General features: G+C 35.0%; 1 protein-coding gene across 2 annotated transcripts; it reads right to left on the bottom strand.

Annotated features, from left to right (window-relative positions):
* Nucleotides 1-21,964: 21,964 nt before the first annotated feature.
* LOC133791098 (oxysterol-binding protein-related protein 3C) lies at nucleotides 21,965-27,479 on the bottom strand. 2 transcript variants are annotated; one of them, XM_062228990.1, is made up of 10 exons: nucleotides 27,127-27,479; nucleotides 25,942-26,035; nucleotides 25,479-25,595; nucleotides 25,309-25,381; nucleotides 25,095-25,213; nucleotides 24,662-24,783; nucleotides 23,730-23,906; nucleotides 23,157-23,301; nucleotides 22,644-22,822; nucleotides 21,965-22,525 (listed from the first exon to the last, which is right to left on the bottom strand). In XM_062228990.1, exons 1-10 carry the CDS (start codon nucleotides 27,222-27,224, stop codon nucleotides 22,279-22,281), a joined length of 1,371 nt encoding a protein of 456 aa, XP_062084974.1. In that variant the 5' UTR covers nucleotides 27,225-27,479; the 3' UTR covers nucleotides 21,965-22,278. The 2 variants fall into 2 exon arrangements, with proteins under 2 accessions (XP_062084974.1, XP_062084975.1); XM_062228991.1 differs by having other exon boundaries at nucleotides 25,942-26,094; nucleotides 27,127-27,279.
* Between the last annotated feature and the right edge of the window lie 33,469 nt (nucleotides 27,480-60,948).

Here is a 60,948-nt window from a genome sequence, read left to right as displayed (position 1 = left end):
AGACTAATCTGGTCTCTTCTGGTCTCACTGGCATGACCTGAGTGATGTCAACCACACTGGCTAAGAATCCAATGCAACCTTCTTGCAATAGATCTCTAGCCCTCAAAACAGAAATCAAAGGTATGCGAGGTCCATGCACAATACCAACAAACATAAAAGGATCCTCACCTTCAAGCTTAAAGGTGACCATCTTCCTTCTGCAATCAATGGTTGCCCCATACTTTACCAACCAATCCATACCCAATATCATATCGAAGTCAATCATAACTAACTCTATCAAATCCACTGATAACTCTCTGCCCTCCACTATCACTGGCAAAGATCTGACCCATCTCCTGGATACCACTAACTCCCCAGTGGGTAATAAAGTTCAAAACCCCACAACATAAGAATCACAGGGTCTACATAGTCTATCAATAATTCTACTAGCAACAAAAGAATGTGTAGCACCATAATCAATCAATACATTATAAGGGGTTCCACCACTAAGAATCTGACCTATAATTACTAAGGGAGAAGCCTCGGCTTCTGCTTGTGTCAATGCGAACACTCGAATTGGGGCCGAGTTGTCCACTTTCTTGGGTTCTTCTTTTCTTGCCTTAGGGCAGTCCTTCTTAAGATGGCCCACTGCTCCACACAAAAAGCAGGCCCTTGCCCTACATTCTCCCAAATGACGCCTCTTGCACCTAGGGCATTCAGGATAAGGCATCCAGGCTTTACTACCACCTTGACGACCGATTGTAATACCACGAGGTCGCCTATCAGAACCTGGAACTGGGAAGGTGTCAGGAGCCTTCCTCTTTTGATCATTGGGGCCTCCACCCCTACCAGAACCCACAAATGGAGGACCTGTCCTCCTGAACTCTTTTCTGGCTGCATTATCTCGCCAAATCTTATTCTCTACACTCTCAACTGTGAGTACCTTCTCAACCACCTGTGCATAGGTAGTAATCCCAGCCATAGTGGTAATGCAAACATCACGGGCTAATCTAGGCTGTAGCCCCTTGAGAAATCTCTCCCTCCTGGTCCCATCAGTGGGCACCAACTCCATGGCAAACTTTTCCAATCGGTCAAACTTCAGGGCATACTCAATCACTGACAATCTCCCTTGAAGCAATCTAATAAATTCCTCGGCTTTTGCTGCCCTGATGGCATTATTGTAATACTTCTCATTGAACAGAGTCTGAAACTCTTCCCAACTCAGGGCATTGATGTTTCTGGTATGGGTTATTGTTGGAGTTTTATGCCCTAATTAAAACTCAAATTCTTTGTAATCTCATTTTATTATCAATAAAAGAATAGAAATCATTTTTTGACTTGGTCAATCACTTTGCTCACATGTTTTATTTTCATGATTATTTGTTTAATATAAACTTCTATTAAATCCCGAGCATATAGCTAATATTATTTATAGTGACATCATCACAGTGGAATATAAATATGATTATATGTTCAAAATAAGTTAGTCCTAAGATTAGTCAGTGCACAGGATTTACACTGACTTGCCAATCTACAATATGATCTACTTACACATTACAGTGTTATGTTCTTTCTAGAACATTAGCAAAGTAGATAAGGTCAGATGTATTTGTTACATCGGACTCGGCTGATATTGACAGTTGATAAGATAAGTAAACATATCGTTATTATCTATTCTAGTCATATCATATAGTTGACCATAGGTCAATTCAATCTCAATTCTGAGTGGTTAGTATTCTAACTGATTGTATTATTTGAGTTCTTTGACTTGTTCGTTACCAGCTTACCCTACGAACTAGCTCATACTTACATCTTGCGAACTTGGTAGTATAATTGAGTGGGAGTGTTAATCATAGATATGAACATCTATAGCTTCTGATGAAGAATTGGAACGATGGTTTCCTTTTAGTTTGGTTCAAGGTGTTAAATGATAGAGATCTCATTTTAGTAGTTAAATTAGTTTACTGAAATATCATTTATAAGGAACTAAGTGTTTTAAGGATAAAAAATAATGAGGGGTAACACGATATTTTAGTCCTATCTCATTGTAGACCGTCTATAGAGGATTGAGTGACAATTATGGTTGTAACAATGGATAATTAATAGTGTATCTATATTTTTTATAGAGCGTTCTATGAATTCAAGAGTGCAATTCTGAGTCTATAGTGGAGTCACGAGGAATTAATAAGTTAGTAAATTTATTTGTTAGATTGATGATAACTTATTGGAGCTTGATTTCATAGGCCCATGGTCCCCATTGTACCTTGGATAAAATCATCTAGATAGTCTCAATTAATTGATTTAATCATCAATTAGAATTATCAAAGTTGACCAAGTCAATTTTGGATAGTTTCACAGAGTTGTGTAATTTTGAGAAGAAAAGAGAAATTATGGCAGATTTATTAATTAAGATAAATTGGTATCTAAATTAATAAATAAATTTAAATCAAGGTTCAAATTATAAATAATTAATTTGATAAAGGATTTAAATAATTATTTAATTAATTAAATCAATAAAAAAATACAGGCCTTGATTTTAAGTCCAATGGGCTTATAATCAAATGAGAAATTTCACGGGCCTATAGCCCATGATAATTTCGACTTAGGGCTTCAAAATGACTATTATTTTATTGATTTTTTAATTAAATTAAATGGCCTAATTGAGTCTATAAAAGGAGTGCTTAGAAAGAAGTCAAAACATAAGTTTTAATCACTAGTTTTCTGATAGTTTTAGATTCTCTCTAAACACAAGTCATTTTCTAAGCCTCTTAGTTATTTTCTCTTATTCTCTCTATATCTATCTCATGTGTTGAGAATTGCCCACACTAATCTAGGTGGTTCTAAGGATACATTGGAAGATTGTGAAGAAAATAGAAAATCGATTCAGTTTCTTGATAATACTCGGCGACAGAGAGGATACAAGAGTTAGAGAAACTGAAGGAAGGACTCTATAATTCTGTTGCATATACTGTAAGTATTCTATTCTTTGTTTCTCTTTGAATTCAATTTTAGAAACATGTTTTAGGCTATCTCGTATTAATAAAGATCATATATAAGCGAATCCAACAACTGGTATCAGAGACTTTGGTAATCTTTATTTTCATGCATGAACATGTTTAAAATTGGATTATTTGATATGTTTGAATAATTGGATGGTTTTCATGTTTTTATGAAGCATATTAATTTTATGTGAATTTTAGCAATTTTTAGGTTATTTTGTTGTGTTTTCTATGATATTAATTTTATATATGCTTTATTTTGTGTAAAAACGTGTTAAAAATTAATTAGAAAATTATTTTGGTTTGAAAAATTGCACAAAAAAAAAAATCGAAATTTTTTGCCTGGCTGCCATGCGCGCGTGCGCACCCGCGTCACCCGCCCCACACGCATGCTCCACCACGCGTGCATGCCACGCATGAATAGTAACCGGTGAACAGTACCGTGGGTACTATTCATCCATTTTTTTTAATTAAAGAAAATTAAAATTGTTGAAATTTATTATTTATAATTAAAACAAAAAATCTTTTTTGTTTTATCATTTAAAATTGTTTTATTTTAAACAAGATATTTTTGTTAGTTGAAATTTAAATAATTATATATTTTCTACAAAGATTCAAATTCAAATTTAAAAATAGACTAACAACTTAATTTTAAATCTTTTAATATATTAAAATATTAGAATTATGATATCAGATATTTAAGATATTTTCATTTAAATTCTTAATTTTTTTTATTAAATCTTTATTTGAAAATATAAATATCTTTTTATTCTATAGTTTTTAATATTTAAATTATTTGAAATTTGAATATTGTTAGTTTGATATTTTTATGGATATTTGAATTTTTTTAACTATTTTGAGATATTTTTGGGTTGTTATAACTATTTATATATATATATATATTTTAAATGGTTAAAATATTAGCTAATAGTTGTAACAACACAAGACATTTTTGGAAAATAGTTAAGATATTGATTTCAAAATTTAAAATTGGTTAAATTTTGAATAATATCAAAAAAAAATTCAGACAATTAATAAAATATTTTTTTAATAAATGAGATTTAAATTAACTTTAGTTAATTGTTGATAAATCCTATTTAAATTAAATTAATATTTTTTTTCAAATTAACCTAAAACCAAGTTGATTGTTGATAAATGAAATTTAAATTAAGTATTGTTAATTGTTGATAAATTTCATTTAAATTGACTTATTTTTTGTAAGAATTAATTAATTTGAATTTTTTTTTGATAAATTCTAGATAATTAATTGTGGTATTTTTGCAAATGAAATCAATTGTGGTATTTTTGCATAAATTCATAGAATTGCTCATATAGTAACATGATTAGGCCCGTCCAATTATAACATGTCTGTTTGCACTATATGTGGTATTTTTACAATTGGGCTTAGATGCATATAGTGGCCCATATGTTTGTTAGATATATGGTATTTTGCCAAATAAAATATTCATAAAATGATAGGTTTTATTTGGGCCCATTTGAAAATGTAAAGTTTAAATTCCTCTCTTGTGGGTGATTCCACTTGTGAAGGCTCATTTGCTTTGCATGACTATAGTGGCCCTAATCAATTAATAACAATTAATAAAACGAAGGTTTAAATTCCTATCTTTTGGACCTTGTATGGAAGATATGAGGCATTTGTAGTGGGAACGGCATACTGGACCCAGCCCTCCTCCATACAAGCCCAATTGTTAAGGCCCATTTACCTTAGTTGGACTTAATTGTATAGGTTCATTATATTAGTTAAACCTAAATACTGATTAGCAACAAATTAATTCTAAATTAATTGAATTTGTTTCAATGTGACACTTTCGAATTAATATGAAATTATAGGACTTTGGTTTTAAAAAATTTAATATGTTTAATTTTTTTTGGGAAAACCATAGTCATTAATTTTTTAAAAATAAATAATAAAAATACTATTTTTAAATTTATAATGAGCTTATTTTAAGAATTTTATTCGATCTCCACCATTGGTTTAACATAGTCAATAGCTTAATGGGGCCTCGAGGCGCTTTAATTCGTCCCCCTACGGAAGGTGTTCATTAGTTATTTTGACAAGGCTAGATTTCAAAAGATAGATAATTATAAGTCAAATTCTACTAGACTCACCCCTACGGTGACTACTAGGACTAAATCTATGATTATTGAAATCGTGGGTCTAGCTCATAAAATAAGAGATTTTGTTTTCTTATTTTGATCGAATAGTAGGTTGTTAATAGTAGTGTCCATTTTTAAATGAGTTTACAACTCTATTTAACTAGTGATATTTTTTACTCTTGCCAACCGGGACAATGATATCATAGATTGGTTAAAAACCTAAAGAAATAGAGATATGATTGTTTTTGGTATTTTTTCTCATATCTTACATATTTTTGGTATATGTTGTGCTATTTCTTCAAATTTATGTGAATAGAAGTTTTATTGAGCAAATGTGATTGATTTCTATTTTATTGATAATTTGTAGTTTTAAGCTTAGTAGTGTCTATGTCTACTCCCATCCTTTCTCAACTTTTGATGGAGAAACTCACTGGAGAAAACTTCCTTAATTGGAAGCAGAATATCAACATAGAGTTGATTGGTGACAACTCTGAATTCTTCATGATTGAGGAATCCCCATAACGAGCACCGTGTCCGCACGTTATTAATGGCACCGTCAATGCTCGTGATGGTACCGTAAATGCTTGGATAGCACCGTCTCTGCATGTTCGTGATGGCACCGTAAATTCTCGGATGGCATCGTGTCTGCACGTTCGTGCTCAACTCAACTATGGTCTGACGCAGCTCATGAACGAGCTTCAGATTATTGAACCTGTCATGGGTGGACCTAGTAAAGGAGGTGAAAATAAGACTACTAATGTTGCTGCTCATCTAGCTAAGGCTGAAGCTAACCAAGCTTCGTCTTCGAAAGATGGAAACAAGAGGAAAGGTGGACAAATAAACAACCCCAAGCCTGCAAAGGCTGCAAAGACGAGTCCACAATCAAGTGCACAGACGCCTAAGGGGAAAAACAAGAAAGGTAAAGGTAAATGTTTTCACTGCAAAGAGAAGAGGCATTGGAAACAAGATTGCCCCAAGTTTCTAGCAGATAAAAACAAAGGTAATGATTATAGTTCATTTATCTTGGAAACATGTGTTTTAGAGAATGATAACTCTGTTTGGATTATTGATTCTGGATCTACTAACCATGTTTGTAACTCTTTACAGCTTCTTGAATCGTGGGAGGAAGTGAACGAAGGCGGCTTAAAGCTTAGAGTTGGGAACGGAGTGTTCGTTGTGGTCCAAGCTAGAGGAAGAGCTGGTCTGAAGTTCGGAAATAAATTTTTAATTTTAAAAGATGTATTTTTTATTCTGGATTTTAGTAGAAATTTAATTTCAGTTTCCATGTTGCAATTAGAACGATTTGTTATGACTTTCACAAGTTTTAATATATCTATTTCTTTCAATGGATCACAATTGTGTATTGCATGTTTGGAAAACGGGCTTTACATTCTGCGACCTAACGAACCCCTCGCTCTTAATAATGATTTATTCAAAGTAGCTAAACCTAGGACCAATAAACATCAAAAGACCGATAACAATAATATGACATATTTATGGCACTTGAGACTAGGTCACATTGGCTATGATAGGATTCAAAGACTTACAAAGGACGGACCTTTAAGGAAACTCACCTTAGGTGAATTACCTGTCTGTGAATCTTGTCTAGAAGGCAAACTGACCAAGCATCCATTCTCTACAAAGGATGATAGGGCCAAAGAACCACTTGGTCTTGTGCATTCAGATGTTTATGGACCTTTGAATGTACAAGCTAGGGGTGGTTTGGAGTATTTTGTCACTTTCATTGACGATTACTCTAGATACTTATGTCTTTACCTAATGCACAGAAACATTTTCAAAGTTTCAGGAATTCCTAGCAATGGCTTAGAACCAATTAGGTAAAACGTTAAAGATCTTGCGATCTGATAGGGGTGGAGAATATTTGGATATGCAGTTCCAAGATCATTTAACTGAACTTGGGATTTTATCACAACTTACTGCCACAGGTACTCCGCAACAAAATGGTGTAGCGGAACGTCGAAACAGAACTTTATTGGAAATGGTTAGATGCATGCTTAGTTACTCAACTCTACCAACTTCGTTCTGGGGACATGCAATTGAAACCGCGAATGACATTCTCAATGTCGTGCCGTCAAAATTGATCCCCAAAACACCTTTAGAACGCTGGAATGGTCGTGAACCTAGTTTACGCCATTATAGAATCTGGGGGTGTCCCACTCATGTCCTGAGGAAAAAGGAGGGAAAGCTAGAACCACAAACTAAAGTTTGCATGTTTGTTGGCTATCCTAAAGGTACTCGGGGTGGACTTTTTTATAGTCATTCAGAAAATAAAGTGTTTACTTCTACAAATGCTACTTTTCTGGAAAATGACTATGTCCAGAACTTTAAACCTCGCAGCAAAGTAGTTTTAGAGGAGATGGTTAAAGAATTGACTCCAACCAATGTTCCATCGTCATCAACGCAAGTCGATGATGAAATTCCCACTCTTCATGTACAACCGACGCAAGTTGATTTAAATGAAGAAAGTACCACTGTTCCTGAACAAACAGTCACGGAGCCTCATCGTAGTGGGAGGGTTTCTAGAAACCCAGTTCGCTATGGCTTGGATGGTGAAACCAATATGGTTGTTTGTGACACTAGTAATGATGATCCATTGTCTTTCAAACAAGCAATGGCTAGCCCTAAAAAGGAACTATGGCTCGAAGCCATGAAACAGGAAATGGAGTCCATGTACTCAAATTTCGTCTGGGATCTTGTGGAAGCACCTAGTGACTTTAGGGCCATTGGGTGCAAGTGGATCTACAAGAAGAAACGAGGTGTTGATGGAAATATCGAGACTTATAAAGCTCGATTAGTGGCAAAGGGTTATACCCAAAGAGAAGGCGTGGACTATGAGGAAACTTTTAGTCCGGTAGCCATGCTTAAATCCATTCGCATCCTCCTATCCATAGCAGCCGTTCTCAACTATGAGATCTGGAAAATAGACGTCAAGACAGCTTTTCTTAATGGAAAGCTTGACGAAGTCATTTATATGGATCATCCAGAAGGATTTAAAGTAGCTGGACAAGAAGGAAAAGTTTGCAAGTTGAATAGGTCCATCTATGGACTTAAGCAAGCTTCTCGTTCCTGGAATCTTAGGTTTGATGAAATAATCAAGACCTATGGATTTGAACAAAATATTGATGAGCCCTGTGTTTACCAACTGAAGGCAAATCAAATAGTGGTATTCCTGGTTATTTATGTAGATGACATTTTACTCATTGGAAACAATGTTAAGAAATTATCAGATGTGAAGAATTGGCTGAGCACTCAATTACAAATGAAGGATTTGGGTGAAGCGAGTTATGTTCTAGGTATCCAGATCATCAGGGATAGAAAGAACAGACTCTTAGCTCTATCTCAAGAAGCTTACATAGATAAATTGCTTGAACGTTTCTCAATGACAAATTCCAAGAAAGGGCATCTACCGTCCCGCCATGGAATTCATCTTTCAAAGAAGCAGTCCCCCCCAGACTCCTGAAGAGGAAGATGCAATGAGAAAAGTTCTTAACGCATCTGCAGTTGGAAGTTTGATGTATGCCATGTTGTGTACTAGACCAGATATCTACTATGCAGTGGGAGTAGTGAGCAGGTATCAGTCAAACCCAAAGACCGGAACATTGGATAGCAGTTAAGCATATCCTGAAGTATTTGAGACGGACTAGGGATTATATGTTAGTCTACAAGGGTGGTGTTCTGAACCCTGTAGGCTACACCGATTCAGATTTTCAGACTGATGTCGATGACAGGAAGTCTACTTCTGGAATGGTGTTTACTCTTGGGGGTGGAGCTGTGATTTGGAGAAGCATAAAGTAGTCTGCAATCTCAGATTCCACCATGGAGGCTGAGTACATAGTCGCGTCAGAAGCAGCTAAGGAAATAGTCTGGCTAAAGAAGTTCTATTCGGATCTTGGTGTTATTCCAGAAATGGATAAACCGCTTGTGTTGTTTTGTGACAATACAAGAGCAATAGCCAACTCGAAAGAACTTCGAAGTCACAAGAGGAGTAAGCATATAGAATGGAAGTATCACATTATTCGAGAATATGTGGCCAGGAGAGATGTGAAGGTTATGAAGATTGCAACTGAAGACAATCTTGCGGATCCGTTTACAAAGACACTACCAGAAGCTACATTTGATAAGCATATCAAGGAGATGGGATTAGTAGAATTAAGGCATTAGTTTCAATTAGTGCAAGTGGGAGTTTGTTGGGGTTTTATGCCCTAATTAAAACTCAAATTCTTTGTAATCTCATTTTATTATCAATAAAAGAATAGAAATCATTTTTTGACTTGGTCAATCACTTTGCTCACATGTTTTATTTTGATGATTATTTGTTTAATATAAACTTCTATTAAATCCCGAGCATATAGCTAATCTTATTTATAGTGACGTCATCACAGTGGAATATAAATTTGATTAAATGTTCAAAATAAGTTAATCCTAAGATTAGTCAGTGCACATGATTTATACTGATTTGCCAATCTATGATATGATCTACTTACACATTACAGTGTTATGTTCTTTCCAGAACATTAGCAAAGTAGATCAGATCAGATGTATTTGTTACATCGGACTGGGTTGATATTGACAGTTGATAAGATAAGTAAACATACCATTATTATCTATTCTAGTCATATCATATAGTTGACCATAGGTCAATTCAATCTCAATTCTGAGTGGTTAGTATTCTAACTGATTGTATTATTTGAGTTCTTTGACTTGTTCGTTACCAGCTTACCCTACGGACTAGCACATACTTACATCTTGGGAACTCGGTAGTATAATTGAGTGGGAGTGTTAATCATAGATATAAACATCTATAGCTTCTGATGAAGAATTGAAACGATGGTTTCCTTTTAGTTTGGTTCAAGGTGTTAAATGATAGAGATCTCATTTCAGTAATTAAATTAGTTTACTGAAATATCATTTACAAGGAACTAAGTGTTTTAAGGATAAAATACAATGAGGGGTAAAACGGTATTTTAGTCCTATCTCATTGTAGACCGTCTAAAGAGGATTGAGTGACAATTATGGTTGTAACAATGGATAATTAATAGCATATCTATATTTGTTATAGAGCGTTCTATGAATTCAAGAATGCAATTCTGAGTCTATAGTGGAGTCACGAGGAATTAATAAGTTAGTAAATTTATTTGTTAGATTTATGATAACTTATTGGAGCTTGATTTCATAGGCCCATGGTCCCCATTGTACCTTGGATAAAATCATCTAGATAGTCTCAATTAATTGATTTAATCATCAATTAGAATTATCAAAGTTGACTAGGTCAATTTTGGATAGTTTCACAGAGTTGTGTAATTTTGAGAAGAAAAGAGAAATTATGGAAGATTTATTAATTAAGATAAATTGGTATCTAAATTAATAAATAAATTATAAATAATTAATTTGATAAAAGATTTAAATAATTATTTAATTAATTAAATCAATAGAAAATAATACAAGCCTTGATTTTAAGTCCAATGAGCTTATAATCAAATGGGAAATTTCACGGGCCTATAGCCCATGATAATTTCGACCTAGGGCTTCAAAATGGCTATTATTTTATTGATTTTTTAATTAAATTAAATGGCCTAATTGAGTCTATAAAATGAGTTCTTAGAGAGAAGTCAAAACATAAGTCATAAGTCACAAGTCACAAGTCAGATTTTCTGATAGTTTTAGATTCTCTCTAAACACAAGTCATTTTCTAAGCCTCTTTGTTATTTTCTCTTCTTCTCTCTATATCTATCTCATGTGTTGAGAATTGTCCACACTAATCTAGGTGGTTCTAAGGATACATTGGAAGATTGTGAAGAAAATAGAAGATTAGTTCAGTTTCTTGATAATACTCTGCGACAAAGAGGATACAAGAGTTAGAGAAACTGAAGGAAGGACTCTTTAATTCTGCTGCGTATACTGTAAGTATTCTATTATTTGTTTCTCTTTGAATTCAATTTTAGAAACATGTTTTAGGCTATCTCGTATTAATTTGTTTAATATTAGATATACATGAAAATAAATATAGATCCTGTATAAGCTAATCCAACAGTTATAACCTCCCACCAAACTCGGGCATCCTCCCGAAACATATACGTGGCACAAGCCACGCTCTCATTACCAGTCACCCTCATGAAGTCAAGGATGGTGGTAATCATGCTCATCCACTGCTCAGCTTTAGCAGGATCTGCACTACCTTCAAAAACTGGAAGTTGCTGCTTTCTGAACCTTTCATAGAGAGGCTCCCATTTGTTACCAACCTCAGGCAGCTGCTGGCACCGATACAGGAGGTGCCTCAGATACACTGGGTATTGCAGGAGCTTGTTGTTGTCTTAGGAGGCGGAATTCTTCTCCCTGCCTCAACACTGTAGCCTACAACTCATTAAACAACTGCTGTTAGTTCGCAGGAGCTAGCTATGGAATCTGACCCTGGTCATTCTCTTGACCCTGATTATTATTATTCTGACCTTGATCACTCTGGCCAGCTGATGTATCTGTCTGTCATAGATTCATTCTTATCAACTTAAACCTTGTTGAAACAATCAAAGCGGCCAATTAAGCAGTAATAACAAAACCTCTTGCTGCCTCATGGTCCAAGATCAACATATAATCACCAAATTCCACAGTTATACAAACATACAAATGGATACATGATTATAACATTTAACACTTAACATGTATCAGATAATAATTCACAATCAACAATACTAATGAGTATGTTCCAGCAATTTCAGTACTATTTAGCACACGGTTGCTGAAGATGCAATATTCAGGGCACAGGTTTAACATGGTGTCTCATGTAAACAGGTAAAGCATTTATACTATATTTAAGCAGTTATACATATAACTACATAAATAGTTACCAAACCATGAGTCGAGCTTGTCTTCAGTGGTGAGTGTACATGTCCAGCCAGTCTACAGGAACCCTAAACCTTGGCACACTCTGATACCAAGTTGTAACACCCTGGTTACCCCAAGACCGTTACGGTGAACGTTGAACCGTGAATTTAACTCGCTAATCGAGTTCTTTGGTTAATAACGTGCTTCTAGGTGTTATTAATAGGTTAAGGTAGAAACCAATCAAAAGGAAATGATATATTTTATTTAAAACATAAAACTGATCATGTGCCCATAAAAAATGCTTACAAGTTATTTACAATGCAAAATGGTCACTACATTATAAAATTTACAACCCACCGATCTAAGCGACAAAAATAGGGTAAACCCCCTAGTTTCCCTGAGAACTCCTTGGCCGTTGTGGTCAAGCGGCTGCATATGTACACATCACCACCTAAGCTCTCCAATCAGGGTTAGGTGAACTTTTCTTTCCCTTTACCTGCACCACATAGCACCCATGAGCCAAAGCCTAGCAAGAAAACTCAATACTACATTAATATAATATCAAACAATGATCGTAATAACCATCCAGGACTTTTAGTCCATAATAAAGGAGTGACAGTTGTAAAAGTCACTAAGGTGGGTTCCATTCCCATTAGCCATATGACGATAGGGTCACCTGGGCTTTAAAAATAAGTGATCCTTTCACTAGCTTAAACAAGGTAGATATTTGATGAAAAAGTCACCAACATAAACCTACCGAGTGACCATAGAGTCACAATCGTGGGATTCCGCTCCCTAGCCATGTGACAAAAGATTCACCTAGGCCTTAGGCCCTAGCTCTGAGTAACTAGTCATAGACTAGTCAAGCGCTTTTAGTTTTCATCGAACTTAGGGTCGGTCCGGCATTAATGCTCATATTGAGTCATCCAATGCAGATGTCGATTAGATCTAATCTTTTATCGGCTCTGCGTTCATGACGCTTATGCCGTTTCTGGCTCTTAGGTCAGTAACACGCGACCAACGCCAATCTTGAATAGTCAGGGCCATGCACAAGTAAGCAATGCTACCAAGCATATATCATATGTCAAATATCCAAATACAGGGCATTCAGCATGCTTACTTAACAATTGCTAGCATAATTAGGATCATGCATAAACACAAAGGCTCAAGCTCTGATCAATCTCATATTCTATATTTATGGCATGCCCTAATCACATGTTTCTCGTGCATCACATGCATCACATTTAAACATCCAACATGCATCAAGAATAACCATGCATGTCACATATGGGATACAGTTTTCTTACCTCTGATTCGAGCAAGAATAAGTAAAAGAACGACCCTTGAGAACGATCTGTCTTTTAGTTCCTTAGCAATCACCTAGTCATAACCAAATATGGGATCTCATCAATAAAATGATTAACGAAGGTTCCTGAACCAAAACCTAGCCTCTGGGACATCCAATCCCACTAAACCGGGTAGTAGGAACGATCCCGAGGCCTTAGATTGAGTTCCCATGATCAAAACACCCATTTGGCCTCAAAAGCCCTCATGAGCCGCGACCCCAAAACCTTGAGCCACGGCCTCCAGCCAAGCTAGGAGCAAGCGCCGCGGCCCCCAGCACGTACAACCTCCACCACCCTCAGCACCCAACTTGGGTCGCAACCCCCACCCGGGAACCAGCCATAACTCTGTTTTCTCACATTTTAAACCTTCCAAAAACCTACTTAAACATCTCCAAATAAAAAAATCAAAGTTCCCAAACATCCCAATGATCCACAATCATCAAATCCTGAGGCTCAAACAATTCAAAAGCTCATCAACACACAAAATCCAAATCAAAGCTTAGAAACTCTAAAACTCAAAACTTAAAACTTAGATTACCTTTGATTAGGTTGTTTCTCACTAAATCCTTCGGTCAAAAAGCTTCTAATATTTCCTAGGATTTCTATGCCTCGATCGTTGCTTGATTCCGACTCCTAGAACTCAAGTTTTCTTCGAAATTGCAACGAACGGTAAAAAGAACTAATGGGAAGAGTGAGAAAGGTGTTTTAACGTAAGGTTCTTTCTGACAGACTACTTCAGGCTTAAGTAACCTCAAATAAATTCTAATTCTCGGGGTCCCAAAAACATCCCCGGGGGAAAAATAGTCAAAACTCCCAGAATTTCCTCATGAACTCAATAACTCCCAATATATCCTCATACAAACAGTCTCATTATCCAATATCCCAATAATTGACCCCGTTATGACAAAACCGCTAATTTTCTATCTAAGACCGTCTCATGTCGAATAGCTCGAATATATCCACATAATGATGGGATCTCATCCATAAATCACAACATGCACCAAAATATACAAATATGCCCTCAACGGGCCAAATTACCAAAATGCCCTTATAATCAAATGTGGACCCACATGCATGCATTTAAAATCATATTATAATATAATTCACATAAACATGCATATAATCATTTAATGGCATAATAAAATAATTATGGCCCTCCTGGCCTACTAATCTAGCCATTAAACCGCATTAGGGATTTTGGGGCATTACAGTTACCATCAATTGTGAATCTCTTTAGGGAGTTTAAGTCCCATCCCTCGAGATGATGTAGCTACTAAATCTCTCGTTAGTGGCTTAGTGCAAGGATCCGCCAGGTTTTCACTTGTTCTCACATAGGATATTGAGATGACTCATCTTTGAATCAATTCTCTTACATATCCATGTCTTAGACTAATATGTCTAGACTTCCCATTATACACTCTGTTGTATGCTCTAGCCAATGTTGCTTGGCTATCACAATGTATCGATATAGTGGATGCATTCTCTTTTATTAGGGGTATCTCTATCAATAGATCCCTTAACCCTTCGCCCTCTTTGCCAGTAGCAGCTAGAGCTATAAACTTTGCTTCCATAGTGGAATGAGATATACAGGTTTGTTTCTTGGAACCCCAAGAAATTGCACCCCCGCCAAGTGTAAATACCCAACCAGTTGTGGACAGGTTGTCCCCAAGATTGGATATCCAGCTTGCATCTGTATATCCTTCTAAGATTGAAGGAAATTTGGAATATTGAAGGCTTAGTCCTTTGGTTTTCTTGAGATAACCTATGACTCTCCCAATAGCCTTTGGGTGATCCACACTTGGATTACTTGTGAACCTACTAAGTTTACTTACCGCAAATGCTATATCAAGTCTAGTACATTGGGCAGCGTACATAAGAATCCCTATAGCACTAGCGTACTCCAATTGAGCCACCGCTCTTCCTTCATTCTTCTCTAGTCTTACACTATGATCGAATGGAGTATTGACATCTTTAACCTTGAGATGGTTAAATTTGTTCAATACTTTCTCAACATAGTGGACTTGCCCCAACGCAAAACTCCCACTATGTTTCTTCACTTTGATACCAAGTATGGTGTCAACTTCTCCAAGATCTTTCATCTTGAAGGTTGATGATAGAAACCTCTTCGTTTCTTCTATCCCTTTCATGCTATCACTTAGAATAAGCATGTCATCCACATATAAACAAACAATGATCACATATCATTTACAAGTTTTGGAATACAAACACTTGTCTCCGTTGTTGTGCCTAAACCCATTAGACATGATGGCTTGATCAAATTTCGCATGCCATTGCTTAGGAGCTTGTTTCAATCCATATAAGGATTTTACAAGTCTACATACTTTATGTTCATATCTTGGTAGGACAAACCCTTCGGGTTGTTCCATATAGACTTCTTCATTGAGGTCACCATTAAGGAATGTCATTTTGACATCCATTTGATGAACATACAAGTTGTGTATAGAAGCCAAAGCAAACAAAATTCTTATAGAAGTTGTTCTTGCAATAGGCGCATAGGTATCGAAATAATAGATACCCTCTTTTTGCCTAAACTCTTTAGCTATTAATCTAGCTTTAAAGGTTTGGATAATGTCGTCAGTGTGGTATTTTCTCCTAAATACCCACTTACACCCAATTGAATTAGACGCCGGTGGGAGGTCTATCGATTCCCAAGTATTGTTGGAAAGAATGGAATCCATCTCATCATTGATGGCTTTTTTCCAAAATGCACTATCTCTCGATTGCATGACTTCTTTATGAGTCTTAGGATCATCCTCAATAAGAAGTACAATAGGAATTTTCCTGATGATTTCCTTCTACCATGTAGAAAGAATTTCGTTGAGAATCTGCCTCATCCAATACTAGACTTTCCTAATGACTTCCTCTCTATTTCTTTTTACCATGTAGAAAGAAATTCGTTGAGAATCTGCCTCATCCAATACTAGACTTTTCTCCTTTTTAAGCCTTTGACTTCTTCTAAGTTCAATGGATTGCTTTACATTCCTTTGAGAACTATCCTCTTGAGAATCATTTTTGGATGTAGAAGCTTGAGAATTGTTCTCATATAACAAATTCTCCTTTAGAGATGTTGAAGCTTGAGAATTCTTGTCACATAAAATGTTCTCAAAGAATTAAACTTCTCTAGATTCAATCACAACATTAGGCTCTAAGTCTAATAGCCTATAAGCTTTACTATTGTTGGAAGAACCAGCAAAATCACACTTTGTGGCTCTTGAACCTAATCTTGTTCTATTAGGTTCATTTTTCTTGCAATATGCAAGACACTCCCACACTTTAAAGTACCCTATGTTGGGTTTTCTTCCTTTCCATAACTCATATGGAGATATCTCATTTTTCTTCATCGGTATTCGATTAAGAATGTGACAAGCGGTTAACAACGCTTCACCCCATAAGTTGAAGTTCAACTTAGAAAACACCAACATAGAATTTATCATCTCTAGATAAGTCTTATTTTTCCTTTCGGCAACACCATTGTGTTGTGGTGTATAAGGTGCGGTGCACTCATGAATTATACAATTTTCTTCACAAAATGTATTGAATTCATTAGAGAAATACTCTCTTCCTCTATCACTTCTTAGCACCTTTATCTTTTTATGGAGTTGATTTTCAACTTCTAATTTATATACTTTAAAAGCATCAAAAGTTTCATTTTTATGATTGAAAAGAAACACATAGGTATATCTACTAAAATCATCTATAAAAGTAAGAAAATATCTTTTACCACCTCTACTTAAAACACCATTTAATTCACAAATATCACTATGGATTAAATCTAGTAAATTAGATGATCTTTCTACACTGGGAAATTTTTAATCATTTTTGCCTTAACACATGTTTCACATTTACCATATTTTTTAATATTGCATGCAATCATACCATATTTTACTACTCTTTTTATGGTTGAAAAACCTATATGAGGTAGTCTAAGATGTCACAAAAATAAAGAATCATACTCAACAATATAGGCGGAATTAGCATTTTTATTGATAACATTGAAAGTTACATCATTGATGCACAACTTAACCATACCCTCATAAGAGTACCCATTTCCCAAAAATACATTGGATTTGGTAAGAATAAGTTTACCGGACTCAAAAACGGCTTTAATTCTGGGCTTGCCAAGCAAATCACCACTTACCAAGTTTCTACTCATTTCGGGAACATAAAGTACATTCACTAATGTTACTTTCTTGCCGGAGGTAAAAAAGACTTCAATGGTACCTTTGCCAAGTACCTTGGATTTTCCCTCATTGTCCATTTGAATCTCATGGTTGCCCTTTGACTCTTCAAAGGTCTTGAACAATGATTTGTCATAGGTGACATGGACAGTGGCACATGTATCATACCACCACCCTTTCACCTTGCCTTGGACCGCATTCACCTCACTAAGGGTAGCAACTATATTCTCCTCTTGAGTTGCATTTACCTTAAGTCATTGTTGGTCTTTTCGATGCCTACACTCTCTAGCATAGTGATTATTTTTCCCACACACAAAGCAAGGACATTTCTCGCCCTTAAACTTGTTTGGGTTGGTTCTTGGACCCAAGGATGTCTCATTACCCTTCTTGCCTTTCCCTTTATTTTTGGGATGTTTTGGTTGTGACACTGCATTTTCTTTAGAAGTCTCTTCATTAGACCCCTCCACAAGTTTATCTCTACATATCGATTCCTCCTCAATTCGAATATGCTTTTGGATTTCCTCCAAAGAATAATCCTCATTTTTATGAAGGATTCGTTTCCTATAGATCCTTCAGTTGGTGGTAATTTAGCCACTATAGCACCAACTTGAAAGGCCTCGGGAAGCTCAATCTTCAAAACTTTCAATTTGTTAACAATTATTTGCAATTCATGTATTTGAGGAAGAATAATCACCAAAAAACTTGAAATCAATATATTGAGATATCAAAAACTTTTTGGTACCTTCCTCTTCCGCCTTGAATTTTGTCTCAAGTGTATCCCATATTTTCTTTGTCGATTTGGCCTCGGTGTACAGGTCATAGAGCCTATCGGAAAGGGCGTTGAGGATATGACCCCTACAAAGGAGATTGTCCTCCTCCCTCTTCCTTTTTTCTCCACCTTTTCGGGAGTGTCTTTGTCAGATGGCGTTGGGAGAGGTTCTAGAGTGGACTCTAGAATGCAGGTGATCTTGAGAGTGGTCAAGAGGAATCTCACCTTGTCTTGCCATCTAGTGAAATTGGACCCATCAAACCTATCCAACCTCACTAGGTCTTAATTCATGATCTTGATAGTCTCACCTTCCATTGAAACAAACAAAGGGATAAGCTTTTGAATGTTAGGAAAATATATGTTATTTCAATGGATATGGTAAGAAATATTACAACTCTAGACAAAATATTACAAATAAATAATATGTATTAAATAATGTTACAACTCTATGACTGAAAATACAAATAAACAATAGAAGAATTAGAAGAAGAGAATGGAGGAATACAACTCTAAACAAAAAGATACAAATAAAGCAAAAGTGTTTGTAACAAAGAGAAAAGAAAAGATTACAACTCTAAACAAGAAATACAAGTAAATAGAGAAGAAGAATATGAAGATGAAAAGCAATAGAATAAAAGATAAGAACAAGAATCAAATGACAAATAACTCTCACTCACACTACCAAAGTGAAGAGTGTTGGGGATCACCAATTTGAACAAGGTTTGAAACCTTTGTCCAAAAGCTTATTTCCTCCTAACTCAAGCACTAAGGGATCTCTCACAGATTTTGGAAATTGCTTTCTGGAATAATCAAGCATCTAGGTGTTTTCTAGCCAAGTGCTCTAATGGATAGCAAAGTTGTGTCTTACAAGTGAGCAATAAGCTCCTATTTATAAAGTTTAGAGACACCCTTTGAATTTCAAACTCCACCAACCCCCATGGCTGTTACCAATAATTAATTGGATGTTTATGGAATTAAAAAATGAGATTTGGGAGTTATCTGTGTTTTTGGAGTCGTTAAAAAAAGATTGAAAAAACTGAAAAATCTGGCCAATCTGTCTCTGTGGCCGTGGCTAGGAGTATCAATGGCCACTACCACTGGTCTCTATTCCCCAGGCTGTGGCCACCAACAATCATGGCCGCGACCACTAGCCAATTTCAGCACATGAAAATGTGCTTTTTTTCCACACGGTTCCTATCCACTCCCAAATGATTTTATAACCCCTGAAACACATTATTGGGGTTAAAATCATATATCTAACAACCATATCACATATGGCTTTAAGAAATTCATCTCAATATTGTGTAACAACAAATATACACAATAATGGGCAATATTTAGAAGTTACAAATTTGTAACTGAATTTGTAACACCAAATATGTTACATATTTAGATATTCACATATATCTAAATATTGTAACTCTATATTATATGTTACAATATGTGACACTCTTTGTCACATTTATTTAATCTAAAACATTATATTATAAAATAATATAACAATATCTGCAACAAGGGTGAGTTCTGCGTATTTGATGAGCATCATCGCCATTCGTGTAGGCCTCCAGAGATGAAGACGTCATATCATTGTTGTAGGCAGTCGGGGACAAAGAGGCTAAATCGAGGTCAACGCTGGGATTTAGGTGCATCCAGAATCTGGGCAAAGGAGGGATGTGGCTGGCGAGAGACTTCTTCCTTGGGAACCTGGGCAAACAACAAGATCTGAGAACTGATTTGGATTTTTGCTATATGGATTTTTTGCTGGCTTGAAACGCAACAGAGTAGGTTTTGGAGCTTCTTCTCCATCTCTGGTGGCTTAGGTTATGGAATAGTGGGTCTGGTGGATTTAAAATCTACATTTGGTTCTTTCAAGATCGAAAATGATGATAGGTTCATGAATCAATAGTTTTTGTCATTGTTAGAGTGATGTAATTTTGGCTTTTTCTTTGGATACAGTTCAGATCTAAGAATTTATACTAATTTTTTTGTTTAATCTGTTGATGTTGTGTGTTATGATTTGGGATTCGAATTAATTTGTTGATGTTTTGTTCAAACATATTTGTTGGTTTGGTGAGGTTGTTGTGTTATTTTAATTAATAAAAAGTTATTCTTAATTATTTAATTAATTCATTAATTAAAAAAAATGAGGGTATTTTGGTCATATTGAAAAAATGTTTGATCAAAATTGGGCTCAAAGTACTATTTTGATTCATTTTGCAAAACATATGGTCTGAATTATCATTTAATAAAATATAGGGGCCGATCGAGTATTCAAACAAAAGTCAAACTAGTATTTTTCCAAAAAAAATTATAACATTAAATTTTGTGATTTCTAATGAATATGGTTTATAAAAAAAATTATTTTAATAACATAAAAAATTAAATCCAATACTAATAATAATATATATCATTTTGTCTTAATAAAAGGTAGATTATGGAAGAATTATCCATTGCTTTATTTGTTATTATTATTCTTTTAATTAGAAAAAGTGTAATAAACTTATACGGTATATGCGGTGGCAAATGTATATTGAATTAGTTAGTATATTAATATTTTATCAAAAGCTACAATTATTCACGTGTATGGTACTTCACATTCCTATTATATCCACTTGTCATTATATTTTTAAAGCTATTTTTCAAAACAATATCTATGGCAGCCAAGTAAATATGCCACCTTGGATTTTAAAAATGGCACTTTGTCCTGGCGTTTTTCGCGTGTGTACATAAGTCTTATTAACAATTTCACAAATTTTTGAGTGCTTGGGAAGTCAATATGTTGATGAGACGATTCACGAGCTGAAGTGAAAGGCAAAGCAGCTTTATACAGATGAAAAAAGCAGGCTTTGCCAGATAATGTTTGGGACAACACAATCTTCCATGGCAGGTTTGTGATCCAGAAAGAAAAACAAGTTCCATGTGACCTGTGACATATGTGGCATTTCCATGTGACCTGTAATACATGTGGCATTTGATTTGATATCATTGACCATTTGATGGTCACCCGTCTGCCTGACTAGTTTTTTAATCAATGTTATTCCTACGCATATATAGCTTGACATTGTACAGGCTTAGATAGATGTCAATGTCAATCAAATTATTTTGGCGTTTTGCTCCACTGCTCTGATTAATGTACAAAGTTGCAAAACGGTCATCAAGTAGTAATCCAGGTACTCTATTTTGGAATGATTTTTCTTTATGATTAAATCACAAAATGAATCCAAAAATCAATAAACACGCCCTTAACTTATTTAGCAAAATGTATGGTAGCCATGTCACCCATTAGCAACAGATATCTATCTCTAACAATATGACATAGTCGAAAATATTCTTGTACGAAAAAGAATAACAAGATCAATCTGTGAAATGAAATTTACGGAAAGAAATTAACACAACTATAATTTATAATTGTCTTGCAAAGTAATCGAGTATAGTTGGTTGCTACCTTTGAATCAAAACAAACAGAGGAACAAATAAAAATTATGACAAAATTAGTTGTTAATTATCCCAACAATGGCATCGATCAAACTTTCTACCAAGAAATACAAAAATCAGGTTTTACACCCCCACCCACCCTCCAAGAAATAAAAGTAAAAATGCTAAATTAAGAGGCAAGTCATTTTACTTCAATTGCCACTGGTAATATGATTCAAAAAAAAAACACGAAGGTTAAACAAGAGAAAGTTACAGTATTATATGGCAGAAGCTGGTCTCTCACTAATAATATCTTCTTTTTTTCTGTTCTTTTATATTCTAATTTAATGGTTTAATATTTCATTCAATGGAAAACAGTTACACGCTTTCAACTAAATAAACAACAGCAGCTGACCATTACCTTGATGCGTCAAGTTTGAGACACAGAACGTAGAAATTTCGTCAATGGGAATACTAAGACCAACTATGATAGAGATTATGGAAACGATGTACACAACATAATAGCAAACAACGTACTGCATTCACATATCGCTGAAAGAAGTTCCATTAACCAACTCCAGATTCAGATTAGTAATGCAGATAACTAGAGTACCTCATTCCAAAGACAAATTGCCAAACTGCCACGGGTTGAACTCGGTTGATCTAACATCAGCCACATCAATGGAGTCTGAGTTATCGATAGCAGACCGATGTTCAGCATATTTACCATTATATTGATACACTTCCAATTCACCCCAAGGTGTGGGAGTAACTTCGTTAGTCAAATTAAACCATCTTGGTGCAAACTGGTGACCTTTGGCCTCTCGTTCCTTCTTTTCAGCTCTTTGCCTCTCTTCCAAACTATAATGGGCAAAAAAGACAGCAACAAAGAAACAACAGCATTAACATGAAACCAAAGAAAAACATACGATAATTTATTTTACTCTTGATTTTTATTTTTTTTTTCAGAGAGAAAGACCTGCTCTTTTCTGAACCAGCTTTGGAGAGATCACCATGTTCAAGTGCAAATCTATCAGGACGCAAACGCGAGTCTGATGCTAACAACTGCTTAGGAGCAGTATCAAAGCTGTTTATTTTATGTGCAAAATATGTGTACTGAAATTTGTCGTTCTTAGGCACAGCAGCAACATGCCAAACCTGCAGAACAAGATAGGCATTAGCTATAGAAATAATATATTTACCAGCTCACACTTCATTAAATAAATGAATTAACAAACATAAGTCATTGAGAAACATGTGGATTACTTAGAATTTGCATCTAATAACTAATTCCATGAAATTAAAAGCTAGATCACTTGGTATCTTTCCGTAAGCAAGTATTAAGGACCACCAGCTGTATATAAGCCCTTCATTTGTATGATATACATATTTACCAAAGTCCCGTCATATGATTTTTCAGCCTATTACTCTCATCAACCACACTTGCATATGAAAGATGGAAAATAATTTAGAATAAAGTACAGTAAGTAACCTCTTTCAACTCTGCTCCTGGAATAGGTTCGCCTTCCAAATCGCATGGTTGGCAGCTCAGTGACTCATTCCATTTCCCTGTGATCAGTATTTTAGGCTCCTCGGCAGCATTATAAATATATCCATCAACTTCATAGCGACCAGCTCTGCAACCAAACAGAATCTTTTTCAAAACACCACTAACACAAGGCAAGCTCTTTTTTTTTCTTAGTTATTAAAGAAGGGAAAATAAAAAAATTGCAATTCAATATTTGTGAAAGTCGTAGAAACTGAATTTTTTAACTATCAAAACACAGCACAACTAAGGAAAAGGTCTTATTGAATTAAGGGGAATGTCGGGAATGAATTTAATAAGTACATGCACATAATAATAATTTCACTGAATCATCCGTCTTCACTCATGTATTCCTATCGCACATGAACTGACAACATTATTTGAAAGAAGGTGGTGGGAAATTGTAAGCATTCCTCAAATAGTTACTGTAAGCATTGCTATGGCACTTTAAGGTTTATGGGCACAATAACATGTTTCATGCCTTTAAGATTACGAAAAAAAAATGGATAGGTTAAATACCCGAACCAACCACATGGTTGAAAGTATAGCACAGCCTTGTCCCCTGTAGTTTGATTAGTCATGATCATTTCCCCTGGTGAATCAATCCATGTCCGTCCGAATATTAGATTGTTAACCTTTGTGGGAGGAGGAACTAAATCTAAAACAACGCCATCTCTTTTAAGAGTAACACGAGTTCTGAAAATATTAAGAAGTACGTAAGTATAATTCTTACAAACCTGGCCCACCTACAAAATAAATATAACCAAGTTAAAATGAAGAAGGGGAAAGCATTTGACAACAAAAGAGCTTTAGCAAAGCAGTGTTATCCTGATACGTGAGTATCAATCCACAGATACAACTTCTGCAATTTCTGTTAATACTGAATCACAATAAAGTAGGACAAACCCATTTCAAAATCACATGTCCCGTGCTTGTTAGAAGAATGGATTTCCACACAGATAGGTTATGAAGAAAAACTAGAAAATAACATAAACACATAATAAATATTAGAGAAATTAGAATATGTGCAAAGGCAAAAAATGAAAAATAAAGATGACAGAACAAGTTTAAATAAGAGAAAAAGGAGAGGTAAATAATGAACAAGTTTATGTTTGAAAAAGAGAAATTGAAGAGTTAGATGATGAACAAGTTTAAGTTTATATTTAAATAAGAGAAAAAGGGGAGTTAAATAACAAACAATGTTAAATTTATACATGAGAAAATGGGGAATTAAATAATGAACAAGTTTAAATAGAAGATGAGCATATGAGCAAATTTAAGATAGAAGATGATTAAGTGAAAAGAACAAAAAAAGACTGAACAAGTTTAGTCTAGAGAAAGATAAAATCAGAGCAGAAAACCCGTTATTACCTTCCAACAGGGTACAAAAAAAAGACTGAACAAGTTTAGTCTAGAGAGAGATAAAATCAGAGCAGAAAACCCGTTATTACCTTCCAACAGGGTACACATCAACAGAGTTTCCTAAGAACTTAGTTTTTAACTTTGATGTCACATCGTATGTGAAGTGTTCATTTTCAGCATGCCCTGCACTCATTGGGGGATGATGACTTACCTAAAGTAAAAAGAATATGGTAATAAGACATTCTAAATAATTGACAGTATAAAGACAGGAGAAGAAAACAGTGCTAGAGGTCTAATATTTAGTTATAAGAAGAGTAAACTTAAACTTTATTGAAACTCCATTAATACTTCTTATTCTAAACAGTAAACACAATGCACGGATTCTAAAATGTATAGAAGAACATACAGGACTCAAAATGGCCTCGAGGACACCATATACATTAAAAGAAGAGATGATATTCCTATTGAATAAGGCAAAAGGACAAGAAGTTTGCTGCAGAATCATAGTCCTATAAAGCTCACCTGCTCTGCAATAAATGAAATTCCACCGTGATTAACCATTTCATAAGTCTCTCCGAGTATAGGATTAAAAGGCTTCCATGTTCGTTGGTATGCATAGTAGACGGATATAGCCCAAGACGCTGCATGAAGTAACATAGAGTTGTATATTCCATCAATTATAAGAGAGAAGTCTTCCATGTGCATCTTTAAAATTGAATTTGAAGCATATACTCACTTGCATAGACCAAACGCATGTAAGGATCTTCACATTCATCGGCTTGATCCAATAAGTAGGAATACTCCATTAACTGTTTTCAAACATAGCATTAATCTACAGTATGAAAACATTGTACATATAATCCATGAGGATGTAGCATATATACTAAGTAACAGTGAATCACAGACCTCTGCCATTTTCTGTAGCATGGTCATTGGCTCAAAAATAAGGACGGGAAGCGTCACCAGTGATGTGATATCAGAACCAATATACTTCTGCATCATCTTCCAGTAACTATCTCGTTCCTTAAAACAGGAAATAAACTCAAAATATCAGGTCTATCGGTGGTGAAGTAACGAACATAATTCACACAGAAATACAGGACACAACAGATAGATAATGTAAAAACACACGACCATTAAATGTAAAGAATTTCAAGACAACTACTCCGTAGGTTACTTTACTTAGGACTTGATAATCACTATGAAATGGAGACAAAATATGTTTCCTAAAGCAATAGTTATTACTCATATTATAAGTAGAAAAATAAGTAAATTAAAATAAAAGCCCATCTTTAATTAAACTGATCAGTGAAAAAAAAAACAATAAAAGGAAAGGAACAATATAACTTCAACTCCTTCTTCCACATACCTCCTGCTTCCACCTTCCTCTTTGAGCTTCCTCCTCTGCATCTTCCTTTCCTCCCTCTGGGTTAATAACTTCAACTCCTTCATAACCAAGCAACCTAAATAGCAAATAAAAAGAGATGCTGAAGAACCAATTTCTAACAGACCTTCCTCATCCCTTGATCAAAGATAAAGCAGATCAGCCCATATCTTTTACAAGTCATTACAAGGGTAATGTCAATTAATTACGTAAAATCAGAGAAAAAGATATGCAAAATATCAAAAGGTCAGTTATAACAATTTATTAGTTAGCCAAATAGTGAACAACTTAAAAAGTTTTTCTTTGCTCAATTGTGCAAGCTTCCCGTACCAAAGGTTCTGGCCAGTGACCGGCTACAATGGCAGAACCAAACAATAGGGAGTTAACTATCTGAATGTATTCGGGGACAAGAAAAACCAGCCACTACAAAAAATGGAAAATTAATGCCAAGATTTTGCTAAAATTTGGCAAGCAAAATATCAAAGCACTATCCCACGCACTTGATTATAGCCAAAATATGCACTATACTTATTATGATGGAGCTGCAATCCCGTATATGATAATTTGCTTCACTCTTGTAAGCAACCAAACTACCATTTCCATTATCTGATACACAAGTTACTAAGACATATGATTTGGAGAAACAAGAAGGGAAAAAAACGACATTGCTATGGCTTCAACTTGGTAAACCCCTTCGATCGCTAAATTATTAGGCCACGATTCTAATTATATGCATGGAGATTCAGGAACTGGCAACGAGCTTGAGCATCCCCAATAAAATGAAGCCTCACAAACTTGAATCAATTTCTTGCGTTCAGAGTTCAAACACACAGTAAATTCTACAAAGCACAGCCAAGAGATCGAAAACTACTTCATGGGAATAGGTAATATTTGGCCGCGCTACGCATGGAATATTAACACAAATCGATGTGAATTAAAAAAATACTATCTCATATTTACAATGAACTCACTACCCTATTGACAAAATAGATACAAACTTAATCAGCTCGATCGATGTAAATTACAAAACAAAACACTCCAAAGAACCATAATTATTTAAAATCAAACATATAAATAAAATGGATACATACGATCATGAATTCTAATTTCATTAGAGAAGCCTATAAGAAAAGATGAATAAATTCTCAATTCTAAGTTAAGAGAGATTACCCGTTGACGGATCGGTGCATGGCGTTACCAAACATGGAGAGGCCAGAACTCATGGCAGCAAAGAAGCCTTTGTTATCATTCTTCTTAGGGCTACCCATCTCTCTCTATCTGTAAACCCTAACTGGACGATCGAGCTCGATGAATTTTCTACTTTCGACCTTTGAGGCAAACAAAATTCAAAATCCGTAGAGCGCGAATTAGGAGACAAGAAGAAAGATAAAGGTTACTAGTTATAATCTGAAAAATTTCAGAGAAGTGCTAGCGAAGATGAAAGGTGGCACTCCCTGGCTATGGCGGTTTTGAACAATTGCGTTAGAAAGAAGAGAAAAACCAGAACGCGAAGCTTTTCGCTTCTTCTTTTTTTACTTCTATTGCGTTTCAGATTGACTTTTCAAACCCCACGCGCGTTCTATTGAGCGAGTGGATTTTACAATTTTTTGTTCTCTATGTTCCACCACGTTTATCCTATGCTCTACGCAACATCGTAGTAGATAGTATAGGTGAATGCAATTACACCAAGATTTCGTTCTCAAATTTCCAATATTCTGTGCTTTTTTTAGGCTATTCTTGCGCGAATTCAAGTTTTTATTAGGAGTTTTAGTAATTTTATTAACTAACCACTATATGCCTTCAATTCTTAGAGTACTCCCAATTAGAAGATAATAATTTAGAATTCTTTTAAAAAGTTTTTCTTTGTGTTTTTAGGAATCTCATTTTAAAGCTACACCTAATGATTAAGTTTTTCCACTGATATTTTCCACAATCTGTCCTATCAGGGATTGAATGTAATAATCTAATTTAGCTATAGTTATTGGTTTTATTTTTATGTACAATGTATGTGCAAGTATAAAAAAAAATATTATTATTTAATTTTTTTTAAAATAATGTTATTATTTATTTGGTTCATTTGTTTAGCTTCCATCTCTCTTCTCTTTCTCTCAGGTCACATTTATTCTTTGGAGTTATAGCAGTCACCACAAAACCATTATCACCACCAAATTTTTTTGAAAAAACGTCTACAACTTTGGCATCCCCTCTATATTTTTCTTCTCTCTTCTTCTTCTCTTTTAAAGTATTCATGAAGACTAAAATAAAATGCCTCATGATATTTTTTGATAATATAAAACTTAAACCTACTAAAAATTCAATTAAAATACTAATTTATGCATTTTGAATAGAACTGTGCATTATTTTTTTGGTTTTTTCACAATTTTTTAGATCTAAAATGTAAAAATTTGCAGAAAACTCGATATGTCTTGATAGACCTCGATGTACCTCGACACCCAGCTCGATAGGCCCTTAAAAATCATGATTTTCGTGAAAAAAAACCACTTGCCTCAATTGGCCTCGACATGCCTCGATGCAAATCAATGTAATTAATAGAAAGTTCATAACTTTTCACTCGGGTGTCCATTTGATGTGATTTTTTTTAATTTGAGTATTTTTTTTTAGATCTACACGTCTGGGATGTGTACACACACATTTGGAAAGTTGAAAGTTTGAAAACTGTTATACCCAGATTTCGAGCCATGTTAAATGTGACCTCGAAAGCTGGATTCACAGCGAATGAACTCGTAAAGTCTAAAGTATGTTTCAAGACTAGACATCGAGCCTGCAAAGTTGAGACGACTTCGAATATATTGGCCTCGAAATCCACACGAACTCGAAGGGGAGCTCCCGAGATGGTTCTACCCTCAGGGATGACCTCGGATCAGGGGTTCCGAGCCTGACGCGAGTACGATCTCGAAAACCATGTGACCTCGGGAGATGTCATTAGCTCGAAAGTTGATGTAAGACCTGGGAGAATATGGCCTTGGAGATATATGATAATAATCTTGAACATCTACAAGTGTTGTCCATAAGAGACGTGGTCTACATTTATTACGGTAAATCCCCTAAAATCATGGGATATTATTTGATTAGTTATACGCCCCCTGGTCTTCAGGGGACGTTTCCTTTTATATCGGATTACAGGCATTTAAAGCCATTTAATTTATTTGCACAAAAAGAGTAACTACCCGAAGTATGTGGGATAGTATTCTGCAATCTTCTCTATAAATAGAGAGATCATGCACCATTGTAAAGGACGGAATTTCTGAATCTTGAGAGAAAACTCTGAAGAATTCTTGAAGAATTTTCAGAGATCATCTTGAGCTTAATAAAAAAGACTCGTGGACTATGCAGATTTAACTGCTGAACCACGTAAAAATCGTGTTTTGTATTATCATATTTATATTGGCCATTACTGTTCATTGTTTACGTGCTCTTCTTTCACTGTTGACGAAAAACGGCGTCAACAAAAACATACCCAACTTTAAAAATAAGGGTATTGTTTTGAACTTTGGTGTGTTTTCAAGCTTTCAACTTCCCAAATGGGTGTACACATCTTAGATGTGTAGATCTCAAGAAAATACCCAAATTAAAAACAATCACCTCAAACGGACACCCGAGTGAAAAATCATGCACTTTCTATAAATTGCATCGAGTTGCGTCGAGGTCTGTCGAGGCCTATCGAGGTGGCATCGAGGTATATGATTTTTTTTCATGAAAATCATGATTCTTAAGATATACCTTGATAGATCTCGATGTACCTCGATGCCTAGCTCGATGGGCCCTTAAAAATTATGATTTACATGAAAAAAAAAAACCACTTGCCTCGATAGGCCTCGACAGACTTCGATAGGCCTCGATGTAAATCAATGCAATTAATAGAAAATGCATAACTTTTCACTCGGGTGTCTGTTTGAGGTGATTTTTTTTAATTTTGGTATTTTCTTGAGATCTACACGTTTGGGATATATACATACATATTTGGGAAGTTGAAAGTTTGAAAACATACCCAAGTTTGAAAATATAAGTGTATTGTTTTGAACTTTGGTATTTTTTCACGCTTTCAACTTCTCAAATGTGTGTGTACACATCCTAAATGTGTAGATCTCAAGAAAATACCCAAATTAAAAAAAATCACCTCAAACAGACACCCGAGTGAAAAATTATGCACTTTCGATTAATTTCATTGATTTGCATTGAGGCATGTCAAGGCCTATCGAGGCAAGTGATTTTTTTCTTGAAAATCATGATTTTTAATGGCTTATCGAACTGGGCATCAAGACACATCGAGGTCTATCAAGGTATATCTTAAAAATCATGATTTTCATGAAGAAAAAAAACATATGCCTTGACACACCTCGATAGGCCTCGACAGGACTCGATGCAACTCGATACAATTCATAGTAAGTGCATAATTTTTCACTCGGGTGTGTTTTAGGTGATTTTTTTAAGGTATTTTCTTGAGATCTACATATCTAAGATATGTACACACACATTCGGGAAGTTGAAGACTTGAAAACACACCAAATTTCAAAACAATACCTTTATATTTTCAAACTTTGGTATGTTTTCAAAATTTCAACCTCCTAAATGTGTGTGTACACATCCAAGATGTTTAGATCTCAAGAAAATACAGAAATTAAAAAAAAAATCACCTCAAATGGACACCCGAGTGAAAAATTATGTAATTTTTATTAATTGCATTGATTTGCATCGAAGCATGTCGAGGCATATCGAGGCCTATCGTGGCAAGTGGTTTTTTTCATGAAAATTATAATTTTTAAGGGCCCATCGAGGTATATTGAGTTTTCTGCAAATTTTTACGTTTCAGATCTAAAACATTGTGAAAAAAATTGCCAAAAAAAAACTAAAAAATTATGCAGAGATCTATTCAAAATGTATAAATTAGTGTTTTAATTGAACTTTTAGTAGGTTTAATTTTTATACCATCAAAATATATTATGGGGCATTTTATTTTAGTCTCCATGGATACTTTAAGAGAGAAGAAGAAAGAGAGAAGAAAAAAATAAAAGAGGATGCTAAAGTTGTAGACATTTTTTCAAAGAAATTTGGTGGTGATGATGGTTTGATAGTGACTGCCATAACTCCAAAGAATAAAGATAACAAGAGAGAGAGAGGGAGTAGAGAGAGAAGAAAGATAGAGGCTAAGAAAATGTTAAGGATATTTTTAGAAATCAAACAAATAGTATTATTTTGGAATGATTTTAAAAAATAATATTTTTTTTTATATATGCACTTAGATTATGCATAAATACCCAAATTTTCTTTTTTAAAATATATATTTTTTCGTTATATATAGCATATTGTTGTCCTTATAATCTAAAGCATTAAAGACAAAGTAATGTAGAATGATATTTTAATTACAAAAGTATTCATTTTAATAGTGAGTTTTCTATGAGCTGGTATTTTAAGGTTTTAATCAATTTTATATTGATAAACAGCAATAATAATATAGGACCAGTTTAACTCTCTCATGAAGCTTTTTTGAAATTACCTAATTTTAAATGGAAACTTTCCATTTCACTTATGGCAAATAAATTTGTAGTCAACGTTTCAAGAATATCTTCTTTGAAAGTAATGATAAAGTTGGTAGGAATTATTTTAAAGACCCATAATAAGTTTTTGAATAAATCTAAGATACTTAGTTTCTAATAAAAAGGATACCCCTTTGGTTAGAGACTTTCATAACAATTAAAAACCGGTCTCTAATAATGTAATCTTAATAAGTTTATTAGATGTGTTGATTTTTGTGACACATGTATTTTATCGGTTTTTCCGGCAGAGTCACTGGCTATTTTGGTAGGACTAAAATGGGCTTGAGATATTGGTCTTCCAGTCCAAGTGTTCTTCTCTGGTTCAATGTCTTTGGTCTTAGCTTTGGGTAGTATTATTGTGTATCAAAATAAATTAGGAGTTCTTTTTTCTGATATAAAAGTTTTATTATTTAGTTTTCCGATGACATTCTTTCTCATGTTAGTCATAATTTTAATGTTGTGACTCATAGAATGGCTAAACATACTCTTATGATATAGATAATAAATTTTATTAGATGGAAGAGATCCATCATTCTATCTGCAATTGCGCTCCTTTACAATCTTAATTGTGACTCATAGAATGGTTAAGCATGCCCTTATGATATAGATAATAAATTTTATTAGATGGAAGAGATCCATCATTCTATCTGCAATTGCGTTCATTTTCAATCTTAATCTAATACATTTTCTTCTGACAAAAAAAATTTAAAATGCATAGTGACCATTCACGTTTTCTTTATATTGAATATTTATTTTCACTCTTCTTTTATTTTACACATTATTTTCACACATCTTTTAGATTTTCATTAAATATAAAATTTCCCTTTAATCTAAATTTATTTTATCTCCCATCTTTATATTTTATCATTAGTTATTAGTTAGTTTTTTTATATAATATTTTTTTAACCAAATAAAAATAACCCATATGAAGAAATAAAAAAAATTATTTTATTTTATCTTTTTGACAAAAGATTAATCTTTCTATTAATACGAATATTAAAATATATAAGGGTCTGATTGGTTCATGATTAGAAAATTGTATTTTTGAAAAGTGGGATTCTGAAATGAAAATCTGAATTTAGTGACTAAAAACATGTTTCTGAAAATGTGATTGGTTCAATGTCAATAAACTGTTTTTGAATTTTAAAAAACTGAATCTGTGATTGGTATTAAATTTGAAAATATAACAGAAACTGAATACGTGATTGGTTCAGCTGAAAGTAAAATTTAATTATATTGATAAATTAAAATTTAATAATAGTGCATTAATTAAATTCATAACAATATTACATTGTCATTAACTTTGATTTTTTTTTATAAATTAAAGTTATATTTTTTTAGGGCATGATTGGTTAGTGATTTAAAAATTGTATTTTGAAAAAGTATGATTCTGAAAAAATAATCTAGATTTAGTGTCTGAAAATATGTTTATGAAAATGTGATTGAATGTATTGTCCGTTAATTATTTTTTAGTTTTATAAAATTGAATAATTTTTTGATAGAAAATCTAAAAATTGAATATGTAAATATATATTTTTTTATTTTTGGTATAATAGTAATTGAAGTGAAATTTTTTTTTATTATTTATTTGTTGTAATTTTTATTTGATCAATGAATTTTTTTAGCAAATATATTGTAAATTAGAATCAAATTATATTCAGTTATATGATTTTATAATTAATTATTTTACTAAATTTATATAGATGACTAAAAAAATAATACAAAGACAGGGAGAATAATACGAAAAATAGAAGACACCATCAAACTGAAATGAACAGAATAGACGGTGGAGAGAAAAATAATATTGTGCTGTAGATTTTGGATTTAATAATTGAAAATTTGAGAAAATGATATATTTGTGTTTTCAACTTTTGCCTTAATTTTGGAGTTTAGATTTGAAAACACTTTTTCAAAATAATGAACCAATCAACTATTTTGGTGGGACCTACTTATTTTGAGTTTTCAGATTTATAAAATTGTATCACAATTACTTAAAAATCAAGCCTAAGTCACTAGATAATGTAGAATATCTTCTAACCAAACAAAAAACCTTAGCTGCCAGTTGAGAGAGAAAGAAGAGAGATGAGGTTTATAAAAAAAAGGTCATTTGGCTCTCATTAGAGCTCCAGCCATGCATCCCGGTGCATTGGTCGGCCTCCGACATGGAGCCAAAGTGGGGTGGCTTCAACTTTGAACTCCTTCCACGTTTTAGGTGGAAGTTTTGGCAATTTTGGTTTGAAAGTGATAGATCTGAAGTTGTGGAGTTGACTAGTTTTCTCCCTTTTGGTTGTGTGTCGGGTTGTGCCAGCGTGGGTTTACTCGAAAGAGTTGTGGGTTGGTTCCATTCCGGTAACAGTCGTGAGATTCTTGTTTGGAAGTTGGAGTGTAGTGAGGCATCATCTACTTGAAATCATGGTGGGTAGTAGGGTCCGTTGCTTTTTTTTGATGTCATTCTATCTTTATTATTGCGACTACTTTAGTTAGTTTTGTTGTGTTATTTTTCTTGTTGCTAGTTTTGTTTTTTTTTATCTTTGTTTGTAGTTTTCCTTTTGGTTAGTTCCCTTATGTGGGATTTGGTAGTAAGTAAAGTCTCTATATAATAATAGTTTTGAGATCAAAGTAATTGTATTCTTATTGAGAGGTTATAAGTAAATACAGGTATTTGTATTGAAAAAAAAAATCCTAACACTCAAAAGTATCAATAATGATAATAGCACTAAGAACTCTCTAATAACTATTATTCAAAATAAAAAAAATGTGTAAGTTTGTTTAGCATATTGATTTACTCTTTAGAGTTGTTACCACATCTTTATGTATAATTAATCTCATACAGAGTGAGTAAGGGTCAAAAAAAATATTTGATTGTATATATTCTTAATACGGGACTTAAAAAATTATAACTTATTACAATTTATAGCTTATTCCTATTTATAATTGACCTAAATTGTGACTAATTTTTTTTAATAATAAAATAGATATTATTCTAGGTATTCCTATATAAAGGTTCTATTGTATCTTGTATAGTTTGGAACTTATTGATGACTATGACTTTAGCTTGTATATTGTTTTTATGTCGGTCTTAGTGACCTTTGTTGCCATTATTGTTCATCCCTCGGGGATAGATTTGCCATATTGACTTATCGAAGTTGTTGTACTGGACTTAGTCCTAAATACTTAGTTCTTCTTGAATGAATTCCTAGGACTTACTCTTTTTTTTTTTTAAATAAAAAATAAAAAAGTGCACTTATCATCTATTATATAAATATATATATATATATATAAAAAACATATATGGCTAACGCATAGAATTACACATACATAGAAGTGATTTTCATTTATAAAAGTCTATATTCATGCTCCCTATTACACAAAATAACATACAATAGAAAACGTAAATACATGCATAGAAGTGATTTTTATACAAAGATTCGTAAATAGCACAATAGAGATTAGAGCACTTACGAATACGCAACGGAATAAAACTAAACCCTTTGGATTCCCTAATATTTTGTCCTTGTGAATGCTACGTATTGCAATGAATCCAAACATTTCTCTAAAACAACTTAGTGTTTGTATGGTCAAGTCTCAACACATAAGAAGAGAATTCCTATAAAGAAAACTAAGAGAGATGGGGGGCTAGGTATAGAATATTAGGAGTGAATTTTTACCTTGTAAAATTTCTTGATCTAATGCATTCTATAACACTAGTATATATATGCAATTAGCTAAGACATAAAATAAGTTTTAGTTTCACATTTTATTTTAATTATTTAATAATTATAATTAATTAAATACTTGTCAAAATTAACCAATTATAATTTTGACATTTTATTAATATTAATACTAATTTATCAATATTAACAAAATTGCCCCAATTGGCTATAATACTATCTTTTTGAGACTTTGCAATAAAATCACCAATGTTTCTTCTATTTCTTTTCTCGCCAAATATCAATAAATAATTTAACATTATTTATTTTCATTGACCTAGTCAATATAATACTTTTTATAATTAATAATTAAATTAATTATTCAAGACAACTAGGTTCATTTTGATGAGAGATGACATGTGGACCATGGATTCATGAACACAAGCTATAATAAGTTGCCATGAGTTTATTCATAACAAATAATCTCACTACATTATTAATTCATCGTGACTCCACTATAGACTCAGAATCACACTATTGAATTCATAAAATGATTTACACCAAATGTAAATACGTTATCCATTGTTATAACCATAACCGTCATTCAATCATCTATAGATGATCTACTAATGATATATGTGTAAATTACTATTTTACCTCTCATGGGTATTTTATCCTTAACTCCCACAAAGTTCATGTAAATGATATTTCCGTAAATTTAATTACAGAAATGAGTACTCTATCATTTAACAATTGAATCAAGCTATAAGTAAATCATCATTTCACTTCTTAAACAAAAGTTATAGATTTCATGTCTATGATAAATACTCTTGTTGACCCTCGTTTTGGTCAACTGACACGGAGTCAAACACTTGAAGTGGATAGATGTGTTCGAATAGTATAATGACAAAAACAGTAAAGAACACAGTAAATTATAGTGGTTCGGCCCCAAGAACTGGTAATGACCTACGTCCACTTAAGCTATTATTGATATGAACTCCCAAAGGAGTGATCAAAGAACTAGGGTTCTCTGAGTTTCACCAGCCTGAGAGAGATAAACAATATAATCGTAATACAATAGCTCTAATTCTCTCGTAAGTGTATAGCTTTAATCAACCAAAAGCCAAAAGTCCCTTCCTTGAGCTATCTTTCTCTATTTATAGGCTCAAGGAGGATTACATGAATTTGTTACAGATATTCTCTCCTAATTAATCGGATAATCAGGATTCATAGGAGATAATCTCGGAATTGATTATGATTTACCCAAGATCATCTTGAAATACGCGGAGTATACGACCGCTGGTCGTATAGAAACTTCAAATGTTACGCTAGGGCTGATCATTGGGCGGGTTGGTCGGGTTACAAGGCATTTTTACCTGTCCAATGTCATAATCGGGTTAGCAAAAGTGACTCGTAACTTGTCCAATTAAGAATTTTTTTTTTAACTCGTCCAATAATTTGGGCGGGTTGGTCGGGTTAACCCGCCCAAACCGAAATGGTATTTTTTTTGGGCGGGTTGGTCGGGTCAACCCGCCCAAACAAAAGTGGTTTTTTTTTTTTTTTTTACATTTTTGTAATTTTTTTCTTTTAAATACTAGTACTAATAGTGTGAAGTTTATCTTTTTAAGCTTAAAACAATATTTTAAATTTATAGTAAAAAAATTAAAACAAAACTTAATTAATTGATATATTTATTTGAATATATTAAAAATAATAAATTCTTAATTGGGCGGGTTGGGTTATATTGAGCGGGTTGATAATTATTTTCAACCCACCCAATGTAACAATTGGGCGGTTTAAATTTTGGTCGGTTTATTCGGGTTGCGCTTTTTGGCGGTTTTTTCGGGTTGGTTTGGGCGGATTATTCGGGTTGGGCAGGTTGTAAAAATTTATGCACAGCCCTATGTTACGCCAGGAGAATCTTACTGGTCGATGGTCGAACAGAACTTCTGCCAGGTGTCAGCTACGTGTTAAAAACGTCTGCCACGTCACCCGTGCCTGATTTTTGGATAACATTTGCCCCCTAAGTTTATTTATTACGACCAACAATAAATAAACTTGAAGGAAAACGCCTCTTCGATTACCCCACCAAATCTGTCAGAGTAGTTCGTGCATTCTTGGAAAAAATGACCTACCCCCGTCTAATCACGACTTTTCGATTTCCAAGTAACCTATTGACGGCTATCACCCTTCCCCATGCTTCGAAAAGAGGAAACTGATGATTACCTCTTCCTTCATGCCACAAACAAAATATATATAGCCTTCTCAGAGCCTTCTTTTTCTTTTTACGCAAGTTATTTCTCTTTCAAAAAACCCTAAATCAGAACCTTCATTCTCTCTGAAGATCATCTTTCAGCGTTTCAAGAACCAGCCGTCCGTTCGTCTACGCTCGAAATTCCTTCAAACCTCCACAATCTTTGCTTTGGTAAGTTTCAGAACCTTTCTACTCTTTATTTTTGTTCTGCATGCCACTGTGAGTTATCTTTTAGATTCTGGCGTTGTCTGTGTTCTTGGGTTGAGATGCATGGAAGTAGGGGATTTATCAGGTGATGTTAGATAGGATGATGTTTCTTTGCCATCCAGGAGTTACGAGTTAGTTTGATAGTCGAGATCATAAATTTAGGACGTAAAACCGAAGTAAAAATTCGATTTTTATGCTAGTTGAAAAACAGAGTTTTTCCCGCCCTTATAGGAGTTGAAAAAGCTTTTTCAAAAAACTTTTTGCTTTCACTTTTTGATCTATTTTTCAAACTGTTCGTGTGAAAAAATTAGTTTTTTGTTAGAATGTTGTTGTATAAAAGTTTGACTTTTATATACGACTAGCGTTATTCTAACCAACTTTCTAGACTCTCCATCCTCACCTCCCAATTTTTCTGTTCGCAGATTTTAATGCCAGATTTGTGGGGAGGTGAGCGGCTTATCTAAGACGATCTTCTTGCGCAACTGCTTGAAGGTGAAGAACAGCCGGCCCAGTGCGTTCACGAGATTCCATTCTCAAGACTCTCTTCTTCTAGACCTCAACCATCACCACCTAAAATGGCCCTTTCTAAATCTCTTGGCAAAAAGAAACCAAACCCTGAATGTAGAGTCCAAAGAACTTTACTTAGCTAGTTAGATAGTAGTATAATAGTAATAGTAGTATTATTGTTATGACTGTGGATTTTTGGTTCAGACCGGGATTTATTTAGACACTCATAGTAACACTTGTAGATTTTATAAGTTTAACCTATAGTCTAGGAATATTAATTTTAACCTAAGGTTTGATTAATATGACTGATATTGAGGGTAATATTTATTATATTATAAGGTTTAGATAAGACCCAATAAGATAATAGCACATGTCATGTGTATGTTTAATAATGATTAAGTATTTTGAGGATTAAATTTATTAAGGTTAAAATTTGAATATCCTAGGGTCAGTCAGCAGCTTTGAAAACGTTAGAGGGCTTAGTCAAGGCTGCTTACTCAATTCAAATTAAGCTAAAAATGTGTAATTTTGTGTTTAAATATTCAGCGTATGCCTATATATCGCAGCTATAGAGGCGATATATCGCAGCACGAAAAAAAAAAAAAAAAAAACGTCGCACGATTGCCTCGGGCATACTGGCCCAGGCGATATATCGCCTCCTTCAGGCCATTTTGAAACATTTTGAAAATGTTCTCCATTCAAATCTTTAACCTCTTGATAAGTCCAGCATCTTTCTGAACGAGTCTTCAGCCTCTGCTGAACGAGTCTTCAAATGTTTTTCACTTAAAAAGCCATTATTTTTATTCAAGTTAAATGAAGATATTTTCATTCCTAAACTCTATAAATAGGACCTAGTGCCCAGCCATTTATTCATTCTTCAAGCTAAGTTCAGAGGCTGCAAGTTGCTAGGTTATTGTGAGAGTGTAAACACTTGGGTTGGGGATCATAAGCTTGATCACTATAAGCTTACCAAACACTTGGGGAAGTAAGGTTTATTCACATTTCGGTTCAAAGTTTAGATTGGTCATATAAGTCTTCAAGGTATTTCCAAACTCTAGTTCAATTGGTATTATTTTCTTTAAAGTTCTCATAGTCTTCTACTCAGCATTCTAACCTTATTCTTTATTCTTGGTTAGGAAATCTAAGTTCTTGAGCATAAGATTCTTGGTAAGTGTATTTTGATGGTATAGTACCCTCATCACTTTCATCCCTTTTCTTCAATATACTCACCCTGTTATAAATGGTTTTTAGGAGTGTTCCAAAGTCCCAACTCTGTCCTCATATCCCGGTAATTTTGGTAAGGAAAAATAGGATAGGATTTATGTGTTATATGATTTTATATTTTATCTTATGATTTTATGTTATGTAATATGCTATGCTAAGTATGTTTGTAGACTTGGGCATATGACCTATACAACTAACAAGCCCCAAATAGATTATGGGCATATGACTTGCTTAGCTAGCAAGCCCCACTAATCTAATGGGCATATGACTTGTTTAGTTTATGGGACCCCAAGTAATAATGGCCATTATAGTATGTATGTGACATAAGTGTTATGATATGTTTTATGTTACATTATGAATTTTATGTATATGGTTATATGTTAGATTTTCCTTGCTGGGCATTAGGCTCACTCCTTTTATGTTTATATGTGCAGGAAAATAGCTTTAGTAGCGGGAAAGGTTCTTGGAAGCTTGGGGAATGTGTATTGAGGCAGAATGGATTCAAAGAGCCGAGAGTTTCGATTCGAGGATGAAGTCTTTACTTATGGTTTTATGTGTATTTTTCCGCACTTATTTATGTAATCTCTTTTTAATTACCATTATGTTATGTTTTGTTTTTAAAACAATGGGATCCCATATCCTACTTGAGATTTTATGTAAGTTTAACATTTGTTTTTATAAGTTTTATTAAAGTTATGATCTTTTCACTTGTAAGTTCTGTTAAGGATTATGGTCTATGTATAGTTTTCATTAATGGTATAAAGTCTAGAGTAGTTGGGTCATTACACTGAAGAAAATCCAAATCCTCCTGCCCAGCCTGATTCCCAGGCTAGGGTTCCCTCGACCAGCGGTCGAGAAAACATTGCCCCGGACCCTCGCATTCAGGTCAGGGCTCGCCCTCGGCATTCAACCCTTCCTGATGTCGAGTGGTATCTTTCTCCCCTCAGCCAGGTGACCCCCAGGATGCTTGCCAATTATCTTAGGAAGTATCCTCTCACTAGGGTCAATCTCAAGATCCCTGCTGCTGACCAGAGGGCTAACTTGCCTGGGGGTGTCTACAGCGCCTGGTCAAGGTACCACATAGAGGAGGGGGCTACCCTTCCTCTACATCCGTTCTATCAGGGGTGGAAAACTACTTCGGTGTCGCTCCCTTTCAAATTACTCCAAAATGGATATAGAATGCTTGATGCACTCTATATCCTTTACAAACTTAAAAAATGGCCAGAGCCTACTCCTCACGAGGTCAACTTCCTTTTTGACCTTAAGTTCAACCCTCAACAGTCCGGAACGGGCTTTTTTCATTTTTGTCACCAGGAAACAAACCGAACATTCCTGAGTGACACCACCCACATCTCCAACGCGGGGAGATACAGCCAGGAGTATTTCCTCACGCCCGACATGACTACAAACAACTTGGCCTTCGCTCGAGGAGGTAAATGTCCTTTTCCACTGGTCGCTACTTTTACTTAGCAATTTTCCTTGTACTTCTCTAAAGTATCTTGTGCCTTTCAGGACCATGGCTACGCCCAAACCAAACACCAGACATGGTGTTGAGGTCCAACGCACTAGCCAGAATGACTGACGCTGAAAAAAGCGTTAAGTCTCTGGTCACTGATGAAAACTTGAGGCTGTCTGGCCTCCTGACCCCTCATTAGGAAATGAGGGAACCCGCGGTGGTTGACGCCACTGCCGAGGGGAATCCCGAGCAGCAATCCCCAGCGTCCCCTCCTCGAAGGAGACTGACTGGGGTTACAATCAGGGAACCGACTGGCGCCCCCTCAGCAGAAAGGTCTTCTGCCCCCCAAGGAAAGGGGAACACAAAAATAGCTTGCCAATTCCCTGTCACTTATTTGACGGGGATGGAAATTTTACGTATACTCCTAATCTAGGGTCAGACTTCTTCGTGCCAGGGAGTGAGTGTATGACTAGTAGAGTCAGTAGTGTAGCGACAAGTAGTAGTAGCTCGGGTATTGGACTTTGTAAATTTCTTTACTTCTTTTCTGATGTACCATAACTTGTCATCTATTTTTAGCTTTCTATCTGCATGTTTATCTCTTTCTGCAAACATGGCCTCCGCAAACGTTTTCGACCTGTACAACACTCAGGAGGAGGAGGAGGTTCCCCTGGTTTGAAGAAGGAAATTGACCAGGAGACAAGATGGCGAGTCTAGACAAGCACCCTCGGCCAAGAAGAGTCGAGCAGCTGATCCTCCAAAGGATGGGCCCTTTGGCCAACCTTCTGCTCAACCCTCCGCTCCTGGTGAGAAGGAGACCCCGCCTACTGCCACAAATCCTTCGCCCGTGGCTCCAAAAGAACAGGCCCAGCAAGCCGAACTTCCAGGGGCCAAACTCTCAAGCCGCTCCCTACGATCAGCCAAGGATCGCCTCGCCCATATCCTGAAGCATGACCATTGCAGGGAGGCAATAGATGAGGCTGAAAACATGGGGGGCAATCAGATCCTCAACAGGGCTCTTAACGAAGTGGCCAGTGTAAGCACTCTCTCTCTTTTTGCGATCTTGGTTTTTATTTTTCCTTCTTGTAAGATAGCCTAACTCTTATTCTTTGATTGCAGGCCATGCTGACAATGAATGTTGCTCGTACTCGCGCTGGTGCCAGCATCGAGCAGTCTCGGGCGAAGGTTATTGAGGAGCTTCAAGCCGCGGAGGCTAGGCATGCTGGGGAGCTGGAGGTAGTCACCCAGCAGAAGGATGCCTTGGTAGCGGAGCTGGCAGAAAAGCAAGCTTCCCTGGAAACTACCAGAAAGCAGAGGGATGGCTACCAGGAATCTAGCCGAATCCAATGGCGTGAAGTCAAAAAACTTAGGGAGGAGCATCTTGCTAAGGACACGACCATTGCTGTCCTTTAGAGCCAGGTGGAGCAGCTTAAGCTTACCAATGCCAAGGACCTAGAGAGGTATAAGAACGCGACACTTCGGTGTTTCTACAATTTTTGGAAACACAACCAAAGTGCCGATTTCAGTTACCTTCCAGAGGACGCTAGGAAGGCCGAGCTAGCTCGCTGCACTGCTCGGTTGGCTGCCGAAGAGAGAGTTAGGGTCCCTGCTTCCCCAAACATTCCGTTGGCCATCGGAGTGGAGGGAGGAGAAGCTGCAGGAGACGTGGTCGATCAGAATGCTCCACAGGATCCTCCTGCTCCTCAAGCTCCATAAATTTTTTTCTTTAATTACACGACCTACGGGTCGTGATGTAAAGACTGATTTTCTTTTTAATTTTGCTGCATGGGCAACATATTTTACTTTTACTTTTGAACAATTACATCCAAGTAGTACTGCTTGCAGTGTAAAAGAATTCCCTTTGATATTATAATATTTTTGCTTATTATAACATCTGTTCACATGACCGAACTTAGCATAGTACTTTGGCTTGATTTAACAAAATATAAATTTTGAAAAATACTCTAAGTACCGTTGCATGCTTTCACTTATTTTGTTCATGTGTTTACATACCTCTTGGTATGCTTTGCTATCGATGTACCTTATATGCCCCCCAAGTGACTAAGGAGCTTTAGGTCCTTGGTCTCTTTCCTTGACCATGACCTGTGCGAACATTACTGCTCGGTATAGAATGCAACACTTATAATATAGCAAAACAACACACGTAATGAACAAATACTTGTAAAAAAATTTTTTTTACAAAGGTTTGGCAAGAATGACTGGCTGCGCACAGTCCCTTATAATTCTCGTATTGAAATGGACTAAACATGTCTTTACGAGTGATCTTTAAAAAGATCTTACACTTATAAGCGATTAGCCATATAACATGACTAACCCTTTTTCACAACTTGTAAAAAGTAAAAATTAATACAAGTCAGTCCTTTAAGAAGGATTGTTTATTGATAATACTTGCACAGGTGTTCTCAATTCCAATAGCGCGGAACGAGATCTCCATTTAAGCGTGCAAGTTTGTATGTGTCGGGATGAAGGACTTCTTCAATCTGGTAAGGTCCTTCCCAGTTTGGTCAGAGTACTCCAGCAGCTGGGTCGCGGGTGTTTAAGAAAACTCGTCGAAGTACTAGGTCTCCGACGTTGAACTTTCTTTCTTTTACTTTTGAGTTAAAATACCGGGCGACTTTTTGCTGGTACGCAGCTACTCGAATTGGGCTTTTTCTCGTTTCTCCTCAAGCAAGTCTAGGGACTCCATCAACAGTTGGCTATTCTGGTCTTGTTCGTATGTAATTCTTCGATGTGAGGGTGGATCTAACTCGACTGGCAACATAGCCTCATACCCGTATGCTAAGGAAAATGGGGTATGACCTATTGTTGTTCGATGAGAAGTTCTATACGACCAGAGTACTTCAGGCAGCTATTCTGGCCATGCTCCTTTAGCTTCTTCGAGCCTTTTCTTCAGGGTATCCTTAAGTGTTTTGTTTACTGCTTTGACTTGCACATTTTCTTGTGGATGCGCGACTGAAGAAAAGCTCTTGATGATTCCATGCCTTTCGCAGAAGTCTGTGAATAGGTCGCTGTCAAATTGGGTGCCGTTGTCTGAGACAATCTTCCGAGGCAATCCATATCGGCAAACAATGTTCTTGATGACAAAGTCAAGAACTTTCTTTGTCGTTATGGTAACGAGTGGCTCAGCTTTGGCCCATTTGGTGAAGTAGTCGACTGCTACAACTGCGTATTTTACTCCACCTTTTCCCATTGGCAAGGACCCAATTAAATCGATACCCCATACTGCGAAGGGCCATGGACTTTGCATCTACTTTAATTCATTTGGAGCTGCGCGTGGGATCTTGGAGAACCTCTGACACTTATCACATTTTCGTACAAACTCCATTGAGTCTTCATTCATAGTCGGCCAGAAATAACCCTGCCTCAGAATCTTCTTTGATAAGCTCTGCCCCCCAGCGTGATCTCCACAGAAGCCTTCATGTACTTCCCTCATCAGCTCATTAGCCTTTTCTGGTGTAATACATCTGAGCAGTGGCATGGAGTATCCTCTTCGGTATAGAACACCATCGACCAATATGTACCTAGTAGCCTGTCTCTGAAGAGTCCTGGCTTTGTTTCTATTTGCTGGTAGTACACCATTCGTGAGATACTCCAAGTACGGTGCCATCCATGTATCTTCTATCCGGATCTCCATACTGGCTTCATCTGCTCGTATGCTCGGCTCGCGTAGCCGCTCCACTGGCACTATATTTAAAGTTTCAGCATCTTTCGCACTCACGAGTTTGGCTAAGGCATCTGCGTTTGAATTCTGATCTCGAGGTATTTGCTGGAGGGTATATTTCTCGAATTGCGCCAACAGATCTTTGGTTTTGTTTAGGTAGGCCACCATTTTCAAGCCTCGTACTTGATACTCCCCTAAGACCTTATTCACTACCTGCTGTGAATCACTGTAAATATCCAGCACTTTTATACTCATGTCTTTGGCCAACTTCAGCCCAGCGAGAAATGCTTCATACTCGGCCTCATCCTCATTGTTTGAAGTGGTGAAATCGAACCTAATAGCCCAGTGAAATCGATGCCCTTCTGGTGTTATCAATATCACTCTTGCTCCTGCATGAGATTCGTTTGACGATCCGTCCGTGAATAACTTCCACGAAGGAGCTTCAACTTGGGGCTCAAGCGCATTAGGTTTTTCGCACTGCTCGTTGTCTGGGAGTTCAGTAAATTCGACGATGAGATCAGCCAAGACTTGTCCTTTTACTGCTGCTCACGGTGAATATGTGATATCTAATTGCTCGAGTTCGACTGCCCATTTTAACAAACGTCCAGCTGCCTCCGGTTTTTGTAAAACTTGCCAAAGGGGCTGGTTAGTTAAGACTGTGATGGGATGGGCTTGGAAGTAAGGACGTAACTTCCTTGAGGCCAAAATTAAGCAATAGGCTAATCTCTCGATGGGAGGATACCTCAATTCGGCCCCGATTAACCTCTTGCTAACATAATAAACCGCCTTTTGTACGCCTTCTTATTCTCGTACTAGCACCGCACTAGCAGCATATTCGGTGATCGCCAGGTAAATGAACAAAGTTTCTTCATCTACAGGCTTTGATAAAACAGGAAGCTGTGCCATGTGGGCTTTTAAGGCTTGGAAGGCCTGTTCGCAGTCTCCAGTCCACTCGAACTTCTTGTTGCCTCTAAGTAGATTAAAGAAAGGGACACATTTATCTGTCGACTTTGAAATAAATCTACTGAGTGCGGCAATCCTTCCAGTTAAACTTTGCACATCCTTGATTTTCACCGGTGATTTGATTTCGATTAGGGCTTTGATCTTTTCGGGGTTGTCCTCGATTCCTCTTGAATTGACAATGAACCCCAAAAATTTCCCTGATCCTACTCCAAAGGAACATTTGAGAGGATTTAGCTTCATCTGATATTTGTTCAAAACATTGAAACACTCCTGTAAATCCTTCACATGTCCTTCTGCCTTTTTTGACTTTACCAGCATGTCGTCCACGTACACCTCCATGTTTACTCCAATCAACTCCTTAAACATGTGGTTGACCAATCACTGGTAAGTCGCACCAGCGTTTTTCAGTCCGAAGGGCATTACTTTATAACAGTATAACCCTGTATCGGTCCGAAAGCTAGTGTGATCCTCGTCAGGAGGATGCATACTGATCTGATTGTATCCTGAGTATGCATCTATGAAAGAGAGGATTTCATGTCCTGCAATTGCATCGACCAGCTGGTCGATCCTTGGGAGTGGGAAGCAATCTTTTGGGCAGGCTTTATTAAGGTCTGTGAAATCCACACAGGTTCGCCATTTGCCGTTAGGCTTGGGAACTAGTACTGGATTAGAGACCCATGATGGATAAAACGCCACCCTGATGAACCCATTCTCCTTCAGTCTTTCAACTTCCTTTTTTAAGGCTTTCGATCTGTCCTTATCGAGCAACCTTCTTTTCTGTTGCACGGGTGGAAAGCTTTTGTCAACGTTCAGGACATGGCTAATGACTGCAAGATCTATCCCAGCCATGTCTTTATGTGACCAGGCAAAATCTTCCTGGTTCTTTCTCAAAAATTCCACCAATGCGTGCTTCGTTGTTGTTTCTAAATTTTTACCGACCTTTATAACTCTGGTCGGAATTTTTTCGTCAAGTTGGACCTCTTCAAGGTCCTCGACGGGTCCAACATCTTCCTCAAAATCCCCAAAGCGAGGATCTAAATCTCTATCCTCACTTTGGGCAACACCCTATTTGGTGACTCCATCACCGGATTGGGCTTGTGTATCAATGGCCATCTGCAACCTCTCTGGGGGAGTGCTCTTCGACGTTCCCTTCTTTGCCTTCGTGATCGAGGCATTGTAGCACTCCCTTGCTTCCCTTTGATTTCCCAACACGTGTCCTACCCCTGTGTCTGTCGGGAATTTCATGGCCAGGTGCCATACTGAGGTGACGGCCCGAAGGTCAACCGGTATGGGCCTTCTGATTACAGCATTGTACGCCGAAGGACAATCGACTACTACGAAAGTAGCAAGTAATGTCCTGGTAGCAGGCGCTGTACCTGCTGTTACCGGAAGTCTGATTGACCTTGTTGGGGCAAGTCCCTCACCAGAGAAGCCGTAAATTGTTTGGTTGCAGGGCTCCAAGTCCTTGACGGACAACTTCATGCGTTCCAGCGAAGACTTGTACAGGATGTTTACTGAACTTCCTGTATCGACTAGCACTCTCTCCACCATTATGTTGGAAATTTGAACATCCACGACCAGCGGATCGGAATGTGGGAACCGGACATGCTGGGCATCGCTATCAGAGAAGGTTATTTCACCGTCCTTTGACCGAGCCTTCTTTGATGCCCGGTCCTCCACAGTCATCATCTCGATGTCCTGGTTGTGGCGTAGAGTCCGAGCATATCGTTCCCTTGCCTTTCCACTGTTTCCCGCAAGGTGCGGGCCTCCATAGATGGTGAGTAAAGTGCCAGCTACGGGATCAGGCTGCAAAGGTGGCGAGCGTTGGCGTGCAGGCGCCTGCTCGTTGCCACCTGGAGCTTCTCGTTGGGAAGTTCCTGAGGTCCGTACGTATCTCCTCAAGTGTCCTTGTCTGATAAGGAACTCGATTTCATCTTTTAGCTGGTTGCACTCGTTTGTATCGTGTCCGTAGTCGTTATGATAGCGACAGAACTTGGTAGTATCTCTTTTCGAAATATCCTTTCGAATGGGAGCGGGTCTTTTGTAAGGCACACTGGAACTCGTGGCCTGATATACCTCTCCTTGAGACTCGATAAGGGCAGTGTAGTTAGTGAACCATGGTTCGTAACGATTGCCCTTAGCGCGCTTATTCTCGGAGGTGGAAGGTTCACTATGGGACCTCTTCCCCCCATTCTTGCCATTGCCATTGCCATTCCCGTTGCCGTTGGGTTTTGACCCATTGGCGGCTTTGGTGGGTTCTACAGTCCCCTTATCTTTGCCTGGGGGCTTTCCCTCACCGGCGATGGCATCCTCGAGCTTGATGTACCGATCAACTCGATCCAAAAATTCTTGAGTAGTCTTAACTCCATGCTTTCTGAGGCTACTCCACAAAGGCGTACGACGCCTAACTCCTGTAGTTAGGGACATCATCTTGCCCTCATCTCCCACTGTTTTAGCTCCAGCTACTGACCGCATAAAGCGCTGGACGTAATCCTTTAGTGGCTCTCCTTCTTGCTGGCGTATCTCCACCAGCTGGTTCGCCTCAGTTGGGTGCACACGACCCGCATAGAATTTTCCGTAAAATCCCTTTACGAACATCTCCCAAGAAACAATACTTGCAGGAGGGAATTTGAAAAACCACTCCTGTGCAGCATCAGAAAGTGTTGCAGGAAAGATCCTGCACCGAGCATCTTTGGACACTTTCTGAATGCCCATTTGTATCTCAAATTTTTTGACATGAGATACCGGGTCACTATACCCGTCAAAGTTCGGAAGCGTGGGCATCTTAAACTTGCTGGGAGTTTTTGCCACAGCTATCCTCTGAACGAAAGGAGTGCCCCTTCTCCTGTCGTACTCGATATAAGACATCCTTCCCCCGACCAGCTGTTGTACTGCCTGGTTCATGGCATCTATTTGGGCTTACACGGCGTCAGGAATTGCGGGGGCCTCTATTGCTGGGGGAATGTACTCATCGTGCCATTCCCGGCGGTCGTTGAGTACATCCCTTAAGTCTTCGTCTCTTCGCTGTTGCTCACTTGCTTCGAGCCGGTTAAAGACGTTGTTTTGTCTAGGCTTCCCCCCAGCGTTACGTCTCTCTGGTTGGTCTTCCCTAGGTGGTGGGCTTCTGCCCCCACCTCTTTCTTCATTTCTCTGACCGACATTTCCTCTGCCTGAGTCGGCCTCATTGTAACCATGGCCATATCTGAACCTTGATTGGCTATGGTGGGACCGACTGTCCCCTCGGTTGCCTCCTTGGGCTGGAACTTCCCAAGCGTTAGAGGGTGGCCTGTGTTGGTCGGTAGGTCCCCGTGCATTATCATGCCGTTGGGGGCCCCGGACCGCAGAGCTTATCTCTGAGTTCCTTCTGTTGCCAGAAGGACGTTGCCCCCTGCTTGGTGGGTTCGGCTCTTCGCCCCTATGGCGTCTAGGACTGCGGGGCTGCTGCCTGGCCCTATTCTGCCTTGGCTGGGGGGGATTGCCTCGACTAGCCTGGGATGGAGGCTGCGCTTCAGGATCCCTTGGTGGGACATCATCCTGAGGCATTGGTGGCTGCTCGGGCCTTTGGGGGCTTGTCGGCTGGATTGGAGGGCTAGGATTGGGACCCCTTTGGGGTGGCCCATTTAAGGGTTGATCAGGTTGTGAGGCAGGTGCAGCCTGATTCCTAGCCAACTATAGGGCTTCTTCGAGGGCTACCATGGCCTCCCTCTGACGACAGTCCATCTCCGCCTGTCTCTCACTTAGCTCCTAGCGCTGACGCTCTATCTCTTGTTGCTGCCACGCCATAATCTCCGCAGCACTTTCTTGGCTGGCCCTCAGATTGGCCAGTTCATCTTGCAATACCCCCAGGGTATTTCTCAGCGTCTCGGAATCCAGTTCCTCCTCATCAAATTCCAAGTGTGGTTCATTTTCAGCCATGTTTGGGGGAGGAGGCAGTTGAGATGGTGCAGCGCTAGCCGCCTGCCCAGTCTTCTTTGTTGTTTTCGCCATTAATGCTTCAATAAGCACGTATCAAGCTCTCAATGAAAGCACCAGAATGTTGACCCTTGTATTGGTCAACTGACACGGAGTCAAACACTTGAAGTGGATAGATGTGTTCGAATAGGTATAATGACAAAAACAGTAAAGAACACAATAAATTATAGTGGTTCGGCCCCAAGAACTGGTAATGACCTACGTCCACTTAAGTTATTATTGATATGAACTCTCAAAGGAGTGATCAAAGAACTAGGGTTCTCTGAGTTTCACCAGCCTGAGAGAGATAAACAATACAATCGTAATACAATAACTCTAATTCTCTCGTAAGTGTATAGCTTTAATCAATCAAAAGCCAAAAGTCCATTCCTTGAGCTATCTTTCTCTATTTATAGGCTCAAGGAGAATTACATGAATTTGTTACAGATATTCTCTCCTAATTAATCGGATAATTAGGAATCATAGGAGATAATCTCGGAATTGATTATGATTTACCCAAGATCATCTTGAAATACGCGGAGTATACGACTGCTGGTCGTATAGAAACTTCAAATGTTACGCCAGGAGAATCTTACTGGTCGATGGTCGAACAGAACTTCTGCCAGGTGTCAGCTATGTGTTAAAAATGTCTGCCACGTCACCCGTGCCTGATTTTTGGTTAACAACTCTCACTCAATTATACTACCAAATATCCAATACGTAAGTATGAGCTAGTTTGTAGGGTAAGTTGGTAACAAACAAATCAAAAGACTTGAATAATACAATTAGCAGAATATTAATTACTCAGAATTAAGATTGAATTGACTTATGGTCAACATTGTGATATGATTAGATTATATAATAACAATACTTACTTATCTTATCAATATCAGTCTAGTCCAATGTAACAATATACATATGTTCTTATTGTTGGGGTTTTATGCCCTAATTAAAATTCAATTTCTTTGTAGTCTCATTTTATTATCAATAAAAGAATAGAAATAATTTTTATCTTAGTCAATCACTTTACTCACATGTTTTATTTTCATGATTATTTGTTTAATATAAACTTCTAAGGAATTCCGAGCATATAGTTAATCATATTTATAGTGACGTAATCACAGTGGAATATAAATATGATTATATGTTCAAAATAAGTTAGTCCTAAGATTAGTTAGTGCACAGGATTTACACTGACTTGTCAATCTACGATATAATCTACTTACACATTGTAGTGTTGTGTTCTTTCCAGAACATTAGCAAAGTAGATAAGATCAAATGTATTTGTTACATCGGACTGGACCAATATTGACAGTAGATAGGATAAGTAAACATACTGTTATTATCTATTCTATTCATATCATATAGTTGACCATAGGTCAATTCAATCTCAATTCTGAGTGGCTAGTATTCTAACTGATTGTATTATTTGAGTTCTTTGACTTGTTCATTACCAGCTTACCCTATGGACTAGCCCATACTTACATCTTAGGAACTCGGTAGTATAATTGAGTGGGTGTGGTAATCATGGATATGAACATCTATAGCTTCTGATGAAGAAGAAAAACGATGGTTTCATTTTAGTTTGGTTCAAGGTGCTAAATGATAGAGATCTCATTTCAGTAATTAATATTAGTTTACTGAAATATCACTTACAAAGAACTAACTGTTTTAAGGATAAAATACAATGAGGGGTAAAACAATATTTTAGTCTTATCTCATTGTAGACCGTCTATAGATGATTGAGTGATAATTATGGTTGTAACAATGGATAACTAATAACATATTTATATTGCTTATAGAGTGTTCTATGAATTTAAGAGTGCAATTTTGAGTCTTTAGTGGAGTCACGATGAATTAATAAGTTAGTAAATTTATTTGTTAAATTTATGATAAATTATTGGAGCTTGATTTCATAGGTTCATGGTCCCCACTGTACCTTGGATAAAATCATCTAGACAATCTCAATTAATTAATTTAATTATCACTTAGAATCATTAAAGTTGATCAGATCAATTTCGGATAGTTTCACAGAGTTATGCAATTTAGAGAAGAAAAGAGATTTTAGGGCAGATTTATTAATTAAGATAAATTGGTGTCTAAATTAATAAATAAGTTTAAATCAAGGTTCGAATTATAAATAATTAATTTTAAAAAATATTTAAATAATTATTTAATTAATTAATCAATAGAAAATAATACGAGCTTAGATTTTAAGTTCAATAAGCTTATAATTAAATGGGAAATTTCACGAGCCTAAAGCCCATGATAATTTCGACATAATGGCTGATATTACCTATTTATTTATTTTTTTTAATTTAAATAAGTGACCTAATTGAGCCTATAAAAAGGAATGATAAGTGAGAGTTGAAAAGAGATGATCTGAACATCTAGTTTTGATGCTTTAGGGTTTTAGACTCTCTCTACAACAAAAGTCATTTTTGAAGCCTCTATATTATCTTCTTTTCTTGTCTATGAATTTATCTCATGTGTTTAGAATTGCCTACTCTAGTCTATGTGATTATAAGGATACTTTGGAAGACTATGAAAAAATTAGAAGATTGATTCAGTTTCTTGGTGATACACTGCGACAGAAAAGATACAAGGGTTAGAGAAACTGAAGGAATGACTTATTCATTCCGTTGCACATAATGTAAGTGTTCTTATCATTATCTCTATTTAAATTCAATTATAGAAACATGTTCTAGGTTTTTCTTATATTAATTTGTTTAATATATGATTTACATGAAAATAAATAAAATCATGTATAAGTTTTCCCAACAACTGGCTTCGGAGCCTTTGGTAATCTTTATTTTCATGCATGAACATAGTAAAAATTGAATTACTTGATGTGTTGAGTAATTTGATGGATTTCGTGTTTTTTATGAAGCAAGTTGATTTTTATGTGAATATTAGCAAATTTGGGTTATTTTATTTTGTTTTTCTATGCAATTAAATTTTATAAATGCTTTATTTGGTGTAAAACATTGTAAAAATTATTCAGAAAACATTTTGGGTTGAAAAATTACACAAAAATATTTTTTGAAAATTTTTTGGCTGCTATGCGCACTCGCGTGCATGCGCCTGCACGCGTCACCCCACCAGTGCGCGCGCAGCTCCCGGGTGCACGACGCGCCTTCACGCAGCAGTAGGCCCTCCGCACGCGCACCCTCGGTAGCCAGAGGCCCCCCGCGCACGCACCCTCGGCAGCCAGATGCTCTCGCGCGTGCGTCTCCCCTGTAAGGTCGCAGTAGTGAACTGTACCCGTCCCAGGTATTGTTCACTCATAATTTTTTTTAAAATTAAAGATAATAAAATATAAAATTGATTTTTGATAACAAATCCAAAAATATCAGATTTATTTTATCATATAAAAATATTTTTTAAAATAAGATATTTTTGTTGTTTGATATTTAAAATTAGATATTTTCTACAAATATTCAAATTCAAATTTAAAAATAGGTTAACTAATTTTAAATCATTTACTATATTAAAATATTATAATTAAGTTATCAGATATTAAAGATATATTTTTTAAATACTTTATATTTTTTGAAATCTTTTATTTGAAAATATTAATATTTGATTATTCTATAGATTTTAATATTTAAATTATTTAAAATTTGTTAACTAGATATTTTTATGGATATTTGAATTGTTTGAATTGTTTAACTTTTTAAGATATTTTAGTTTTGTTATAAGTATTAATATTTTATATTTATTTAATAAATGGTTAAGATATTTGCTCATAGTTGTAATAACATAAGATTTTTTTTATTTTGAAAAATAGCTAAAAATATTGGTTTTAAAATTGGTTAAATTTTGAAAAATATCACATTTTTTCAAACCAATTAATAATTGTTTTTTAATAAATGAGATTTAAATTAACTTTGTTAATTGTTGATATATTCTATTTAAATTAAATTAATATTTTTCAAAATGACATAAACTAAGTTGATTTTTTATAAATGAAATTTAAATTAACTTTTGTTAATTGTTAATAAATTGAATTTAAATTGACTTCGTTTTTGCAAAAAAAATAATTAATTCGAATTTTGGATAAATTCTAGAAAATTAATTGTGGTATTTTTGCAAATGAAATAAATTGTAGTATTTTTGCATAAATTCATAGACTTGCTCATATAGTAACATAATTAGGTCCATCTAATTATAACATGTGTGGTTGCACTATATGTGGTATTTTTGCAATTGGGCTTAGATGCATATAGTGGTCCATATGTTTGCTTAATATATGGATTTTGCTAAATAAATCATTCATAAAATTATAGGTTTTATTTGAGCCCATTAGAAAATGTACAGTTTAATCCATCTCTTGTGGATGGTTCCACTTGTGAAGGCTCATTTGTTTTGCATGATTACAGTGGGCATAACAATTAAAAAAAATTAATAAAATGAAAGTTTAAATTCCTATCTTTTGGACCGTGAATGGAAGTATGGGGGTCTTAGTAGTGGGAACGACATACTGGACTCAGCCCTCCTCCATATAAGGCCAATTGTTAAGGCCTATTTGCCTAAGTTTGACTTAATTGTATAGGTTCGTTATAATAATTAAACATAAATATTAATTAGCAACAAATTAATTATAATTTAATTGAATTTGTTTCAATGTGACACTTTAGAATTAATAGAAAATTATAGGACTTTGGTTTTAAAATTTTAATTTTATAATTTTTTGGAGAACCATAGTCATTAATTTTCGAAAAATAATATTTTAATTAAATAATGAGCTTATTTTAATAATTATATTTGATCTCCACCATTAGTTTAACAAGGTCAATAGCTTAATGGGGCCTCGAGATGCTTCGATTTGTCCCCCTATGGAAGGTGTTCATTAGTTATTTTGACAATGTTAGATTTCGAAAGATAGATAATTATAGGTCTAATTCTATTAGACTCACCCCTATGGTGACTACTAGGACTAAATCTATGATTATCGAAGTCGTGGGTCTAGCTCATAAAATAAGAAATTTTGTGTTCTTATTTTTATCGAATAATAGGTTGTTAATAATGGTGTCCATTATTAAATGAGTTTACAACTCTATTTAACTAATGATATTTTTTTACTGTCGGCAACCGGGACATGAATATAAACCTAAAGAAATAGAAATGTTTTTTTTTGTATTTTTTTCTTCATATCTTACATAATTATGGTATATGTGTTGGAAAAACATATAGAGTACGCATGAGAATAGGCGTGGTGGGCCCATTGTGTAGAACAACAAATTTTTTTATCATTCATATAAACAATTTATATGAACAAGAAAACATCCAGACAGAAACATTAACATACAATATTATTAATCATGCAGCATATATATAAATATACAATATATTTATATATAACACATAAACACATAAACATATGAATATTCAAGAACATAAACATTTACCTCTTGAAACCTATCAAGTGTCCTTGAGTCTTTTCATATATTTATCGATCTTCCTATCTAATGCTTTGAGCACTCAAACCACGATCTTCCAGAGTGTTCTCTACACTTCAAGATGTGTGTGGGCACATAGAGAACATGTGTTTGCAATTTAGGAATTACAAGTATTTCTCAACACATGAGAACTTGGATAATGGTCTGAGAATGGTTAGAATAAATAAGAAGATGATAAACTTTTTGTCTGACAAAAAATTATGAGAACTATTCTGAATTGTATTGTGTTGTTATCTGTTATCTGTTTTCTTCTTATTATTCTATATCATATTTATATAGAGATTACTCTATTACCTTATTATTCTTAATAATAATAGTGATATAATAATAATATCATAATAATGATAGGAATTGATTTAGGTAAATATCTAACTTACCAAATTTGAAAAAACTATTTTCAAATTATTAATTAATTAAATAAATAAAATAAAAACAACATTGATACAATATCAGTGTAGTAGTACACGCATGGCACAATCCATGCGTGAACTGCTATTTCCCTTTTAAGGAATATTATATTTTTCTTTTATTTATTTATTTAATTAAAATCACTCATCCATAAAATAATGTATTAATCTTTTTAAGAAAAAGTTGACAACCATATTTCAAAATTTAAATTTAAATTCAAAATTCAAATTGATGATCATCATTATCATCATCTTTTAAAATTCAATAAACCAAAAACTATTTTTGACTTACCAATTTTATTTTCTCCCACTCAAATAAAATAATTAATATCCAAAATTTATTTATTTATTTATATGAATTTCAAAAAATATATATTTAAAATTAATAAATATATTTTTGAAAAGTAATAATTAATTCTAAATTAATTATTTAACCTCAATTATCATATAATTGCATACTTGATCTGAAGAATAAAATTCTTCTCAAATTCTCAAATTACAGTTTTACCCTTGTATCAACTCTTACCTTGATATGGTGTTGATAGAGCCACCCTGATGACCTATGGACCTATAATATCAAGCTCCAATAAATATTAGATTATTAATCAAAGCTCTTTGATTAAATAATCATATTTATTAATCTCATTATTACTCCACTATAAATATAAGATTGAATTCTTGATAATTATAAACATATATTTACTGAGTACTTTATTTAAGAATAAAGTGTCCATTGATATAATCATTACATACAACGTTAATCCTCTATTAATAGTTCATAATTAAAATGAAATAAAATTATCGTTTTACCCTTTTAGTTATATCTTGTTCCTGACTTTATTAGTGAAGGTTGTGTCACAACAAGTTTCCAACGTGAGCGTTCATAACCTTTTCAGTTCCAAAATTCAACCCAATAGGGAACCATTAGTCAATCTATAAGAAGGTATAGATTCCATATCTGTTAAACTACGTCCCCAGCCATATATATAATTGAGTTCCTAAAACAATTATTCTTAGCATGATCATTCTGACAAACATTAACGCATGAATAAAAGGATCATATGGCATGTATAGGAGTTCATAGCAACCTCAGAATTAAGATCATTGTGGATATGATCATCGTTCGATGTGTTTGATTAATACTATGAAACAGTGTTTAAACAAGTATTAACAAATCACATCTGGTTCAGTTCTATATATCACTATGTATAAAGTACATCCACTAAAGTGTTCTACTACACCAGTGACCCGAATCTAGGTCACTTGTATTCATAATACTAGCAAACCGTACTAGCAGTAATTAATCTAAAGATTCTGTAACTTTATTTTACTACGAACTGTTTTAAGTTTATTATCTCAATCTCGATCTTTTCATACCAATATGAGATTAAGACCACATAGACAAACTTTGGAATTTTGTGATATTTACTTAATATTATCAATATAATATCAAACATAGTCTATATATAATTATTCAATTATTTATTTCATTTTAAACATTTGTCAACTACAATTGCTTTAGTGACACTATTCCCAACAATCTCCCACTTGTCCTAAAGCAAATTGAGGCATCTCTTTTAATATGTCAATCATATTCTCCTGACCGAATTTGGCTAACAAAGTCTTTGTAACAGTTTTGTAAGAAACTGTTTTGAAGTTATCTTCAAGAACATTACATCAATTATGTAAAATTGTCTTGAATTAAATGATACTTCATTTCATGTGCTTTACCCTCTCATGATTTCTAGTTCTTCTAAAATAGTTGTATCTCCATTGCTTTCGCAATGAGATACTAGCTGTTTATTTTAGTCTGAAACCCTTTCCAGAATGACAAAGAACTCAACTAAGTCAAATAGCCTATTTAACTGCTCGTAATTGTTACATTTCAGATTTTGTGGTGAAACATACAAATCTGAATTGTCTAATACATTTCTATATTAGTGTGTCTCATCCATAGTTATTGAGGTTGATTATGATATCAATCTTTGAAAATTTAAAATCAGTTCATCCTTTGTGATTTTAGGTCTCTGCCTAAATGCACATACACATAATCTCTATTATATTCAAGATTCTCAAAATTAAGTCCTTATAATTATTCAATGACTCAATCTATCATTGGATTGACAATTGCTGACTATTCCCATTGTTTAACAAATGTCAATTTCAGAACATAACATTTGATACATTAAATCATCTATCACTGAGTTGTAGGAATAACTGTCTCATGTCCTCTTTTCTTGTGAACGAATAAATGGACATTATTATTTAGATAATACGTCCTCCTGACCAGGAAGGCAAAAAGCCTTTCTTGGATTTTTGTAAACTAAAGCATTTAAGCTTCTTATCTACATAAGTCGCTTGAGACAGTGCCTAAAGATTGTTTTTTCAATCTCTATAAACTTGAATGTATAGAACATTCTTGGCTTTTCTAAATCTAATGTTTAGAAATGTTTAGCTAATCATTTCTTTTCTGTTGACGATTTCTCTACATCTTTCCCAATGATTAGAACGTTGTCAATATTAAGAATAAAAATCACAACAGAATCTTTCTGGTCGAGATCTTCAAATGATTTTGTCATGTCAGCCATTCAGTAAAGACTACTTAAACATCTATTTAAATTTATCTCACAATCCATGCATAAAATAGTGGATAAGAGCATGTAAACAGATTTAAGTTTGGCTACAGTAGAAGATATTTATTTAAGTAATAAATTCTTCTTTTTCTTTATAGCCTTATGCTATTAACCTAACTTTGAAAAGTCTGTACTTTCCTCTATTCTCCTCTTCATCTTGAATATCCTGTTTTAAATTGAATTTGAATGAACTTTAGTTGGATGTTCAAGAATCCAGATGTCATAGAATTCCAAATTCCATTTCTAGATTCATGGTGTTTCAACCATTGTTTTCTGTAAAATCCTTTTTTATTTCATATACTAGTATGTGAATGAAGTATAGTTAGATTTTGTTACACATAATGTAACTATCTTTACATGTGTAATGGAGTAGTTACTAACTAACGCTCCCACTACAACAATGCTTTAAAGAATTTGTGATATTCTTTGGTTTTATCATTGTTAATTATTACTAACTTGCTTACTTGACTTGCAGTCATTATTTCTAGTACAATTTAACTAGATTATATAGTAATTATAATAATCATGCTTCATTAAAGTAGCATTAAAGAGATACAAACTTTTTTGTACTCTTTTATGATTATTAAACGGTTTCACTAAATGACTTCATGGAAAATTTTCAATTTATTCACATAACCACTTGTGAATCCCAACTTCTAAGTCTTTGATGTTGTACAATCAAACATGTACAGAGTATAACAAGTGTTAAAATTATAGAAATAATAAAGATGATACTGATCATTCATTATCTATTTAATCTTATCTAATATGATTATATTCCATATCTAAAATACTAATTTTGTTTAGCATTCTAGTTGTATGTGAGTTGGGTTTGAATTCCAAGTTCACATGCAAATTACTTGAATTCCAAATTCAAGTTTAGACTTCCTTTTGATCAGATCAAATAAGTCTCTAAGTGACTTTGCTTTAAATGTTGCATGAAAATCCTAAGATTTTTTTTTTTTTTGCATTCAATCAAAATTAAACATATCTAAAATAAATGTCAATCAATATTGACTTACTATTTATTATTTCTTTTAGCTTTGAACATTAAAATGTTCAACATACATCTCTATGTATTAACTAAATGATTATGTGATTTTTGAGCTTTTATAAGATAAATGTCTTTTGGTTAACTTTAACTAACATACTACATATAGGGAGAAAACCAATGAATGGTTCTAATAAAATACTGTCTTTTATTTATTTTACGTGTCTAATTAATTACAAGTCAATCTAAAAAATAATTCACATATATGTTTCACTTAATTGTGGTTGGAATAAGATGTCTTATTAAATCTATGATTTGCACAATAATGAATAATTCATAATTATCATTTATACTCATTGATGAAATAAGTGGAATAAGTATATTTCAAAAATAACAACTGAATTTATTATTAAAAAGAAATATTAAACTTGTTCATTCATCAAATAAATGAATCTAAAAACATGGTTTTTAGAAAGGATTCTATAACTGCTTTAAAAAAAGATATTATTAATTTCTTTCATAATGGAAATCAACTATTTCAAAATGACTAAAAATTTAAATTGTTTTAAACTAAACAAAATAAATTTCTAAACTAATATTTTCTTTATTCAATTGTCTTCATCATTTATTCTTCGCTTTGGTTTCAATGCAACTACTCTTTTTCTCAAAAGATTTCTGCATCCTTGAAAACAAAAACATATGAAAAATAATGTTAGTGGCATAATTTTGAATCAACCATTCAAAAATATTAAAGAAAAGTTTTTGAGTAAATCGAATTTACCTCGAATTTCAAAAATTGAGCATGTGCTATAACATCATCCTTTATCTTGGCCCACATCTCATATGCAGTTTCAATAACCATATATCTTTCTTTAATGTTGTCATGCATGGTCGATAACATGCATTGACGTGCCAGGTGATTCGATCTCATCCATTCACCATATTTTTCATATTCATCAAAGCTGGATGAAAAGCTTGGAACCTATAGTGGTAGATCATAGATTGCTCCATACAAGTTTTGTGTTTCAAAGACAATGTGAATCCCTTCGTACCATCTTCTTATGTGGTTAAGACTAAATGGAATCATTTCCAAGAGTTTTTCAATGAGGTATGTTTGATTTCCCAAGTTTTCAAGTACATGATCAAGATTAAGAGAATTAACCATTGTTGTTGGAAATAAATAAATAATATATAATGAATTAAAACATATAATAAATATCAGATTTTATTTAGAAAAGTAAACATGATGCATGAATGCAACATATAAAAACACATAAAAATATATACTAATCCACGATAAATTAATTTGAAAATTAATGGACCGCCTTGGGTAGGTCAGACTAACTCCAAATCTCAATTTCATAAGTGAAAACTTAAAAACGCATTTTTTTCGCTTTTGACTTATGAACTACCGCTAGTTTGGTCAAGATGCACTAGTTGTGCTCGAAAGCCTAGATACACCTTTGGAATATTACTCATTATTTTCAATCAATGACTTAACTCAAGAGTGTGTCTTAGGGTCAGTCAAACTTGAAATACATCACTAATTATATTCTCATAAGAGAAGTCAACCTTGAGATAAAATAAACATATTCGGAAGCATTTCCTTAGGGAGGCCGCAAACGGAGGCGACACAAGGCCCTTCTCCTCTCGGTGCTCAACCAATAATGGAGACCATGAGACTTGTTGTCATAACCCCCTCTCCCACTCACTATTTTGGAAAAGTGTATTTTTCACAAAATCAATATTTTTCAATTTAATTGTAAAAATAAATTTAATTATTTTTACCAAATGATATTCTAATAATTACTAATCCAATTAAGCAAAACAAAACAAAATTTTGCCCTTAATTCGAATTCTAATTTTGCTTTAATCAAGAGAATATCATTTTTTATTTTAATAAAACATTTTTCATTGAAAACAACAAATTAAACAACTTTAATTTTGATTTACCGTCTTAACTAACAAAGACGAAATTTATTATTATATGATTTATCATATATAAACATATAACAAAAATTATAGGACATTTCTAATAGCATGTTTCTACACA

Source organism: Humulus lupulus, chromosome 7, assembly GCF_963169125.1.
Source record: "Humulus lupulus chromosome 7, drHumLupu1.1, whole genome shotgun sequence".
Lineage (NCBI taxonomy): Eukaryota > Viridiplantae > Streptophyta > Magnoliopsida > Rosales > Cannabaceae > Humulus > Humulus lupulus.
This window is presented reverse-complemented; position numbering and strand designations above follow the sequence as displayed.

Coding starts and splice junctions, on each gene's coding strand:
- LOC133791098 (XM_062228990.1), bottom strand. CDS start 27,224: ATGGGTAGCCCTAAGAAGAATGATAACAAAGGCTTCTTTGCTGCCATG. Junction 22,823..23,156: donor CAGGAGCAGAGTTGAAAGAG/GTTACTTACTGT, acceptor CTTGTTCTGCAG/GTTTGGCATGTTGCTGCTGT. Junction 22,526..22,643: donor GCTGGTTCAGAAAAGAGCAG/GTCTTTCTCTCT, acceptor TGCCCATTATAG/TTTGGAAGAGAGGCAAAGAG.